The following is a 72,089-nucleotide window of genomic DNA, read 5'->3' as shown; positions in this document are numbered from 1 at the left end:
AGATAGAACCTGAAAATTTGTTGAAACCTCTATCAATAAATGTCTTTAATCTGAAGAAAAAGAAAGGAGGATGTAGAACGAAACTAAATGTCTTCAATATGAAGAAGAATGAGAGATAGAAAGTGAGATAGAAACTGCAAAGCTACGTGAGTTTGTGGGTTTTAAAGTGTAGGAGTTTTAATTTACTTATTTATCCTCGATAGTCGAAAACTTGTAAGTGGGTATGATGAGAAGTTGAAATTAAAAAAAAAAAAGTTGGAATTCATTTGAAAAAAAATACCACGCTTGAATATATTTTTTTATTAAAATTTCCATAGCAAAATTCAGTGCTTGAGTTTAGGAGAAGTTTGTTGTGGTTAGTATCCACTGTTACTGGGCTATTAGTAATATTTAGTTGGAAGTTATTGCAAGGAAATTGCAATTCATTGTGTAAGTAGGGAGGGTGGTTTTGGTTTTGCACATGGAGAGTTTTCCTGATGGAGTTTTTTTTTTTCATTTTAAAAAACCCCAATTTAACGGGAAGGAGAGGAAGAAAAAAAAAAGATCTTGCAAAAAAGACTTTTTTTTTTTTAATGATGGGATAAGGATAATAATTATAAGAAAGGGATAAGAATAAGGACTTTTTCCCATAAAAAGAAGTAAGGTTTTTTTTTTTTTAAATACCAACTTAACGTGCAAAAGAGGGGGAAAAAAAAGGAGATCTTGCAAAAGAGATATTTTCAAATATAAAAAAAATAATAAAAGAAGAAGAGGATAGTTGGTTGCTATATCTATCTATACTATTATTTAAGCGGCTGCACTTGTTTGGATCCGATTTTTTTTTGTTCCAAAATACCTCTACACCCCTAGGTATAAGTGGAGACAGAACTAAATGATAGTTTGGTAAAAATACAAGTCTAACTTGCACTAAAATATTACCTACAAAATAGAAACACCCTTCCACTAACCCACTTCTTCAAAGTAACTATACATTTATTATTATTATTTTTTAAATAGAAAAATGGATATGAATTATCAAATGTCTTACTCTAACGGACCCATGTTTTACTCTTAAAAACGGATTTTATTATGTCAAGTGTCAACAACATTTTGCACTTTTCAATTACCAACCAAAATTTTTTTCTACTTTTTACAGCCGATCAAATTTATCATGTTTTATTGTTTTACTCCTACAAAATGATTTTAATTTGCCAGCCACGTTTTCCACTTATCCAATTACTAAATGATTTTTTTTCCCTCTTTCAACAAATTGTAAACTAAATCCAACTATTTAAGAGATAAACTTATACAATTATTTTTTTATTGGCAGAAATTATCACAACAATTTCTAACCACGTTTTCCACTAAAAATTCCCTTTTACTACGGATTAGAACTTCCAATACACACACACACACACACACAAAACATTGTCACTTTCTAATCCTCATTTGTCTCTTGACTTCTCACCAATAAACACGTACATGGTAGCTACCTCTTTTTCAAAAAAATTCTTTGAAATTTCAAAATTCAAGCAATCAATAACTCCCAATATTTTTCACCAATAAAAACTAAAATTGGGTAACACATATGAGATTCAAGTATTAGTTTTTCTATTTTCTTTGCTCCTTTGTTTCTCAAAAAGTACAAAGTTGTGAAGTTCTTAGGTTTGTCTATTTAACTCTGTTGGATTTGATTATTCATTTCATTTATCATCAATTGAATTCAACTTAAATTCGTAGTTTTGCTGTTCGATCTCCATAAATTATTTGGTTTTCATTTTCATTTTCTTTTCTTTTTTGAGTTTGTAGGTGTAAAGGAACCTTTTGAAGCAACCCAAGTTTGAAAACAAACAGTAAGACGAGCAGACAAAGTATAGTTTGAATTTGTGTTTTCAAATTTTATAGCTTGAATGGATTGGTAAATTTCCTATCTATGATTCTATATAGGATGAAAATGGTTCTTGAAGGGTTTTAATACTTTGTTTTTTATCCATAAAAATGTACTTCAAAAAAATATTTGTTGGTTAAACATAGATAAGAATGGATTTTTTAAAAGTGAAAATCCTATGTCAATTTAAACAATTTCTTTAATTTAATAAAAGTTTCTGCTGTTGTAGAAAAAAAAAATTTAACAAAAAGTCAGCACTAGGATTCATTAGAATGGTACATTTATAAATAATTTATAGGACTGAAATGAAAAACTCCCTTCACATATTTTTCAACTATATTCTGTTCCTTTTTTTTTTCATTCAAAACTTCACTAAATCTGTTTCCAATTTTTAATATCTTCTTTACTTTTTTATTGTATTAAAATACTCTCTTTTTATTTTTTGGAAATTTGGATTTATGCTGTTTTTAGGTGACTGAGAACCTTGGAAAATGAATGGAAATTTGAAATATTTATTATTCGTTAATTGTTGAGGATTCTTTTCTCTAGCAACCAAAACCGTATTATTAGTAACTCACTTTTTAATTTATTTACAAGTTGATTTGGTAAATTAAGAAGGGTGATTTGAGATTTGCTATGCCAAATTCTCAAAGACAATTAAAGACACATCTTCCTCTTCTTTCTTCTGTATTTTGTTTGATGGGGGGGTTGAAAATGGAAATAGGTGCTTCAACAATAATGCACATAACAACTCATTCATCTATGTAATGAACTTATGCAGTTGAATATTGAGGACTCATATAAGTTTTTGTATGTTTTATTTTGTGATTTAATAGTCTTTACATCAAAATAAATATCCCTAACCTTAGTGAATACAGATTATAATTTTATGTGATATATAATTTTATGTGATATATAATTTTATGTGATATATAATTTTATGTGATATATGTATATGAATGGTGCTAACATATATCTTTGTTATATATGTATTACTAGCCTCTGAGCACGCACTCATGCGTGTGCTCAGAGGCTCTTCTATTTTTTGGGTAAGGGTTAATTTAGAGCATTTATTATAATATGGAATTGCTACATTTTCCAATCACAAAAAAAAAAAAAAAAAAAAACCTAAGAGTGTGATGAGTATTATTTGTGGTGAATATCAAGGATTCATATAAGTTTTTGTATGTTTTATTTTTTGATTTAATAGTCTTTACATTAAAATAAATATCGCTAACCTTAGTGAATACAGATTATAATTTTATGTGATATATGTATATGAATGGTGCTAACATATATCTTTGTTATGTAGTACCAGCCTCTGAGCATGCGCTCACGCACGTGCTCAGAGGCTCTTCTATTTTTTGAGTAAGCATTAATTTAGAGTATTTATTATAATTTGGAATTACTACATTTTTCAATCACAAAAAAAAAGCTAGGAGTGTGATGAGTATTATTTGTGGTGAAATAATTTTTCATCACAATCCTAGGTTTTTTTTGTGATTGGAAAATGTAATAAACCCAAATTATAATAAATGCTCTAAATTAATCCTTACCCAAAAAATAGAAGAGTCTCTGAGCACACGCGTGCTCAGAGGCTCGTTTTAATAAGTGTTGGTAGCAGATTTGAATTTTGGCAGTGGATGAGTGGATGTGAAGTTATTTTCGTAGTGGGTTGTTGAAAAATTAGAAATATAATTTTACTTGATTGTCCTCTAATTTTGTCTAGGTGTAGGGATATTTTGGAACAAAAAAAAAAATTCGATCCAAATAGGAAAAATCCCTTAAATTGTAGTATAGAAGAAGAATGAGAAAAACTGGCAAAGTGTACTTGAGTTTGTGGATCTTAAAGTATAAGAATTTTAATTTACATATTTATTCTTGTTAGTTAAAAACTTGTAAGCGGATATGATGAGAAGCTGAAATTAAAAAAAAAAAAAAAAAGTTGGAATTCATTTGAAAAAAAAATACCACGCTTGAATATTTTTTTTATTATAATTTCCATAGCAAAATTCAGTGCTTGAGTTTAGGAGAAGTTTGTTGTGGTTAGTAACCACTGTTATTGGGCTATTAGTAATATTTAGTAGGAAGTTATTGCAAGGAAATTGCAATTGATTGTGTAAGTAGGGAGGGTGGTTTTGGTTTTGCACGTGGAGAGTTTTCCTGATGGAGTTTTTTTTTTTTTTTGGATAAGGATAAGGAAAAAAAAAAAAGTAAGAGTTAAAAAAAAAAAAAAAACAATTTAACGTGAAGGAGAGGAAAAAAAAAAGATCTTGCAAAAAAGATTTTTTTTTTTTTTTTTTTTAATGATGAGATAAGGATAATAATTATAAAAAAGGATAAGAATAAGGAATTTGTCCCAAAGAAGGTTTTTTCTAAAAACAAACTTAACGGGTAGGAGAGGGAAAAAAAGAGATCTTGCAAAAGAGATATTTGCAAAAAAATATCTCTTTGAAAATATCTCTTATTAAAAGAGATATTTAATTTTTGAGAAGCAAAAGAGATATTTAATAAGAGTGTTTGTAGCAAAGTTGAATTTTGATAGTGGTTGAATGGAGTTATTTTTGTAGTGGGTCGTTGAAAAATTAGAAATATAATTTTACTTTATTGGAAGTTGGATATTTTAGAAAAACAAAAATCAATCCAAACAAAAGAAGCATTTAAGTACAGATATATCTTCCAAGTAAAAGTCAAACACATAGCAAATTCCCTCCTTAGTTCCTTACACAACTATATTACAGTTTAACAATTTGGGCAGAAAGCTCATCACAAAGCTAGAGAGTTCGCCATGTCAAGTTAAACTGCTTCCTCAAATCCCACCGTTGATCCCTACCAACACCTCCAAATCGTCCTCAATGCCAACGGCACGATCACACGCCTCCGAGAAATCCCGAACACTCCACCCACACCTGATCCTAGCCACCCCACTCTAGTTCTCTCCAAAGACATCTCTCTAAACCAATCAAACAACACCTGGGTCAGAATATTTCTACCCAGAGAAGCGCTTGATCATAACTCCTCAACTAAACTGCCTCTCATAGTTTACTTCCATGGAGGAGGGTTCATCCTTTACAGTGCAGCCTCATCAAATTTCCATGATTTTTGTGCCAACATGGCAATTGACCTCCACGTCATCATCGTATCCGTCGAGTACCGCCTCGCCCCAGAGCACCGTCTGCCGGCGGCTTATGATGATGCTATGGAAGCGTTACACTGGATCAAAACCACCCCAGATGATTGGCTAAGAGATTATGCTGATTTATCTAACACGTTTATTATGGGTGGTAGTGCTGGTGGTAACATAGCCTACCATGCAGGGTTACGCGCATCCGTGGAAACTGATAAACTTGAGCCTTTGGTGATCAGAGGGTTGATATTGCATCAACCAGGCTTTGGTGGGTCCCAAAGGACTCAATCAGAATTGAGGGACAATGATCCAATTTTGCCACTAAGTGTTTGTGATCTAATTTGGGAATTGTCATTGCCAATTGCTGACCGCGACCATGAGTATTGCAATCCAAAGTTTGGAGATGGGCCTCAGCTTCTGGAAAAGATCAAGCTGCTAGGATGGAAGGTATTGGTGGTGGGCTGTGATGGGGACATACTGTTTGAACATCAAATTGAGTTAGTAAAACTGATGAGAGAAAAGGGTGTGTCAGTGGTGAGCCAATTTGGTGAGGGGGGTTATCATGGGGTAGATATGTTTGAGCCTGCCAAAACTAAGGCACTCCATGTGGTCCTTAAAAATTTCATATTATCTTCATTGGTTGCCTAGGAAGAATTGGTGGGGTGTGTGTTTATTGGTTTGCGATGTTATCTTGTGCATATATTTTTATAGAATAGTCCACATGTCAAAAGTCTTGCACAAAGAATAACGTTGTAATGTTGTTGATGGGATTTATGCTATGTTGTTATATGTATTGAAAAGTCGTTGTTTCGGTTTTGATGCTGTTAAATCATAAATAAAACACCATTTTCATAATTATTGTTTTCCATCTTCTCTATTAAAAATACCATTATTGGCATGGGGTTATGGCCATATGGAGTGTTTTATGTGTAAAAAGTGGAATAATTGACTTAGTTTTGGGGTTGAGAGAAAAGATAGCCTAAACATGTATACACAGATATATGTGAAATTAGATCTAAAAAACTGATTTTCATAAATGTTGATAGATAGGTTATTTATCAAACAGCTGTCAAGTATCGGGCTGAAGATCCCTTTTAAACCTCAGTAGATACTATCTGTCGAGCTTTAACATCTAACACTTCTTCACTTGTTTCTTGGACAGATTGGCATGGCTTTAACACTTGGACAGATTTGCATAGCTTTAATACTTGGACTTGAACTCTTGTTCCTTGAAGTATTAAATACATCCTAGAACCCTCTGAAATTATCAAGTTAGAATTCTGTGTGCCATTTACATGAATTGAAAAATTATTATTATTATTTTTTTTTTGAGATTATCTATTAGATGAAGACTTTTGAATCCTAATTGAGTTAGGATTTCTTATATATATATATATATATAGAGAGAGAGAGAGAGAGAGAGAGAGAGAGAGAGAGAGAGAGAGAGAGAGAGAGAGAGAGAGAGAGAGAGAGAGAGAGAGAGAGAGAGAGAGAGAGAGAGTTTTTATTCAGTATATTCTTCTTCTTTTTACAACCTCTTTTTTTTTTTTTTTTTGGATATAAGGTAGAATCACTACTTATTATTCTAATCAATTCTCTCCCCCATTACCAATAATTCTCCATCTTTCATAATTTGTGAAATTCATATTAGAACGCTTTGTCAAACCTACCATCCACGCTTTATCAAACCTATCATCCACACTATTACAAATATATATATATTTCTCTTCTTCGTTTTTGTGTTTTGTGTGTGTATATATATATATTTAAGGTTCTGCTTATGAGTCATAAAGACAAATTTAAATCCATTATATATTGTGTTATGTTTATATGTGCTTATTACAATTTTATTTTTTGTTCAAATCTCCTTTATAAGTCCAAAGTTTTTAATCTAATTTTTTTAGAGAAGTAATTTAATTATATTATTGAAATAAAGTGTTTGATTTACGTATACTTTTCTTTTTAGCCGTGCATTGCACGGGCATAATACTAGTATATCCTAAAAATAATATAAAATTAATTTACTAATTAGTGAGAGTAGCCACTTGGCGCAATCGTGACTTCTAAACTCAATTTTTATTATACAGCATATTTAAATGATAAAGTTTTAATAAAATTAAACAATTGTTAAATATTGCCAAAAGAATACTATATATGAGCACACCTAACTTGTGATGTTAGAGCAAACGCATCAGTTCATGGATAATCTTGCAAAATACAAAAAGCAGCTCATTTTACACATTTTGACCTAAAAAATCATGTGTAAAATTGTGCATAAATGCACAAGAACTACAGTAACCGTGCATATATGCATGGTTATTGTAGCTCTTTTATACATTATTTTAATAATTTCTAATTTCGCTCACTTTGTTTCTCTCTCTTCTCTATCTGCAAAACCAACGCTCTCATCATCTGCTTCTTCCTCTGATACACAGACTCCCACACACACAAAATCAAAACTCAACTACAAACGCCATAAAACCAAACACACCCACACACGGACACATCAACAGAGACAAAGAGAATGGATCGGAGACAGAGAGGGTGGATCGGTGCTTGTAGATCGACGCTTGTGGATCAGCGCTTGTGGCAAATTGGCCCTTTGCTATTGATTTGTCCTAAAACGCAAACAAAAAGAAGAAAAAGAATTGCAACTTGTATTATACATTTATACTTCAAGCAAACTGAAAGAGCCATCCTCTAGTTTTATCTAAACCAAAGTCAATTGCTTTAGAAGATAGATGGCCCTAGAGCAGTAAGAGGGAAGCCTAAAATTCCTCATTTGAGAAATCGGTTGTCAAATATTTATTGTTAATGAGTATGAGAATCACATTTCATGAAAAATAAAAATCCATTCAAGTAGATGCCTTTTAGGTCTTTTTCAAACTATTTTGTTGTTATGGGTTTAGCTTTATCTCGAATACAGTTTAAAATTTGATGAAATAATCTAGTGTAATAAGAAGAGTGGATGAAAGTTGAGGTTGCCAAATTTTTTTTGGTTATCAATTTATTGCCAACCTTCTTAATTACTTACTATTCTTCCCCTTTTTCTTTAATAATTTCAAACTATTTCTCTTTTCCATGGATGATATTTGGTCAAGTTCATAGGCATTTTAACCTGTAATCATCACATATTCCTACCACATGTGAGTTAGGAATACGTACCATCCTCAACAACTATATTAGCAAAATTATCTGCTACACTCCCTCTCTGGGCCTCTTAGATCCAATCTCAATTCATCAAAAGGAGTCCAAAAATGTTAGGTCAAACACCTCCATCAAACCCCACCACTGATCCCTACCAATACCTCCAAATAGTCAACAACTCTGATGGCACTATCACACGCCACCGCAAAATCCCAAACACCCCAACCTCACCGAATGCTAACCACCCCACTCCAGTTCTCTCCAAGACATCCCTCTAAACCAATCAAACAAAACCTGGGTCAAAATATTCCTACCTAAACAAGCACTCAATAACCCCTCTTCTTCCAAACTGCCTCTCATAGTGTACTTCCATGGCGGAGGTTTCATTCTTTATAGTGCGTCCTCAACAGTGTTCCATGACTTTTGCGCAAACATAGCCATTGATGTCAATGCTATCATCGTCAAGGCCGACCCTTCCCTTAGGTGAGATAGGCAATTGCCTAAGGCCCCCAAGTAGAAGGGAGGCCCCAAAATGTTAGAAAATAAGAGGGAGTAGGGGAAAAAATTTTAGTTTAAGATAAATTACAAAAATCTGGCACATCCTTTTAACCAAAAAACAAAAATTTAGGTAAATTAAACAATATTATCCTCTAGAAAAATAAAAAATCAAACAGATAAACTACAAATCCGGTCTAAGATATTAACCACAAAACAATCACAAATCAGAACAAATAAAAAAAACTCAAATCCCTAAAAAATTTGCCTTTCTCTCTAGCCTATGCTCTCCGCCTCTCTCTGTGACTCTGTCTCTCATTCTCTCTGATTCTCTTTCTCTCCCTTGTTCTCATCTGCTCAATAGCTTAAGCAAGGTAGCAGCCAGCAAGCTTCCTCCGCCTCCGGCCTCTCTCATTCTTTCTCAGTCCGCCTCTCTCACTATATCAGGTTCAGCGGCTTCAGCCATTCCATTCAGCACTTCAGCAACGTTCCGTTCAACACTTCAACAAGTATAAATATTTGGGGACTTCTTTGACTTGTAATAAGATTGGATTTGGGCCCTGCCGCTTGGTTTTGTTTATTAGCTTTTCCTTTCTGGGCCTTCAATTTTTTTTTTTTTTTTTTTTTTATAAAGCCTGCGTTTTTGTTTTTTTGGGTTATAGATTAGAATATTAGATTGGGCCCTACCGCCTGGTTTTGTTTATCAGATTTGAATATAAAACCTGTTTTTTTTTTTTATAAAGCCTCTCTCATTGAATTGTTTTTTTTTTTTTTAAATTTTAATCTTGTGTTTATATATATATATATATATGCAGGTTAAGATTGCTAAAAACTTGTTATTTTTGCTTGAAACGACAAAAATACTTTTTATATAAATCAGATTCTATTTCTCATTTGTTCTATACTTGAAAGTTATTTTTTATTTTAGTCTTTATAAATATATAGTTTGATTAGACATTCTACTAGAAACTATGCATTTGAATATGAAAAACTTAAAAAAAGAAAAAAAGAAGAAAAATTAATTGAGTCTCAAAAAGGATGAATGGATAAATTTGTTATTAGTAATAAATAAAATATAACACAAAATTTAGATGAAAATATCACAAATGAGCAAGAAATTCACCAAAAAGAGTTAGAAGATAATGAAATGATACAATTGCAAGATAACAATGATGTTTAATTTTGCAATACAACAAATTTTGATAATGAACTTCAAAATAATTTAGAAAAAAAAATGAAAATAATGATGAAAATGTCACAAATGAACAAGTTCACCGTAATAATGTTCAACTAGAAGAAAAATATTATAATATAATATCTTTAAATGAAATATATCATAATATAAAAATAGTAAATAAACATTAATTTAATTAATATATAAGTATTAAAAAAGACTTTATTTTTAGTTATCATTTTAGGCTCCAAAATGTCTAGGACCGGCCCTGATCATTGTATCAATTGACTATCGTCTTGCTCCTTAGCATCGTTTGCCTACAGCTTACGATGATGCTGTGGAGAAAGTGCACTTGATCAAAATCAACCAAGATGAATGGCTTACAAATTATGCTGATTTTTCTAACACTTTTATTATGGGGGCCTAGTGCAGGCGGCAAGGATCCGGATCCTCTCCGTTTCTCATTGAAATGGAGAGTGTCCGGTTAAGGGCTGAGATTTAACTAAAACCAATCTGTCTCCTAAACTTTGCCACGTCATTTAAAAGCACTAACAGGAGACTTAACTGACTAAAAGGGTAAACAATAAACTAAGATGTTGAAACTAACATTAGTTTACCCTTTTACTCAGTTAAGTCTCCTGTTAATGCTTTTAAATGACGTGGCAGATTTTAGGACATAGATTGATTTTAGTTAAATCTCAGCCCTTAACTGGACACTCTCAATTTCTCATGAAATGGAGAGGATCCGGATCCAGGCGGGATCCAACGTGGCCTACCATGCAAGACTACGTGTAGCTTCTAAAGTTGAAAATCTTCAGCCTTTGATAAAAATCAAAGGGCTAATATTGCACCAACCATTTTTTGGGTGGGACTTAGAGGACTGAATCGGAGCTAAGACTGGTCAATGACCCTGTGTTGCCACTGTTTGTGAACGACCTTATGTGGGAGTTGTTGTTGCCAATTGGCGTTGACCGTGATCATGAGTATTCCAATCCAACGGTGGGTGGTGGATCTCAGAGGTTGGAGAAGATTAGATTGCTTGGATGGAGGGTCTTGGTGATTGATTGCAAAGGGGACCCACTGATGGACCGTCAAATTGAGCTGGTTATGATGATGGAAGAGAAGGGTCTAGTTGTGGCGAGTCATTTTGACGAGGGTGTTCACCACGGTGTAGATCTTCAAGACTTGTCTAGGGCTAAGGCACTACATGTGGTCTTAAAGAATTTCATGCTACCTACCTTAGCTGTCTAGGAAAGATAATGGGTCTACTTTCTTTTAGAAAAATCATATAGTAAAATTACTAAATTTACTTGCTTTTCGTTATTTTTATTTTAAATTTCAATATATTGAAATAGAGCACTACCTTAATTTGTTATTGTTAATTAATATCTTAAATCTCATATATATTAATGCTGCTATAGAAAAAGTAAGTATAGCTTAAATAGATTTAGGACTTATAAACGCATTTTTAAAACACAATTATAGACTTTAATTATTTTTGTAGTGGAAGTATCATTTCATCTATGAACGATATTTCATGTTTCCTTTAATTCTCTCTCTCATTACAAACCCGATATATCATATACTATCTTCTGTTCTTAAAGTTTAAAAAATGATCGACCAACTAACCACCAGGCTAAGAAATAACAAATCACGAAAGATTGCTAAGCAGACACTATATTTTATTTCGAATAACAACCCTTTACATTTGGCTGAATTTAGTCTTAAAGATAGAGTTTCATAGGCTATTGGTAAGTCCAATGGCAACGGCCAAGAGGACTTGCCAAACCGAAATTTCATTTTTGGTACAAAAAATATGAATACAAAAATCTTTATCATGAAAGTGATATACAGTAAGATTAAAAGCTAAATTAATCTCTTCTTCACATGCCCATTTGCTCAAAGAATTTAGAGGATAATTCAAAGATGGTGTTGTCAAGAAAGCCTTGATGATGAATAGGATACTCTTATGAGTCTTATAAATTGGGCAAAACAGGACTGGAAAGGAAAAATTTTAAGGGCTGATTGTTGTAATCAAGGACGGAACCACATTGGGGCTGGCGGGCCATGGCCCCCTCAAGTTTTTTAAAAATTTCACTTCTATACAAATAAAAATACCCAACTAAACAAATCATAGATCTGGATAATAAAAATACCCTTTAGACAAACAAATAACAAATCAAAATCCACTCTAAACAACACAAATGCCAATAAAAAAAAAATCTTAAACCACCCATTCTCTCACTCAGTCAAGACTTGGAGAAAATATAACTTTCATTATTCTGTTAGTCCATTGGCATTTCCACTTCTTGGTTAGTCCTCTCTCTCTCTCTCTCTCTCTCTCTCTCTCTCTCTCTCATGTTTTGTGAAGAGTGAGTAGACGTATGGCCCTCTAACTTTTAATAAATAAATAAAAATATAAATGTATGGCTATAGTTTATATATTAGAAGAAAAGAAGATCTAATAAATTATAGGGGTAATTACACTCTCCTTCTTTGAAGTTCGGGAAAATAACACTCCATCCCAAACTTGAAGGGAAAAAAATATTTTCTTCCAATTAACATCTAGTTAATATTTAAGATGCTGTGTGTGAATTTTGCTTGATTTTCCATTGCAAATGTTTTGGTGTTTGATAAATTTTGCATTTTTATTCTAAAGTTTATCAGTTTTTTTAACTAATTTTTGCAAATAGATTCTTATTAAAAATTTAAAATATTTTATTACTAATATAAACAAAAGAGGGGAGAAGTGTTAATTTCTTCAAATTTCAAGGAAGAGAAATGTTTTTTTCCTTTCAATCTTGGGTGGAGTGTCATTTCCCCAAATTTTAAGAGAGAAGAGTATAATTACCCTAAAAAAAACCCTCATTCAAGTAGACTTTTTAGTTCTTTTTCAAACTATTATATATATATATATATATATATATTGTTATGGGTCTAGCTTTGTCTCGAAGACAGATAAAAATTTGAAGAGTGCATGTAAGTTGAGGTTGCCAATTTTGTTTTGGTTTATCAATTTATTGTCAACCTTCTTACTTTCTATTCTTTCCCTTTTCTCTTTAATAATTTCTGGCTATTTTCTTTCCCATGGATGATATCAGTGCTAACTGGTTATAATTTTACTGCAAGTGTTATGCTTCACGCATATTATTGCTGAAATATATTAAACTAATTGAGAAATTAAAACATTGACCCAATTAACGAAGCCACATGTGACTGTGAGTTGGGAATACCATCCTCATTCCTCAACAACTATTAGCAAATTCATTTCCTACACTCCCTCTCAGATCCAGTCTCAGCTCATCAAAAGGAGTAAAAAAATGTCAGGTCAAACACCTCCATCAAACCCCACCACTGATCCCTACCAATACCTCCAAATAGTCAACAACTCCGACGGCATCATCACACGCCACCGCAAAATTCCAAACACCCCAGCCACACCAGATCCCGATCACCCCACTCCAGTTCTCTCCAAAGACATCCCTCTAAACCAATCAAACAAAACCTGGGTTAGAATATTCCTACCCAAACAAGTACTCCATAATCCCTCTTCTTCCAAACTGCCTCTCATAGTTTACTTCCAGGGCGGAGGGTTCATTATTTACAGTGCAGCCTCGACAGTGTTCCACGACTTTTGCTCAAACATTGCCGCTGATGTCAATGTTATCATCGTATCAGTTGACTACCGTCTTGCTCCTGAGCATCGTTTGCCTGCAGCTTACGATGATGCTGTGGAAACACTGCGCTTTATCAAAACCAACCACGCGCTCACGTGCGTGCTCAGAGGCTCTTCTATTTTTTGGGTAAGAGTTAATTTAGAGCATTTAATATAATTTGGGATTACTACATTTTTTAATCACAAAAAAAAAAAAAAAAAACATAGGGGTGTGATAAAAATTATTTTACCACACATAATACTCATCACACCCCTAAATTTTTTTTTGTGATTGAAAATGTAGTAATCCCAAATTATAATAAATGCTCTAAATTAACCCTTACGAAAAAATAGAAGAGCCTCTGAGCAAGCGCGTGAGCGCATGCTTAGAGGCTAGTATTCCGTAACTATTATCAATTTTTGCCAATTTTATTTATGCAGTAATCAACGTATTATTGATTGAAAGATGATGCAATAATTTAGTATTAACCTTTAGGGGGAGGAAAAAAAGATCCTCTGAATAAATCTTATAAATAGTGCATATATTGAAAATGTTGCTTTAACCTTAACAAAAGGCTAATACAATTGAGAATTAATGGTTAGAAGTATCTAGAAAAAAATTTGTATAAAAACTTCATGATTGTTTGTTGAGAAGAAAAAAAAAATACTATAGAGCATTATTGAAGGTGGTTTAACAAAAACGCAATAGCAATAATAATGAACTTTTATTTTAATTCATCAATGTTGTTCTTCTAAATTTTTTATTGAACAAAAGTACACTAAATGTAGGTTAAGCTCATAGCAGTAGGAACAACATCATTCATGTTTAAGTTCAAATTCACGTTTTCCTCTTTTTTCTTTTTCTTTTTTTTAAATCTCTTCCATATTTTGGAAAAAAAAAAAACTACATTTAAAAAAATCCATGTTCTATTCATGTACTATTTAAAAAAAAAAAATCACACTTTCTATCCCACGTTTAAAATCTACCCAACCACCTAATACATGGCTTGCATTCTTGGATTGGAATTTGGATGCTTTTACTAATTTTTACAATAGCTGAGTATCCAATGAGTTCAAAATTGACAACTATGATTATCAATACTTATATAGCATTTTTATAAGGTACATAAGTAAATTAATAAGTTTTTTGTTGAAGGAAATGCTCCTAGAAAGATTCTAAAATTTAGTAACTACACATCCATGTTTGTTTTTTTTTCTTTTTTTCTTTTTTTCCCTTTTTGGTGTTGTTGATGTTTTTTTTTTTTTCAACTTTTATGTATGGCAGTTATAATTTTTTGTCTAATCCTAAAATTTAGCCATTTACTAAACATCCATAACATAAGTAAATAAAAAGCTTAAATTTCAAATTTTATGGCAGGAGCTACACGTTTCTTTTGCTGTTGTTGTTCCTTTTTAAAAAATTTAATAACATTTATCAGTTTTTTTTTAATCCAAAAATTTAGTTTTTTAGTCCTAAAAGTTAGCCACTTACTACACATTCATAACAAAAGTTAAAAATAGTTTAAATTTCAAATATATCAACAACATTAACAACCTTTAAGACTGAGAAAAACGTATGTAACATTTTTATGAAGTAGTAAATTAATACTTATGGAAAAACATTTAAATTGAATTTTACATAGAATTATACAAATGATAAATATAGTTTCTATTACAAAAGGAAATTGTTTTTACAGCAATTTCTTAGATAACAACCACTTTATGTGAGGTTTGATACATATAATAATTATTGTAAAGTCTCTCACCCGAACTTATCTAATATTCCATTCCAATGACTCCTAAATGCAATCCAAAAAATTTGTGCATACGTGAACCTAAGAGAGATAAAAGAATTAGGGTTAAACCAAGTATTTTAAAAAAATTTAATCAACAAACCAAAGTTAGAATTTAACTCTATCATGGACTCTTTAAAATCTAATCACCACATCATCAACTATTTAAATAAATAACTTAAAAAAAATTTTAATGCCAAAAACATATACAATGATGGTAAAAAAAAAAAACTAAAAAACTTTAACGCCAAAAACATATACAATGATGGTAAAAAAAAAAAAATTCCTTAAAAAGAAAAAAAAAAGTAGAAGAAAAAAAAAGTGAGGAAATAGAATATAAAGATTTTTTAGAATTAAACTCTATCATGGACTCTTTAAAATCTAATCACCACATCATCAACTATTTAAATAAATAACTGTGGGGGGTAAAAATGCTTAAAGGCACGTTTGGGTCTTGGGCATGGTTAGTTGGTATAAGTCTGTTCAATCAGAGTCTTCTAGACCCGCAGGTTAGTCCACATTATAATGGTCCGAGGAGCAATCCGAGGTAGAGAACCTCCTCGGACAAGCCCAGTAAAGGCCATGGGACTTGCTAAAGGGCTTAGAGACTAAATTCTGGATGGTCTGTTGGATAAAGGCGTGATCCAAGCACCCATTAGAAGCAGGAATGTGGAAGAAATATCTGAGGAAAAAGCTGCTACCACCGCATTAAAGGCCCTACATCTACCTCTCTAGTCGCATTAATGGGGAAATGACCTCTGAACAGTAGTATTCAGCCTTCCAGCTATTATTTGAAGACTTTAAGAAGGTGGTGGATGGGACAAGTATCTAGGAGGAAGATCTGTGTTACACGTGGATGAAACTGGGAAGAAGAAGGAGGATATAAGAAGACGAGAGAGGAAAGAAAAAGGAGGGCTCTCCCTTTTGGAAACTAAAAATTGTAATCTTTTGCTTAGAGAAAGAAAGGCTATACAAATTGTCCTCGGCTTACGTCTGAGGAAGGTTTTTTGTCACATCCATCTATTACTTGCATAGACTGCGGCATTCTAGCCTGTTTATCAACTTTCCAATATCCCTAACCTAGGTTTCAAATCCATACTCTACAAATTTCATTGTATAAGGCTCTTTGGGCCTGAGCCCATCACTCGTTTTGGGTCCAGGTACAAATTGTGCACTTACAATAACTAAATAAAAAAATAAAATTTAATGCCAAAAACATATACAATGGTGGTAAAAAAAAATCTTAAAAAGAAAAAAAATACGCAGAAAGAAAAAAAAAAGTGAGGAAATAGAAGATAAATATTTTTTAGAATTTAACTCTATCATGGACTCTTTAAAATCTAATCACCACGTCATCAACTATTTAAATAAATAACTAAATAAAAAAAATTAACGCCAAAAACATATACAATGATGGTAAAAAAAAAAAAAACTAAAAAACTTTAACGCCAAAAGCATATACAATGATGGTAAAAAAAAATCTTAAAGAGAAAAAACAAATACGAAGAAGGATAAAAAAAAAGAAAAAAAAAAAAAGAAGAAGTGAGGAAATAGAAGATAAATATTTTTTAGAATTTAACTCTATCATGAACTCTTTAAAATCTAATCACCATATCATCAACTATTTAAATAAATAACTAAATAAAAAAAATTAACGCCAAAAACATATACAATGATAACAAAAAAAAATTCTTAAAAAGAAAAAAAAATACAAAGAAGGAAAAAAAAAAGTGAGGAAATAATAATTGAACATTTATATTTTGATCATTAATCAGGGAGTATTGTAGTAACTATTTTTATTTCAATTCAAATTTTCAAAATTACATTTTTTTTTTTAAAGTTAACGTGATACATAAAAAATAAAAAAAAAAAAATAAAAAGGTAGAACTCAAAGAAAGTCACTCATAAACCAAAGAAAAGAAAACAAAGAGGAACTTGTAAAAGATAAAACCTGAAAATTTGTTAGTTGAATGCTTCTTTTGTAGCATAAGGCAGCCCTGTCTTTAGATTACAATACCTACAATATGAGATGACAATTCATTAAGAAGTACAATGGTAGAGTATATGAAGCAACCATTCATTTCAAAATGACATTTAAAAAAAAAAAATTTAACGTGATACATATATAAAAAAAGAAAAAGAAAAAGAAAAAAAAGTAGAGCTCAAAGAAAGTCAATCATAAACCAAAGAAAAAAAAATAAAAATGAACTTGCAAAAGATAGAACCTGGAAATTTGTTAGAGCCTCGGACAATAAATGTCTTTAATATGACGAAAAAGAAAGGAGGATGTAGACCTAAACTAAATGTCTTCAATCTGAAGAAGAATGAGAGATAAAAACTACAAAGCGTACGTGAGTTTGTGAGTTTTAAAGTGTAAGAGTTTTAATTTACATACTCGTTAGTTGAAAACTTGTAAATGGATATGATAAGAGCACTTTAGGCATCCAAAATATGGAATCTAAACAGGGGAAGCCCCTTAAATAGTAGTACTAGCCTCTGAGCATGCGCGTGAGCGCGTGCTCAGAGGCTGTTCTATTTTTTGGGTAAGGGTAAATTTAGAGTATTTATTATAATTTGGGATTACTACATTTTTTAATCACAAAACAACTTAAGGGTGTGATGAGTATTATGTGTGGTGAAATAATTTTTCATTACACCCCTAGATCTTTTTTATGATTGAAAAATGTAGTAATCCCAAATTATAATAAATGCACTAAATTATTATGTGTGTGCAATGGGGCTTCTTTTTTTTTTGGATTTAGTGTCATAAATTAATTCAAAAAATTGATGTAAATGAAAACTTATCTTGCATTTCACTTGAAATGTGATCAAGATCATCCAATGCAATGGGCTAAAGCATCATTTAGAATCAACAAATCATGCATCCCTATAAGTTAATTTTTGCACATTGAAAAACATAAAAGTAAAAGGTTGGATTAGTTTCCAACTAAATACAATGAGCAATGAGAGTAAAGTCTTATCTTTCAAACACTTAGATAGTCAGATTTATTACAAAAGTCAAGTGAAAATGTAATGACCAAATGGATCAATAGGAGGCAACAACCGAAGTTAGTTTTTTTGTTCATTAACATTTAGACAATTTTTCATACCGTTGTATAATGCAATTAACGAACAAAAGCAAATATTAAGCGCAAAAATATTTTACTTTTTACCTTTTTTAGGTTCTAATTAACCACAAAATACAAATATAATCCCAAAAATATTGAGAGTGAGAATTTTATCATGTACAGGAAGGAAAAAAAAATTAAAGAAAGAGAATGTTTGAGAGAGAAAGAAAGAGATGTAATACTGGATGCAATTTGATGTCTTCGATCGCAGTCTTTCCACCAAACTTAATGAAATTACACCTTCATCATTGAAAACCACTAAAAGAGAATCAAATAAACACCAATTAACTTCATATCAGAGGAGAAAGTGAATAATTAATTTTTTTATTATCAAAAATGAGATTTATCAACCTGGATTGGAAATGTAAGCCTTAGAAGTTTATTTGTAGGCTGAACCTTGTAGAGAAAGAGAAATAGGTTTCCATTAAAATTTTTTTTTTTTTTAAAAGAAAAAAAAAAAAAGGAGAGTGAAAGAGAAATAGATGTCCATTAAAAAAAGAAAAGAAAAAAGAAAAGGAGAGAAATAAATCAATCCGTGGGGTTGGTGACTTTTATGGGATAAGTCCTCAATTTGTGGAAGATATCTATGAGTAGTTTTGGTTAATTTTAAATTTTGAATAAAGAATGGTGAGATATGTGATGATAAGGGTGAAAAGGAGGAAATTAGATAAAAGTAGATTGGTGGGAGGGAAGAGAGATAAATGGAAGGTTTTTTTTTTTTTTTTTTTTTTTTTTGTAAGTGGGGTGGGAAGTTTTTTTTGTTATTAGAAATAAGCGTGTCTGTCAAAAAAAGAAACAGGCGTGGGATTTTTTTTTTAGTGGAAAGTTAACATGAGATTTTTGTGGTAGTTTTGTGTTTTTGTATGACTATCAGTATGTGGGGTGGGGTGTTTTCTTTTTTAAATAATAATAATGTATTTTAAAAAACAATAAAAATGGGTTGGTGGGAGAGTATTCCTATTTTGTAGGTAATATTTTAGTGTAATGACTCCTCAATGCAATCCGAAAAATTTGTGTGTACGTGAACCTAAGAGAGATAAAAGAAATTAGGGTTAAACCAAGTATTTAAAAAAAATTTAATCAACAAACTAAAGTTAGAATTTAACTCTATCATGGACTCTTTAAAATCTAATCACCACATCATCAACTATTTAAATAAATAACTAAAAAAAAAAAATTTAACGCCAAAAACATATACAATGATGGTAAAACTAAAAAACTTTAATGCCAAAAACATATATAATGAAGGTAAAAAAAAAAATTCTTAAAAAGAAAAAAAAATACGTAGAAGGAAAAAAAAGAAGAAGTGAGGAAATAGAAGATAAAGATTTTTTAGAACTTAACTCTATCATGGACTCTTTAAAATCTAATCATCAACTATTTAAATAAATAGCTAAATAAAATAATAATATTTAATGCCAAAAACATATACAATGATGGTAAAAAAAAATTCTTAAAAAGAAAAAAAAAACGTAGAAGGAAAAAAAAAGTGAGGAAATAGAAGATAAAGATTTTTTAGAATTCAGTTCTATCATGGACTCTTTAAAAACTAATCACCACATCATCAACTATTTAAATAAATAAGTAAATAAAAAAATAAAATTTAACGCCAAAAACATATACAATGATGGTAAAAAAAAAAAATTTCTTAAAAAGAAAAAAAAAATACAAAGAAGGAAAAAAAAAAGTGAGGAAATAGAAGATAAAGAATTTTTAGAATTTAACTCTATCATGGACTCTTTAAAATCTAATTACCACATCATCAACTATTTAAATAAATAACTAAATAAGAAAAATTAACACCAAAAACATATACAATGATAGTAAAAAAAACTAAAAAACTTTAACGCCAAAAACATGTACAATGATGGTAAAAAAAATTCTTAAAAAGAAAAAAAAAACGAAGAAGGAAAAAAGAAAAAAGAAAAAAATAGAAGTGAGGAAATAGAAGCAAATAGTAATTGATCATTAATTAGAGAGTATTGTAGTAACTATTTTTATTTCAATTCAAATTTTCAAAATTACATTTAAAAAAAAAAAAAAAAAAAAAAAGAAGAAAGAGAGTTAACGTGATACATAAAAAAAAAAAAAAAAAGTAGAACTCAAAGAAAGTCATTCATAAACCAAAGAAAAGAAAACAAAGAGGAACTTGCAAAAGATAGAACCTGAAAATTTGTTGGTTGGATACTTCTTTTGTAGCATAAGGTAGCCCTGTCTTTGGATCACAATACCTACAACATGAAATGACAATTCATTAAGAAGTATAATGGTAGAGTATATGAAGAAACCATTCATTTCAAAATTACATTAAAAAAAAAAGAGTTAACGTGATACATATAAATAAAAAAAAAAAAAGTGGAGCTCAAAGAAAATCAATCATAAACCAAAGAAAAGAAAATAAAGAGGAACTTGCAAAAGATAGAACCTGAAAATATGTTGGAATCTTTGACAATAAATGTTTTTAATCTGAAGAAAAAGAAAGGAGGATGTAGAACTAAACTAAATATCTTCAATTTGAAGAAGAATGAGAGATAGAAAGTGAAATAGAAACTACAAAGTGTACGTGAGTTTGTGAGTTTTAAAGTGTAGGAGTTTTAATTTACATATTTATCCTCGTTAGTTGAAAACTTGTAAGTTGATATAATAAGGGTACTTTAGGCATCCAAAATGTGGAATCCAAATATGGGAAGCCCCTTAAATAGTAGTATAGATAAACCAAAAAAAAGAAAATAAAGAGAAACTTGCAAAAGATAGAACATGAAAATTTGTTAGTTGAATGCTTCTTTTGTAGCATAAGGCAGCACTGTCTTAAGATTACAATACCTACAACATGAAATGACAATTCATTAAGAAGTACAGTTGTAGAGTATATGAAGGAACCATTCATTTCAAAATTACATTAAAAAGAATTAACGTGATACATTTAAAAAAAGAAAAGAAAAAATAGAGCTCAAAGAAAATCAATCATAAACCAAAGAAAAGAAAACAAAGAGGAACTTACAAAAAAATGAACTTAGAAATTTGTTGGAGTCTTGGAAAATAAATGTCTTTAATATGAAGAGAAAGAAAGGAGGATGTAGACCTAAACTAAATGTCTTCAATCTAAAAAAGAATGAGAGATAGAAAGTGAGATAGAAACTGTAAAGCGTATGTGGGTTTGTGGGTTTTAAAGTATAAGAGTTTTAATTTACATATTCATCCTCGTTAGTTGAAAACTTGTAAGTGAATACTAGCCTCTGAGCACGCGCTCACGCGTGTGCTCAAAGGCTCTTCTATTTTTTGGGTAAGGGTTAATTTAGAGTATTTATTATAATTTGGGATTACTACATTTTTCGATTACAAATAAAAACCTTGATGAATATTACGCGTTAGCAGGTGAAATAATTTTTCATTACACCCCTAGATTTTTTTTTGTGATTGAAAAATTTAGTAATTCCAAATTATAATAAATACTCTAAATTAACCCTTATCCAAAAAATAGAAGAGCCTCTGAGCACGCGCGTGCGTGCTCAGAGGCTAGTATAGATGAAAAGTAGTCCCTTAGAGAAAAGTAAAAATAAAAAGGAGAATCTTCAAGAACGTGCAACAATGCTAGTTTCTTCTAATGTGATTGTCAAATTGTTTATATCATTAGAAAATTAGTTTTAGAAACATTACCCAATTTGAATTCTCCTCAAACTAATGCTTATTGGCCAATAACATAAATGTGCTACAATGTACATAATAGCATTTTATGCATGTTTAGAGACTTTTCTATTTTTTAAACGTCAATACTTTCTTTATCTTAATTTTTTTCCATTAATATACAAATTGTAATTATAATGATAAGATACAAAAAGAACAAACTTTTGTCAATGGATTCATCTCTTCCTACCTTTACTTGATTTATAAAGAAAAAATTACCAAAAATTAGTGTATAATTAATTCCAACATCTTAAAAGAATTATGTAAATATCTAGAATTGACTATTAAAATATTCATAATTTTTTGACCACTTTAAAGTCAACAAAGCATTTGCTATTCAAGTAACAATATTTCGTATTAGTGTCATGATTAATATGATACAAAATTAAGACTCAACTTAAACTAAAATATTTATCCAAAAAAAAAAACTTAAACTAAAATATTCTTAAATTTTTTTTTTTTTTACATTCTTGGAGGAGAGAATAAAAATCATTACATAGAACTTTGCAATTTTTATAGAATCCAAATTCAAATGAGAAAAAAATGGAGGAAAAGGCCTTGAAAGGTAAATGATTTGCATATTTGCAAAGCTATGATATTTTTAAAAGTTTTGAATGCATGCATGTAGAGACTTTTTTATTTTTGTAAAATTTTTCATTAAGGATTTCAACATCAACAAGTTTTTTTTTTTTTTTTTTTTGTGAGTGGGAGATCAGGGCATAACTTTTAAAATACCACTCGTACTATACATGAATTTGAAATCCACTTTGATTTGTAAGATCTTAGACATATTCCCATTCACGGTTTTTTGGAGCCATAATTTGCTAAAGAAATTGTATAAGAAATTCTAAAATCTAAAAAGTAAAGGAAAAAAAAAAAGAATTCCAAAGAATAAGTTAGACATGGTCATGAACATCAATTCTCCTCACTTAATTGAGTATAAAGAAAACCAATTGACAAAATTAATATGCTATAATTTGCTGATAGAATTATATAAGAAATTCTAAAATCTAAAAAGAAAAGGGAAAAAATTGAATTAAAAGATTTGGGCGTAATAAAGTTCTAGGCATGCAGAAGAAATGCTATCATGGTCTTCGAATATTTTGGCAAATAGAAGCCAGTAAACAAAAAACAAAAAACTTAAAAAGAACATGAAAAAGAGATAGGTATGCTTAACATATAGTTAAAATACTGTATCAGATATTTGTCAATAAATTCCCACCTACACAGCACTAAATTCCCACCTACACAAAAACTCAAATGTCAATAACAAAATATAGAGAGAGATTAGCGTACCTACCTTTTAAATTCTATTTTGAGTGGTGGCATGTTTTTTTTTTTTTTTTGCACTTCGTCTCTACCTTTTTTCTAATTTTTTGCTTTGATCATAGTTCTCTCTAGCTCCTAACATAGCAAGGTTGGTTTTTTTTTTTTTTGAATTAGCATTAAAGATTGGATGTGAGGATAAGGAATCAAGGATGGCCTGACTTAAGATAAAATTGTAACTGCAAGATTGCTAAGTGCTAACTGGTTGATGATAATGGGGAGTTTAATCTTTAAATTTGTACTAGGTTTGTACATGGGTGAAATCGTGGATGACAATAATTATAAATAGTTTTTTTTTTCTAAAATTTTAATAGTTTTATTTATTTTTGTTGCGGTAAAAGGCTCACATGAAAAAACTGAATGAATTAAAAGCATTTTTTTAGGAGTAAAACATGGGAAGTGAAATTTAAATATAATCAGGTGTGAAGGAAAAAAAAAAAGAATTTGGTAATTGAAAAAGTGGGAAATGTTATTGGCATATTAAAACTAAAAGCACTTTTTTAGGAGTAAAACATGGAAAGTGGAATTCAACTGGCTGTTTTTTTTTTTTTTTTACATATTTATCCTGTTAGTTGATAATAATTCATATAAAGTCTCTCACCTGAACTTATCTAATATTCCATTCCAATGACTCCTCAATGCAATCCAAAAAATTTGTGCGTACATGAACCTGGGAGAGATAAAAGAATTAGGGTTAAACCAAGTATTTAAAAAAAAATTAATCAACAAACCAAAGTTAGAATTTAACTCTATCATGGACTCTTTAAAATCTAATCACCACATCATCAACTATTTAAATAAATAACTAAATAAAACAAAATAAAATTTAACGCCTAAAACATATACAATGATGGTAAAAAAAATAACTAAAAAACTTTAACACCAAAAAATATACAATGATGGTAAAAAAAAAATTCTTAAAAAGAAAAAAAATACGTAGAAGGAAAAAAAAAAGTGAGGAAATAGAAGATAAAATTTTTTTAGAATTTAATTCTATCATGGACTCTTTAAAATCTAATCACCACATCATCATCTATTTAAATAAATAACTAAATAAAAAACTAAAAAACCTTAACGCCAAAAACATATACAATGATGGTAAAAAAAATTCTTTAAAAAAAAAATACGAAGAAGGAAAAAAAAGAAAGAAGAAGAAGTGAGGAAATAGAAGATAAAGATTTTTTTAGAATTTAAGTCTATCATGGACTCTTTAAAATCTAATCACCACATCATCAACTATTAAAATAAATAACTAAATAAAAAAAATTATCGCCAAAAACATATACAATGATGGTAAAAAAAATTCTTAAAAAGAAAAAAAAATACGAAGAAGGAAAAAAGAAGAAGTGAGGAAATAGAAGGAAATAGTAATTGATCATTTATATTTTGATCATTAATCAAATTTTCAAAATTACATTTAAAAAAAAAAAAAAGAGTTAACGTGATACATAAAAAAAATAAAAAAAGTAGAACTTAAAGAAAGTCATTCATAAACCAAAGGAAAGAAAACAAAGAGGAACTTGCAAAAGATAGAACCTGAAAATTTGTTGGTTGAATGCTTCTTTTGTAGCATAAGGTAACCCTGTCTTTGGATCACAATACCTACAACATGAAATGACAATTCATTAAGAAGTATAGTGGTAGAGTATATGAAGGAACCATTCATTTCAAAATTGCATTTAAAAAAAAGAAAGGAAAAAAAAAAAAAAAAGGTTAACGTGATACATATAAAAAAAAAAAGTAGAGCTCAAAGAAAGTCAATCATAAATCAAAGAAAAGAAAACAAATAGGAACTTGCAAAAGATAGAACCTGGAAATTTGTTGGAGCCTCTGACAATAAATGTCTTTAATTTGAAGAAGAATGAGAGATAGAAAGTGAGATAGAAACTGCAAAGCGTACGTGAGTTTGTGGGTTTTAAAGTGTAAGAGTTTTAATTTACATATTTATCCTTGTTAGTTGAAAACTTGTAAATGGATATGATGAGGGTACTTTAGGCATCTAAAATGTGGAATCTAAACTGGAGAAGCCCTTTAAATAGTAGTATCTATACTACTATTTAAGGGGCTTCCCCTATTTGGATTCCTATTTTTTTAGTTCAAAAATACCCCTACAGTCCTATATTTAAATAGAGACAAAACTAACGAACAATCCGGTAAAAACTCATTTTTTTAGTTCAAAGATGCCTCTACAGTCTTATGTTTAAGTAGAGACAAAACTAAAGGACAATCTGGTAAAAATGCAACTCCAACTCCCACTAAAATATTGTCTAAAAAATAAGACCACTCTCCTATTAATTTTTAAATTGATATATTCACTTATAAATTAGATTTTTAAAATAAAAACCATATATATATATATAAAATAATTAAATACAGTTTTATTTTTTACAAAATAGGACCACTAAAAAAGAAAAGTTTCATCTCACACACAAAGCACATGTGATGAGACTAGTATATGATAATGATACTTTAAACATCTAAAATATGAAATTAAAAAAAAAAAAAAAAAAAAAAAGTCTCTTAAACAGTAGCATACATAGGTAAGAAACTGTTTAACCGCTCCAATTTTCAGTTTTTTTTTTTCCTTTAATTTGTGGGTGTCTAAGACAATCGTACTAAATTAGTGACTGATTCTCAACTGAACCGACAGATCCGGTCCCATTTTTAAAACCACATTAAAGACAAATTTTGTAGCCATTTGCTGACCCTCAACGAACAGTCAAATGGTATCTAGAATAATCTAAAAATTCACATGGACAATATTTCTGTTGTCTTTAATACGAAGAGAAAGAAATGACGAGGTAGACCTAAATTAAATATTTTTAATTTGAAAAAAAATAAAAAATAAAAAGTGAGATAAAAACTGTAAAGTATATATAAATTTGTGAGTTTTAAAATATAAAAATTTTAATTTATATATTTATTTTTGTTAATTAAAAATTTATAAGTAAATATGATAACGATACTTTAAACATATGTGAAATTCAAATAGAAAAAGTTCATCAAACACTAGCAGATAAGAGACTGTTTTACCGCTCCAATTTTCAGTTTTTTTTTTTTTCCTTAATTTGTGGGTGTCTAAGACAATCGTACTAAATTAGTGACTGATTCTGAACTAAACCGACAGATCCGGTCCCATTTTTAAAACCACATTAAAGGCAAATTTTGTAGCCATTTGCCGACCCTCAACGAACAGTCAAATGGTATCTAGAATATTCTAAAAATTCACATGGACAATATTTCTAACACTAGCAGCCGGCCAATTGCCTTTTATGTGTTCCAAAATTGCCTGAATTAAACTATTAAAGTAAACCAATTCACACTCACCAATGCAACAACTTTAACTTTTATATATATATATATATATATCTTCTCAAGTGAAAGTGATACACATAACAAATTCCATCCTTAGTTCCTTCCACAACTATATTACAGTTACTCAACAAGTTGGGCAGAAAGCTCATCACGAAGCTAGAGAGTTCGCCATGTCAAGTCAAACAGCTCCCTCAAATCCCACCGTTGATCCCTACCAAATCCTCCAAATAGCCCTCAATGCCGACGGCACGATCACACGCCACCGAGAAATCCCGAACACTCCACCCACACCTGATCCTAGCCACTCCACTCCAGTTCTCTCCAAAGACATCCCTCTAAACCAATCAAACAACACCTGGGTCAGAATATTTTTACCCAGAGAAGTACTTGATCATAACTCCTCCACTAAACTGCCTCTCATAGTTTACTTCCATGGAGGAGGGTTCATCCTTTTCAGTGCAGCCTCATCAATTTTCCATGATTTTTGTGTCAACATGGCAATTGACCTCCACGTCATCATCGTATCCGTCGAGTACCGCCTCACCCCAGAGCACCGTCTTCCGGCGGCTTATGATGATGCTATGGAAGCGCTGCACTGGATCAAAACCACCCCAGATGGTTGGCTAAGAGATTATGCTGATTTATCTAACATGTTTATTATGGGTGTTAGTGCTGGTGGTAACATAGCCTACCATGCAGGATTACGTGCATCCGTGGAAACTGATAAACTTGAGCCTTTGGTCATCAGAGGGTTGATATTGCATCAACCATTCTTTGGTGGGTCCCAAAGGACTCAACCAGAATTGAGGGACAATGACCCAATTTTGCCACTAAGTGTTTTTGATCTAATGTGGGAATTGTCATTACCAATTGCTGACCGCGATCACGAGTTTTGCAATCCAAAGGTTGGAGATGGGCCTCAACTTCTGGAAAAGATCAAGCCGCTAGGATGGAAGGTCTTGGTGGTGGGCTGTGATGGGGACATACTGTCTGAACATCAAATTGAGCTGGTAAAACTGATGAGAGAAAAGGGTGTGTCAGTGGTGAGCCAATTTGGTGAGGGGGGTTATCATGGGGTAGATATGTTTGAGCCTGCCAAAACTAAGGCACTCCATGTGGTCCTTAAAAATTTCATATTATCTTCATTGGTTGCCTAGGAAGAACTGGTGGTGTGTGTGTGTCACTGTGTTGGTTTGCGATGTTATCTTGTGCATATATGTTTATAGAATAGTCCACATGTCAAAAGTCTTGCACAAAGAATAACGATTGTAATGTTGTTGATGTGATTAATGCTATGTTGTTATATGTATAGAAAATCGTTGTTTTGGCTTTGATGCTGTTAAATCATAAATAAAACATCATTTTCATAATTATTAATTGTTTTCCATCTTCTCTATTAAAAAAGGCCATTATTGGCATGGGGTTATGGCAGTATGGAGTGTTTTATGTGTAAAAAGTGGAATAATTGAATTAAAAGTTAGAACTGCATTTTATTATATCAATAATAATAAAAATTACCATCTTTTTATATATGGCTGTGGAAGCTGACCATCTTGGACCGTTGAAGTTGATCATCAGAGGGTTGATATTGCAGCAACCATTCTTTGGTGGAACCAAAAGGAGTGAGTCAGAGTTGGGGTTGGTCAACGATCCAACGTTGCCACTGTGTGTTACTGATCTGACGTGGGAGTTGTCATTGCCAATTGGGGTTGACTGTGATCATGAGTATTGCAATCCAACGGTGGGAGGTGGGTCTAAGCTGTTGGAGAAAATAAAGTTGCTGGGATGGAAGGTTTTATTGACTGGTTGTGATGGGGACCAATTGTTTGATCGTCAGGTTGGGCTGATGAAGCTGTTGGAGGAACATGGTGTACACGTGGTGGGTCATTTCGGTGTTGGAGGTTGTCATGGGGTGGACTTTCATGACTCCTCTAGGGGCAAGGCATTCTTGGAGCAAGTTAAGAATTTTATATAAATTTGATTACACAAATGATTATGTTTTTTTCTTCTAAGCCGTGAGTCATGGTGATTAGTGATTTAATTGTGTTGCATAATGGTGAAGGAGTTCTGGATTAAAACATGGCCCTTCCTTTCTTTGTAAGGGTATGATGGAGAAAAAAATCTTATATTTTCAATAATGTCTTTCTTGAAGCAAAAAAAATAAAAAGAAAAGAAGAAAAGAGTACGGTGGAGAATAAAGTTATTATATATGTTCAAGATTCAAATGAACGTGTCCTCAAAATTATTATTATTATTTTAAAAAAAGAGTTTTATTAAGAACTTAGTGAGTGATCCTTGCTGACTCAAGGAGTCAATCTCGTACTATACCGGCTAGTATAGTCGGAATATTTCGCACCGGCGCCCAAGGCAGTACAAAAATGTGTTTGTTTTGTACCGGTTTGAATACCGGACCATACTGGGTTGTTCTAGTCATACCGGATAAAAATTGGATTCCCGAAAACTTCATACAGAACCAAAAATATATATATATATATAATATTAATAATCTCTCTTCTTTCTAAATAACTTACTAATTTGCTCTTGCTTGGGTCACTGCCGTCATTAACACTGCCATTTGCCACCACCACATTGCCTGTAACAATCTATTTGGTCGATCTTCTCTTTAGCTTCTGCTGCTTCTTCTTCTTTGTCTACTTAGACCATACGCTTCTTCTTATGGCTTTTATGTTTCTTTTTATCTTAATCTTAACTCTTTGTTGTATTGTGTGCTTGACAAGTGGTGACAAATCACTGACAACCGACGTGAACATCATTCAAAATTCAAACTCTACCTCTTTTTAAAAAAGAAAAAAAAATACTATTATAACTATTTAATACTTATTCAATTTGTGTGCACTGCCCACACATTTAAGGGCTACAATGACTACAAGGAAAACAACACCAAATATCTTACAGAGAAAAAAAAAAAAAAAAACCCCTGAAATCACAATACTCTCTCAGGAAACAACCAACATAAAAATAAAATAAAAAATAAAAAAAAACTAAAATCACAATCCTGAAGAAACAACCAACATGAGTAGATCCAAAAAAAAAAAAAAAAACTCATCTCACAAGAAACAATTAACATCAATACATCCAAAAAAACCATCTTATCAAAAAACAACCAACATCGGTACATCCAAAAAAAAACCCATTAGAACATATGGGAGAACATAAAATTTTTTTGAGGGAGACGAACTGGGTGGATGGTGGGGAAATCAAGGAAGAGATGAACTAAGTTAGAAAAGAAAGATGTGAAAAAATATAGAAGACAAGGAAGTTGAGCCAAGAGTTTCGTATGGGAGAACATAAAAATTTTAAAAGATGAGAAAGGAGAAGCAGGTGGATGGGAGAAGATAAGTGTAAGAGCAATTGCATCAGTCTGGCCAAATTTTTCAGACTATTTTATACAAAAAACTTACTTTTTCGATTTTACACTACAATTTTTTCAAAACACCCACATCAATTCATATATTTTAGATTTTACTCTATTTAAATAATAATATCTTTTTAATTTTTTTATTATTATTCTTTTGTTTCTATCTCTTTATCTTTTCTTTGTACTTATCTCTTTCTTTTTATCTTTATCTTTGACCTTATCTCTCTTAGACTCCCTCCTCCGCTTCTTCTTCTTCTTCCCTTCACAACCATTTCTTCATCTTTCTTTCACATGTCAGATCACCTCCCCTCCACATACTGCTTCTTCTTCTTATTCTTTCTCTCACAGTCCGATCAGCTCTCCACCACAAGCACCCCAAAAATTAAAACCCACAAGCACCGATCTCTGCCGACACAAGCACTAACTCCGTCAACCCACAAGCATTGATCTCCACCACCAGCATCGATCCACAAGCATCAAAACTCATTTCTGTCGATCCACAAGCACCGATCTCCGCCACCAGCACCAATTCACAAGCATGCAGGTCCATTTCCATCAACCCACAAACTCTAATCTCTGCCACCAACACCAACCCACTGATCCACAAGTGGCAAACACCAACACCAATCTCTCTCTCTCTCTCTCTCTCTCTCTCTCTCTCTCTCTCTCTCTCTGTGGGTGTTGGTTTGTCCGTGTGGGTGTGTTTGTGTATCTCTATGTTGATTTGTCTTTGTGTATGTGTTTGAGTGGGTGTGTTTGTGTATATTTGAGGGAAAAAGCAGATAAGGAGAGGTGAAGTCTGACTGAGTTCGTTTTGCACAAGGAGAAGAGAGAGAAAACAAGGTGCGAAATTGTGAAATTAATAAAATAATAGGATGGACATCCACAGTAACCATGTATATATGCAGGGTTACTGTAGCAAATGTGTAAATATGCACAATTTTAGGACTTATGTGGGCAGTTTTGTGGCTAAAATTTGCAAAATTCCTCAATTTTTCTATTATGCTAGATTATACAAGAGTTGATGTGGATGCTCTAAGGGTGAAACAAAACTTGTGGTTGAGAAAAAAAAGGAGAAGTAAAAATAAATAAATTAAAGTAAAAGGTGACTTGATTTGTCTTTGTGTATGTGTTTGAGTGGGTGTGTTTGTGTGTATCTGAGGAAAAAGTAGATAAGGAGAGGAGAAGTCTGGCTGAGTTCGTTTTGCACACGGAGAAGAGAGAGAAAAAATGGTGCGAAATTAATAAAATAATAGGATGGATATCCACAGTAACCGTGTATATATGCAGGGTTACTGTAGCAAATGTGTAAATATGCACAATTTTAGGACTTATATGGGCAGTTTTGTGGCTAAAATTTGTAAAATTCCTCAATTTTACTATTATGCAAGAGTATACAAGAGTTGATGCGGATGCTCTAAGGGCGAAACAAAACGTGTCGTTGAGAAAAAAAAAAGGAGAAGTAAAAATAAATAAATTAAAGTAAAAGGTGACTTGATGGGGTAAGTGTCTATCATGGAAGGAATTTTACAAAATAAAAACTACAAATTGTATTACAATACAATAAATAATCACAACAATTAAGTTCTCAAATCTTTCATATGTGAAAATAAAATAAAATAAAATAATAAAATATTAGATTAGGATTGACCACAACTAAAAATAATAATATTGTGAAAATATTGTCACATTTTATTGCAGGATAAAGTTTAGCTAAAAAAATTAGTTGTAGCCTTAGGCTACAAAATTTGTTGTAATATCTTTTTATTAGAGGTAAATTTTGATAAATCCACCATTAGAATACAACTTATTCTTATATCTTTCATGGTTACAAAATTTTTAGAAAATTAAAGATCAAAAGCTATGTCATTAATAAATTTTTTAAATTCCAAGTTTTTGTGGTTTAAAATTATGCATAATATATGCACTTGATTTCCTCAAAAAAGAATTATGCATAATATATAAGCTTATAAATCATATAGTAAATAATACCTGATTGATACAAAATTTGGCATGTGTATTAAGAGCATGTAACACATGCAATTCAACGGTTAGATTTTCAAAATATATAGTAATATTTTTTTAACTGAGTAAAGTTGTAGCCTTAAACTACAACCAGTTTTTAAATTAAACTTTGTCCTTTATTGTATCTCCAAACTTTTTAAATTAGTTCTATTTTTCTTTAGAAAAAAAAATTGTGCTATTTACACAATATTTTCATAACAATTTTATGATAAAGTTTACGCAATAAGTTGTTATTGGTTCTCATCTAGACCTACTAGTGACATTAATATTTTTTTATCTACCATTAATGAAAAAGAAAAACTAATGAAAACCAATGAAAAAATGATAGGAAGATCAATTAAGAAATTAAAAGATGAAAAAAGAAGTCAAAGATTTGTAACCAAACAAATAAGGAAGGATAAGAGAACATAAATTCACAAGCGCATTAGAGGAAACTCAAATCTTCAATTTTCTTTTTCAACTCTTTACCCTTTATTTATTCTACTATAAGAGGCTAGGGGTATGCAACCAAGTCGTCGATTTGCCAAAATCGATCCAATTCAACCTAACCTATCGATTTGGGTCGGTTTTTAAGGTTGGTGAGTCAATAAATTCGCCTAACCCAACTCACCTATATTTGTTAGAGACATATTTATGTAATTGACTAATCTTTTGACAAAATGCACTTTATTTGTAATTTGGTTGATCTAGGATAGGTTTAGTACTTCAAGAAACAAATGTTCAAGTTAAGTATTGAAGGCATGCAAGTCTGACCAAGAAACTATTGAAGAAAGTGTTGTTCATTAAAGCTCGACAGCAATCTCAACAGAAAGACTTCTATCAAGCATGGTTTTAAAAACTGGTACGGTGAAAGAACCGAAAAATGAGCTAATTACCAGTTTTAAGGTCGGACCGGGGTCCAACCGATGGTTGAACCAGTGACGTCATAAATAATTTAATTATTATTTATTTAAATTATATAAATAATTAATATTTTTTTACTATACTAAAACTAACGAACCAATAGTAATAAATACGTTTCCTTTAAAAAAATACAAGTATATAAGTATATAACATCTTTTTAAAGAATTTAACATAATAACATTACAAAACAATCATCCTTAACATAATAAACTTTCAAAAAAACCAAACAAATAAGTTCATTAGTCATTACATTTACATCTAAATGGCAAATAACAAATAAGTTCATTACATCCAAATAGCAAATAAGTTTTAAAATTTCAAACAAACAACTACTAAGTTTTAAGACCCAAGCCTCATTTGTTATGAAGAAAATTGAAATCAATATCATCATGTGAACCAAATGCTCCACCACTAGCATCATTATCCTCATCCTCATCCTCATCCTCATCTTCTTCATCTTCAACAGGAATAGGATGATTTTTATCTCTAAATCCGAGAGGAGCATCATCTTCATCATCAAATGATTCCAAATTGATGTCATCATCATCCTCAATCACTTCATTGTCCATTTCTATACAAATTCCAAAACCAAAGAATAATAAATGAAATAACGACTTTAATAATCATTTCTCATAAGTCATAAATAGTCTAATTAAAATATGCAACTAGATAAAGAATTGTTATGAGCTAACCTCTTTGTTCATGGCTAGAAGACCCTTCTTCGATTGGATAGGCTCCCTCTTCATATAATGCATTCTTGATCTCCTCATGATCCAAAAATGGAGGTTCCTCATCTTCCACTACCCAAAATTCAGTTTTATCGATACTTGCATAATCAATAGGATCAAAATTGAATTTCTTCCTTTTGACTCTATATCATAAAATGAACATAATGAATAATCGATAACCAAATCACTTATATTTCATAATCACAAAGAACCCACTTGACCAAATCAGTGAATCACTCATATTTCCCCACAAAAACATTGAAACAAAGAGATTATATAATATATACCTATCTTTCAATCGGTAGTTATAATGAACATACACAAGATCATTAAGTCGTTGATGCTCCAATCTATTTCTTCTTTTGTTATATACTTGTTCAAAAATACTCCAATTCCGCTAACATCCCGAAGAGGCAGTTGTTTGGCTAAGGATCCGAATTATAAACTTTTGTAAGGTTAAAGCACAAGATTCAAACAACTTCCACCACTCATCTAAGTTCCATATATAACACAAAACAAAGATACAATGAATCAATAAACACAACTATACTTATCCCAAAAATATAAAAAAGAGCTATGATCTTTAAAACGTATTTTCATTTTATTATTAGCTAAAGTAAACAATATCTTACCCGGCTGAGATGTCTTGGCTAATTCTTGAACAAGTTAGGTTCCAAAAGTTTGTTCACGCTCTCGAAATAGCCTTAATTCCTCCACCAACTTCAATTGACCAACTAAAACTTTTGATTCAATAATATCTGTCACAGCAGATTGTGTCTCTAGCCTCTTATTAAGAGTAGATGAGTCATATTGGAATGCAGGATTCAACCAATAAGCAGCAGCATGAATATCTCTATAGAATTGATTATCCCAACGATCCTTGATAATATTAACATAAGACTCCCATAGTCTCTTCTTGTCCTTGAATTTTTTTTTGATTCCATCAATTACTCTAAACATGCCATCATATACATAACCCATAGCTGGTTTTTCATCAGAATCAACAATGCGTAATAAACGAATCAATGGTGACATAATATGCACAATTACATGACAATAATTCAAAAATTGATTGTCAAGAATGATTTTCACCACTACCTTTGCTTTCTTATCTTTTGCATATCTTGATTTAACATAAAATTTGCTAGTCACCAATGCTTGTAAGTCATGCTTATATTCCTTAAGACTCCCTAAGGCAATGAAAGTAGTAGCAAACCTAGTTGGCCTTGGACGCACTATATCCGTCCAATTTTTTCTAGTCCTCAACCAAGCTTGCAAAGCCACATGATTATAGATGAACACTATGATCTTGGATACACGCTTTGCAAGTTTAGCTACATGATCCATCTTCCCAATCACCTTAAAAATTAGGTTTAGGCAATGTGCTACACAAGGTGACCAACTAATATTTCTATATTTTCCACACAAAATTCTTCTAGCAGCCACATAATTTGCAGCATTATCAGTGACCAAATGTACTATATTTGCAGGACCAACCCAATTAACAATTTTAAACAAGTTACTCAAATTAATAGCATCCTTAACCAAGTCAAAAGCATCAACAGAACATATAAAAACAATTCCTTCAAGACAATAGACAAGGAAATTAATCAATGTTCTATGCCTAGTATCAGTCCACCCATCAGCCATTATTGTACAACCAATGTCAGCCCAATATGAACAATGAGAATCAATAATCAATTGGACTTCTCTTTTTGCTTCTCTCAAAAAAGGCACTCGAAGGGCATGATAATTAGGCCTCTATATCCAGGACCATAAGAAGCTACAACATTAAACATAGGTTGATAATAACTAGAATTCATAGCATTAATTGAAATGCAAGCATCATACATCCATCTTGCTACAGCCATATCAACCCTCAACTTCTTTTCTTTGCTAGCAAGAACACTTTTAATAGAAAGTTGAGCTCCCGGTGTTGTTCTAGGAACGAAGTAATTACCAATATCACCAACTTTTCTCTTGCCAAGATTGGATCTTGATGGAAAACTACTAGGACCACTTCTATTTCCCCTACCTCTAGGAGTAATTTCTTGGACATCTTCAAATTCTGGCGAGTCCTCTAATGGCTAATAATGAGATGCTTCTTGATCTTTTTTTGTTTGTTCTTTAGATTTTGCAATTTCCTTCAAATTCTCAACCATTTGAAACCTAACATCATAAGGTACACCCATACATGCAGCCACATCATCTTTAATTCCAGCTAGATGTCTTTTCATCCTATTGATGCCCCTCCTTTATAACTTTTCCCACAATGTATACATCTATAACTACTTTTTTCATCTTTCAACTCTTCAGTTACATGATCCCATGTGGGATCACATTTCGCTCTCACAAATGAAGAATTAGAATTAGTCCCGGTTGTAGAAACATATTCATTAGATAGTACAGAGGCAGACTCCATTTCACTCAACGTCAACAATTTTAGACTGGCATCAACCATTTTATCAATAAATAAATTCATCAACACAATATACACAAACAATCGTATAATACTCTGTAAACAATATTTCACAAAAAATAAGGCTCTGTAAATCAAATCCACAACATACTCTGTAAGCTATATTTCACAAATAATAATGCTCTGTAAATCAAATCCACAACATCCACAACATTTACAACATACTCTACATCCACAAAATTTACAACATACTCTGTAAACTATATTTTACAAATAATAATGCTCTGTAAATCAAATCCACAACATCTACAAAATTTACAACATACTCTGTAAAATACTCTGTAAACTATATTTCACAAATAATAATGCTTTGTAAATCAAATCCACAACATCCACAAAATCCACAACATATTCTGTAAACTAACAATTAAAAGATAGAATTTACCACTTACCAGTGAAGTCACGGAATAGAGAACCTGAGATGAAGCCAAGAACATGAATGGAGAATCTGAGATGAAGCTGAGAGATATGAAAAAAAAAAAAAAAAAAAAAAAAAAACCAAAACCGATAAAAGAAAATGATCAAAATCAAAATCAAAAGAAAAGAAAAGAATGTTACCTGATGAAGCCAAGAAACAAAGAGCAGAGCACTTCAAAGGGCAAGAACGAGAAGGAAAAAATAATAATATAATCCAGCACTTCAGAGGTCCACGATCACAAGCATACTTAGTAAATTGCAACATTTGTCTCTAAGGTCCAGAAATTTCTCTGCAAACGAGAATTGAAGCATGGAAATGAGAAATTGAAGTGAAAAAAGAAAAGAAAGGGGAATTGAAATGAAAAAAGAAAGGGAAAAATGAAAAATGAAATTGAACCATACCTTGATCGAGCGAAGAGAAGATTGTGGGCGTGGCGCCATTATGCTTGAAGGCGTGATCGTGGGCGTGGCGGCGTGCGTGGAGGCAGAGAGAGTGAGCGGGCAGAGAGGCATGAGAAGGCGAGGCAGACTGGATGAAGCAGAGAGGCGTTCCGAGTGACTCAGAGTGGGTGAGAGTGTGAGACGGTGAGGCCGCTTGACAGTGAGTCTTGAGAGTTAAGAGGCGTGAGACTCGAGAGAAGTGAGAAGTGAGAACATTGAGAGTGAGAGAAGTGAGTTCAGAAGAGAGTGTTAGCTATTAGGGTTAGTTTTTAGGACTTCTCCTCTTAAACGACGTAGTTTTAGGTGAGAAAAGACAAACCGGTTAGTAACCAGTTCGACCGTGCCGGTTCCCAGTTCTCCTGTTGAACCGGCCAATTTATCCTATTTAGATTTTTTTTAGTCTATTTCCAGTTTTATGACATAACTGAACTGGATTGAAGGCCGGTTCCTGGTTGAACCGGTTGGACTGACCTGTTTGGTCCGGTTTTCAAAACTATGCTATCAAGATTTAATGTTGAAGCTCGACAGAAGCTTAGCACAAGCTATATCTATCGAGAATTACTAAATCAAGTTAATTATTGAAGCCATGCAAGTCTGACCAAGAAACAATTGAATGAAGTGTTGTTCATTAAAGCTCGACAGAAAGACTTCTATCGAGATTTAATGTTGAAGCTTGATAGAAGCTCGACAGAAGCTGTATCTGTCGAGAATTACAAAATCAGACTTTTCAAATCTGGTTACACACATATCCTTAAGTATTTGTACATGTGTAGGGTTTCTTTTCTCACAACCCTAGACATATATATGGATTATTTTAAAAGCCGTCATGATGGGGATGCAAAGGAATATACATGCATATTGTGACCGGAGGTGAAAATTGCTCTAGCTCATTATTCTCTTTGTAGAATCTACTGCATCGTTATGCCAAGGGTTTTGCAACTAAGGAGGTTTCTGATCTTCATTGTTGATGAACTGAAAAAATTTGCAGCCAACGGTCTTCCTCAAGTTGGTGTGTTAGTCATGTACTAGAATCTATGCATCATTGATTAGTCACATACTGTGATTTATGCATTGAACGAAGAGATTGCAGCTACAATACAAGTCCAATTGGGTATTGGGGTAAGGGTTCAATTGTCCAATTCTTTCTCACAAGTCATGTCATACTTTTTCTCTAATTTACTCAATTTTTTATTTATGTGGGACCCACTTTGGCAAACCTTAATAAACACCCTCCGGTACTTATTAACATTCTCCTTTTAGTATTATTATTTAATAGATCAATACTAATTCTATTATAAATATTATATATATATATATATATATATATATATATATATATATATATATATATATATTCCTAAGAACACTATATATTTTATATTATTAGTATAATGAATTAACATTTTAGCCAAAGTTTTAAATTATTAAATAAGATATTAGTTGATAATTTTAAATATTGTAAACAAATTATATAGGGTCTGATTAATGGATATACAACTATTATATATATTTAATACTTAGCGATAAACCCGAAATGGTACACCGGTATTAACCGGTACCAAAATATTTCGCTCCCCTAATCAAACCGAAACGGTTTCTAGTACGGTATTAACTCTCTTGCACAATAGAGAAACATAACAGAAAAATGTGTTATCTTCAAAATATTAGGGCCTTCAAGCAAAATGAAAAGGCAAAAAAAATTTTGAACTCAAATCTAGAAAAAAAAATTATAATAAAAGCAAGCCTAAATGCCAAATAAAGACCTTAGAGAAAAAAGCCCAAGATCAATCCTCACTCACTACTCAAGACAGATTTTTAAATCAACAACAATAATAATTAAATTTCAATAAACGAAACACCCAAACAAATTTTAAACCAAAGCAATACCTAGCCTGAAGGGCAATAAAAATCTTAGGTCCTCAGCAATAGCAAAACCCAGAGCAGACGATGGCAACGACAAGATCGGGAAATAAGAACCTCAGCCTTCAATGTGCCGCCGCCCCTAACCTCAGTCTACAACATGCTGCCGCCCCTGGCCTTAACATGCAACCACCCGGTCTGCCCCTGACCTCAAGCAACACCAAGGTATTTCAGTTCTCTCTCTTTTTCTCTATCTTGTCTTTGCTCTGAGCTGCGCTTTCTCTCTCTTTTTCTCTATCTCATAATAATGATCTGTCTACTAACTTGTGTTGTGACATAGACTTAGGTGGGCTTATATCTTTTGACAATATAAGTTGGCTTTTCAACTTGTCTTTTGTGTAAGTGTATATAAATATAAAATATGTAATTATGTTGAATATGTTGATTGGCTCTTGTCTATTAAGTGGGGGGTGGATGGGGTCGTGGCATTGAATATTTGAATTGGGGCAGTGGTCCATTTAAAAGTAAGTGAACACTGAACAAGACATTGTAAAAGACAAAAATTTAAAAAAAAAAACAAAACAAAAACAAAAACTATGTTGGGTAGTGAGTTGGGTAGTGAGTTGAGCCGGGTGAATGATGCATTGATGTAGTGTATTTGTAGTCTTTACATTGTGCAAAGCAAACTAAACAGTGGGGTGTATGCTAGGTGGCCACCAAAGAAAAAAAACAATTAAATAACAATAATTAATAATCTTATAAATATTTTAAATGAACTTATTGTTTATTGTTTTGCTAGTATTATGGACAAATATTTGATAAAAAAACCACATACCCAATATTCATCTCTTGTGCAAGATTCATCTTCATTTTCTAAACAAATTCATGTTGACTTTAACTTAGAATATCTTCTCGCATTGATAATGAGACTATTATGCAATGATTTCATAATATGAAAACTTGTAGAAGAAAATTGTAAAACTTTATGTATTTGCGTATTTTGTTGTTGTTGTTGTTGTCAACGTATGAATTTATCTTTTTATTAGATTGTGTAATTTATGCTTCTTAATTAAGGATCATCCTGAAAAAAATTCTTGAAGCCGCCACTGTTATTATATATAGTATATGATATGATATAATTCGTGATTTATGTGGTATTTAAGTTCAGAAAATTTTGATGATAGACTTTTAGTTTTATTTAAATTAAATATTTGTTAAATATTATCCCTTAATTTGAGGAAATATATCATAACAAATAATATAAATTAATTTACTAATTAGTTGTTTTTAAAATATTGATAATAAAATTTTAGTTAGAGTAGAAGTCAATAGGTTGTTTATATATTTAGAAAGAAAATGTGGGTTTTTGTTTGCGATTTAAGTTTAGAATTTTTCATAACAGAATTTTAGTTTGAATATAATTTGAAATTGTTGAAGTTTAAGTGATATGTTTGATCTAAATTAAACAATTGCTAAATACTATCCCTTAATTTGAGGAATTATACCATATAAATAATATAAAAATAATTTATTAATTATTTGTTCTTAAAATTTTGATAATAGACTTCTAGTTGGAGTCAAAATATGGTTTTTTTTTTTTAGAACAAAAACATGGGTTTTTTTTTGGGATTAAAGTATAGAATTTTTTATAATAGACTTTTAGGTTGAATAGAATTTAAATTTGTTGAAGTTTTAATGATAAAGTTTTACCTAAATTAAACAATTGTTATATATTATCCCTTAATTTGAGAAAATATCCTAAAAAATAATATAAAATTAATTTACTAATTAGTGAGACTAACCACTTGACACAATCATAGCTTCTAAAATCAACTTTTATTATATAGTATATTTAAATGATAAAGTTTTACCAAAATTAAACAATTGTTAAATATTACCGAAAGAATACTACATATCAGCACGCCTAACTCGTCATGTTAGCAATGAAATTTGAGGAAATATATCATAAAAAATAATATAAATTAGTAATTCACTGATTAGTTGTTCTTAAAATCTTGATAAAAAACTTTTAGTTATAGTAGGAGTCAACGTGTTGTTTATATATTTAGAAAGAAAAAGTGGTTTTTGTCTGCCATTTAAGTTTAAAATTTTTAATAATAGACTTTTAGTTTAAATTTAATTTGGAATTGTTGAAATTTAAATGATTAGTTTGATCTAAATTAAACAATTTCTAAATACTATCCCTTAATTTGAGGAATTGTATCATAAAAATAATATAAAAATTATTTATTAATTATTTGTTCTTAAAATATTGATAATAGAATTTTAGTTGGAGTCAAAATGTGGTTTTTTTTAGAAAATTAAAGCATAGAATTTTTTATAATAGACTTTTGGCTTTAATAGAATTTAAATTTGTTTAAGTTTAAATAATAAAGTTTTACCTAAATTAAAAAATTATTAAATATTATCACTTAATTTTAGGAAATCATATACTATAATAAAATTTGGCTTAGAAGCCGTGATTGCGCCACGTGGCTTCACCAAATTACAGAAATTTTGTTAGGTTTTTAAAAATATATATAGTTTTTTCTTTATTCTTATCTTCTTCTCCTATAATTTCTAAGTTGATAAAAATTTCAATTTGAATACAATCCAAATTCTTTATCTAATCATTTTATTATTAATTTATCTATAATTTCTAAGTGATTTACTTAATTAGCAATATGAGATCTACTTATAATTTATGAGTTCTAGCATTCTAAGGGATTAGAATTTTGGTTTCACACTAATTGTTCATATCAACATTAATTAAAAAAAAAACAATCATAGTACATGCATACAACTACTAATATCAACCTTTAATTTAATTTTTTTTATTTTTTTAAAAACCTCATAGATACACACAAAATTATAATTGTTATCATTTTTTTAAGTTATGATTCTTCATCTAATCCTTTTTTTTTAACATAAATTATATTACAACACGTCCAAAAGCGGCAACATTATTGATATTTTTTTAGATTTAAAAAAACATAAATTATATTGTAATCTAAAAAAAAAACATAAATTATGTCGTATATATAGATGTTAAAATCAACTTAAAATTTTATATATATATATATATATATATATATATATATATATATATATGTTAAAATCAACTTAAAAATCTTAGCATTATTAGTTCATATTTTTTAGATTTTCAAAAAAAAAAAAAAAATTTGTTCTTATCTTCTTTTTCTATAATTTATACTTCCACAAATTAGCCTGTCATTAGACCTTTTTAGGTATGTATTTGCTTACACTAATTTTTTTTATATATTTGTTTACTCTAATTTCTTTCATCAAATTGAATAGGTTTTGTGTATTTTTTGTCCTTTGTTTAACCTAAATTTATTAACTTTTATCTGATTCATATGTTTATGGTTTGAGAATCAATTATTAATAAATTTGATGATAAATTGTTCTATCCATTTTAATATTTAATTTTACTTAAATTCAAAAAAAAATCCTATTTTATTTAGTTTATGCATGATTCTTGATTAAGCCGTGATTGCGCCAAGTGGCTTCACTAAATTGCAGAATTTTTTTTAGATTTTTAAGAAAATAGATTTTTTTTTTTTTAAATCTTATCTTCTTCTATAATTTTAATTTGATAAAAATCTTAACTTGATTAAAATCATAAAATTCATTATTTTATTATTAATTTATTTTTTACTATTTTTTTTCACTTCACAATCATACACAGTTACTTTTTTTTTTTTCCCTTCGGATTAAAAATAAAAAAAAAAAAAACAACAACAACAACATACATGGTTAGGAAGAGTTAGAGATGTTCATGAGTTGGAGAGTTAAAATTGATATCTATTTGATTATTGAGATAAACCAATCTTCATTGTGATTTTTTTCCTCATCACACATGGTTACATTTTTTTTTTACTTTTACTTTTTACATGAATAGAAAGAGTTACATATGCATTGGAATATACATACACATCTAAGTCTACTTGGTAACCCCATAATGTCATTTGATAGGCCAAGATGTATTGACTTCTTAGTTAAATTAACCAATTAATTAGCCAAGTTAATTAATTAATTCAATTAACATGCAATACGCGTGGTAAAACAAAAAAATCACCAACTAAGTTAATATGCAGCGAAAAATAAAGTTGGCATGATGATTTATTTACAAATGGGGAAAACCTCCAAGGCAAAAACTCCACCGGATGAAGTTAGGATCACCACTCCCGAGAATCCACTATTTTCAAAACAAGCAGTTACAAGTAAAGGAATCTCAATACCTTATACCAACCTACAGTTGAACCCTTACCCCAATACACAATTGGACTTGTTCAGTACTGATAATTTCTCATTTTCAATGCACGGCTCCCACTACGTGACTATCCAATCGATGCACGAATCTAAGTACGTGACTAACCACCAACTTAAGAAGAATATTGGCTACAAAGTTCTTCAGTTCATCCACACGATGAAGATCACAAAACTCTTTGGTTACAAAACCCTACGAAGTACAAACGCAACAGTTTTTTCAAGAGAAAGATGAACTAGGGCAAATTGTCTCCGGTCACAATATGCTTGTGAAAAAACTTTGCATCAAGTTGCAATGACTTGTATCTACTATGACAGCCCTTAAAATAATCCCTATATATGTTTTGGGATTGAGAGAAAAGATAGCCTAAACATGTATACACGAATATGTGTAAAATCAGATCTGAAAAACTGATTTTTGTAAATCTCGATAGATAGGTTATCTATCAAGCAGCTATCGAGCATCGGGCTAAAGATCCCGTTTAAACCTCGATAGATGTTATCTGTCGAGCTTTAAAATCCAACACTTCTTCACTTGTTTATTGGACAAATTTGCATGGCTTTAATACTTGGACTTGAACTCTTATTCCTTGAAGTATTAAATACATCCTAGAACCCTTTGAAATTATCAACTTAGAATTCTATGTGCCATTTACATGAATTGAAAAATTATTATAATTTTTTTTTTGAGATTATCTATTAGATGAAGACTTTTGAATCCTAATTGAGTTAGGATTTCTTTTATATATATATATATATATATATATAGAGAGAGATATATATAGAGAGAGAGAGAGAGAGAGAGAGAGAGAGAGAGAGAGAGAGTTTTTATTCAGTATATTCTTCTTCTTTTTACGGCCTCTTTTTTTTGGATATAAGGTAGAAACACTACTTAGTATTCTAATCAATTCTCTCCCCCATTACCAATAATTCTCCTTCTTTCATAATTTGTGAAATCCATATTAGAACGCTTTGTCAAATCTACCATCCACGCTTTATCAAACCTATCATCCACACTATTACAAGTATATATTTCTCTTCTTCGTTTTTGTGTTTTGTGTGTGTATATATATATATTTAAGGTTCTGCTTATGAGTCATAAAGACAATTTTAAATCCATTATATATTGTGTTATGTTTATATGTACTTATTACAATTTTATTTTTGTTCAAACCTCCTTTATAAGTTCAAAGTTTTTAATCTAATTTTTTTAGATAAGTAATTTAATTATATTATTGAAATAAATTGTTTGATATACATATACTTTTCTATTAAGCCGTGCATTGCAAGGGCATAATACTAGTATATCCTAAAAATAATATAAAATTAATTTACTAATTAGTGAGAGTAGCCACTTGGCGCAATCGTGACTTCTAAACTCAATTTTTATTATACAGCATATTTAAATGATAAAGTTTTACCGAAATTAAACAGTTTTTAAATATTACCAAAAGAATACTATATATGAGCACGCCTAACTTGTGATGTTAGAGCAACTGCATCAGTTCATGGATAATCTTGCAAAATACAAAAAGCAGTCATATTACACATTTTGACCCAAAAAATCAGTGAGTGTAAAATTGTGCATAAATGCACAAGAACTATAATAACTGTGCATATATGCATGGTTACTGTAGCTCTTTTATACATTATTTTAATAATTTCTAATTTTGCTCATTTTTTTTCTCTCTCTCTTCTCCATCTGTAAAACCAACGCTCTCATCATCTGCTTCTTCCTTTGATACACAGACTCCCACACACACAAAATCAAAACTCAACCACAAAATCAACCACAAACACCACAAAACCAAACACACCCACACACGGACACACCAACAGAGACAAAGAGAGTGGATCGACGCTTCTGATGGATCGGCGCTTGTGGTGGATTGACCCTTTGCTATTGATTTGTCCTAAAATGCAACCAAAGAGAAGAAAAAGAATTGCAACTTGTATTATACATTTATACTTTAAGCAAACTGAAAGAGCGATCCTCTGGTTTTATCTAAACCAAAGTCAATTACTTTAGAAGATAGATGGCCCTAGAGCAGTAAGAGGGAAGCCTAAAATTCCTCATTTGAGAAATCTGTTGTCAAATATTTATTGTTAATGAGTATGCAAATCACATTTCATGAAAAATAAAAAACCATTCAAGTAGATGCCTTTTAAGTCTTTTTCAAACTATTTTGTTGTTATGAGTTTAGCTTTATCTCGAATACAGTTTAAAATTTGATGAAATAATCTAGTGTAATAAGAAGAGTGGATGTAAGTTGAGGTTGCCAAATTTTTTTTTGGTTATCAATTTATTGCCAACCTTCTTAATTACTTACTATTCTTCCCCTTTTTCTTTAATAATTTCAAACTATTTCTCTTTTCCATGGATGATATTTGGTCAAGTTCATAGGCATTTCAACCTGTAATCATCACATATTCATACCACATGTGAGTTAGGAATATGTACCATCCTCAACAACTATATTATTAGCAAATTTATCTGCTACAATCCCTCTCTGGGCCTCTTAGATCCAATCTCAATTCATCAAAAGGAGTCCAAAAATGTCAAGTCAAACACCTCCATCAAACCCCACCACTGATCCCTACCAATACCTCCAAATAGTCAACAACTCTGATGGCACCATCACATGCCACCACAAAATCCCAAACACCCCAACCTCACCGAATCCCAACCACCCCACTCCAGTTCTCTCCAAGACATCCCTCTAAACCAATCAAACAAAACCTGGGTCAGAATATTCCTACCCGAACAAGCACTCAATAACCTTTCTTCTTCCAAACTGCCTCTCATAGTGTACTTCCATGGCGGAGGATTCATTCTTTACAGTGCGTCCTCAACAGTGTTCCATGACTTTTGCGCAAACATAGCCATTGATTTCAATGCTATCATCGTCAGGGTCAGCCCTTCCCTTAGGTGAGATAGGCAATTGCCTAAGGCCCCCAAGTGGAAGGGAGGCCCCAAAATTTTAGAAAATAAGAGGGAGTAGGGGGAAAAAAAATTTAGTTTAAGATGAATTACAAAAATCTGGCACATCCTATTAACCAAAAAACAAAAATTTAGGTAAATCAAACAATATTATCCTCTAGAAAAACCAAAAATCAAACAGATAAATTACAAATCTGGTCTAAGATATTAACCACAAAACAATCACAAATCAAAACAAATAAAACAACTCAAATCCCTAAAATTTTTACCTTTCTCTCTAGTCTATGCTCTCCGCCTCTCTCTGTGACTTTGTCTCTCATTCTCTCTGATTCTCTCTCTCCCTTGTTCTCATTTGCTCAACAGCTCAAGCAAGGTAGTAGCTAGCCAGCTTCCTCTGCCTAGATCGATTTCTCTGCCTCCGGCCTATCTCATTCTTTCTCAGTCCGCCTCTCTCACTATATCAGGTTCAGCGGCTTCAGCCGTTCTGTTCAACACTTCAGCAGGTTTAAATATTTGGGGACTTCTTTGACTTGTAATAAGATTGGAGTTAGGCCCTGCCGCCTGGTTTTGTTTATCAGTTTTTCCTTTTTGGGCCTTCAATTTATTTTTATTTTTTATAAAGCCTGGGTTTTTGTTTTTTTTGGGTTATAGATTAGAATATTAGATTGGGCCCTGCCGCCTGGTTTTGTTTATCAGATTTGAATATAAAGCTTGTGTTTTTTTATAAAGCCTTTCTCATTGAATTGTTTTTTTTTTTTTTAAATTTTAATCTTGTGTTTATATATATTAGTTAGTGGTAATATATTGAATAAGTTTTTATTTATGCAGGTTAAGATTTCTAAAAACTTGTTATTTTTCGGTGAAACTACAACAATACTTTTTATATAAATCAGGTTCTATTTCTCATTTGCTCTACACTTGAAAGTTATTTTTTATTTTAGTTTTTATAAATATATAGTTTGATTAGAAATGTCTACTAGAAAATATGCATTTGGATATGAAAAACTTAAAAAAAAAAAAAAAGAAGAAAAATCAATTGAGTCTCAAAAAGGATCAATGGATAAATTTGTTATTAGTAATAAACAAAATATAACACAAAATTTAGATGAAAATATCACAAATGAGCAAGAAATTCACCAAAAAGAGTTAGAAGATAATGAAACGATACAATTGTAAGATAACAATGATGTTCAATTTTGCAATACAAAAAATCTTGATAATGAACTTCAAAATAATTTAGAAGAAAATGAAAATAATGATGAAAATGTCATAAATGAACAAGTTCACCATAATGATGTTCAACTAAAAGAAAAATATTATAATATAATATCTTTAAATGAAATATATTATAATATAAAAATAGTAAATGAACATTAATTTAATTAATATATAAATATAAAAAATAGACCTCATTTTTAGTTCTCGCCTAAACTAATATATAAATATAAAAAATAAAAAAACCTCATTTTTATTTCTCGCCTCACCCCTGATCATCGTATGAGTTGACTATCGTCTTGCTCCTTAGCATCGTTTGCCTACAGCTTACGATGATGCTGTGGAGAAAGTGCACTTGATCAAAAACAACCAAGATGAATGGCTTACAAAATATGCTGATTTTTCTAACACTTTTATTATGGCTACTAGTGCAGGCGGCAACGTGGCCCACCATGCAAGACTACGTGTAGCTTCTAAAGTTGAAAATCTTCAGCCTTTGATGATAATTGAAGGGCTAATATTGCACCAACCATTTTTTGGTGGGACTCAGAGGACTGAATCGGAGCTAAGACTGGTCAATGACCCTGTGTTGCCACTATTTGTGAACGACCTAATGTGGGAGTTGTCGTTGCCAATTGGCGTTGACCGTGATCATGAGTATTGCAATCCAACGGTGGGTGGTGGATCTCAGAGGTTGAGGAAGATTAGATTGCTTGGATGGAGGGTCTTGGTGATTGATTGCAAAGGGGACCCACAGATCGACCGTCAAATTGAGCTGGTTAAGATGATGGAAGAGAAGGGTCTAGTTGTGTCGAGTCATTTTGACGAGGGTGGTCACCACGGTGTAGATCTTCAAGACCTGTCTAGGGCTAAGGCACTACACGTGGTCTTAAAGAATTTCATGCTACCTACCTTAGTTGTCTAGGAAAGATAATGGGTCTACTTTCTTTTAGAAAAATCATATAGTAAAATTACTAAATTTACTTGCTTTTCGTTATTTTTTATTTTAAATTTTAATATATTGAAATAGAGCACTACCTTAATTTGTTATTGTTAATAAATACCTTAAATCTCATATATATTAATGCCGCTATAGAAAAAGTAAGTATAGCTTAAATAGACCTATATTCTCATTTTTAGGACTTATAAACGCATTTTTAAAACATGATTATAGACTTTTATTATTTTTGTAGTGGAAGTATCATTTCATCTATGAACGATATTTCATGTTTCCTTTAATTCTCTTTCTCATTACAAACCTGATATATCATATACTATCTTATGTTCTTAAAGTTTAAAAAATGATCGACCAACTAACCAACAGGCTAAGAAATAGCAAATCACGAAAGATTGCTAAGCAGACACTATATTTTATTTCGAATAACAACAACCCTTTACATTTGGCTCAATTTAGTCTTAAACATAGAGTTTTATAGGCTATTGATAAGTCCAATGGCAACGGCCAAGAGGACTTGCCAAACCGAAATTTCATTTTTGGTACAAAAAATATGAATACAAAAATCTTTATCATGAAAGTGATTTACAGTAAGATTAAAAGCTAAATTAATCTCTTCTTCACATGCCCATTTGCTCAAAGAATTTAGAGGATAATTTAAAGATGGTGTTGTCAAGAAAGCCTTGATGATGAATAGGATACTCTTATGAGTCTTATAAATTGGGCAATACAGGACTGGAAAGGAAAAGGTTTAAGAGCTGATTGTTGTAATCAAGGACGGAACCACATTGGGGCTGGCGGGCCATCGCCCCCTCAACTTTTTTAAAAATTTCACTTCTATACAAATAAAAATACCCAACTAAACAAGTCATAGATCTGGATAATAAAAATACCCTTTAGACAAACAAAAAATACCATCACTTAACAAGTCAAAATCCACTCGAAACAACACAAATGCCAATAAAAAAATTCTTAAACCACCCATTCTCTCACTCAGTCAAGACTTGGAGAAAATATAACTTTCATTATTCTGTTAGTCCATTGGCATTTCCACTTCTTGGTTAGTCCTCTCTCTCTCTCTCTCTCTCTCTCTCTCTCTCTCATGTTTTGTGAAGAGTGAGTAGACGTATGGCCCTCTAACTTTTAATAAATAAATAAATATATAAACATATGGCTATAGTTTATATATTAGAAGAAAAGATGAAATAAATTATAGGGGTAATTACACTCTCCTCCTTTGAGATTTGGGGAAATAACACTCTACCTCAAACTTGAAGGGAAAAAAATATTTTCTTCCAATTAACATCAAATTAATATTTAAAATGTTGTGTGTGAATTTTGCTTGGTTTTTTTTTTTTTTCTTTTTTTCAATGGGTTATGGAGAGATTTTCCATTGCAAGTGTTTTGGCGTTTGATAAATTTTGCATTTTTATTCTAAAGTTTATCAGTTTTTTTAACTAATTTTTGCTAAATTTTTGCAAATAGATTTTTATTAAAAATTTAAAATATTTCATTTATAATATAAACAAAAGGGGGGAGAAGTGTTAATTTCTTCAAATCTCAACGAAGAGAAATATTTTTTTCCTTTCAAACTTGGGGTGGAGTGTCATTCTCCCAAATTTTAAGAGAGAAGAGTATAATTACCCTAAAAAAAACCCTCATTCAAGTAGACTTTTTAGTTCTTTTTCAAACTATTATATATATTGTTATGGGTCTAGCTTTGTCTCGAAGACAGATAAAAATTTGAAGAGTGCATGTAAGTTGAGGTTGCCAATTTTGTTTTGGTTTATCAATTTATTGTCAACCTTCTTACTTTCTATTCTTTCCCTTTTCTCTTTAATAATTTCTGGCTGTTTTCTTTCCCATGGATGATATCAGTGTTAAGAGTATCCACAGCAATGGAGCTAAAATTTTAGCAATTTAGCTCCATAAAAAGTTACTTTATCTATTTTACCTACTCACTTTACAAAACATGCTGCAGGAGTGGATCTATTTTAGCTTTCAACACAATCAAATAATATAAACATCACAATAAAATAATATATCTACTACAATAAAATAATATATCCCACTACCAAAAAAATATTCACAACAACAATTACAACCACCTCTACCATCAGCCAAAGCCACAACCACAACCACACCCACAATCACCACCACTACCAGCAATCCACAGCAGAAAAGAAAAAAAGAAAAAAAGAAAAAAACCAAAATCTCTAATCTTTTTCCTCAACCCAGACCAAACAAAATCATCAATCACAGAGCTGGGCTTCGGTGAGGAGGACAGTGTCGACGTGGGTCTGATTGGCAGAAGAGATGTGGGTCTGAGGCGGATGGGTCTGATCGGCAAAAAACCAAAGCAACGGTCTGATCGGCGTCTGGTGAGCATTGAGATGGAGGACTAGGCGAAGGTGTGGGTCTGATTGGCGAAAAACCATAGCAATGGATCGGCGGCTTGGGGCTTGGGTCGGTGACGTTGAGGCCGGCAAAGGCGTGGGTCGGAGACTTTGAGAGAGAGAGGTGGGAGAGGCTGAGAGAGAGAGAGGCACAGAGTGACTAAGAGAGAGAGAGAGAGAGAGACACCATTTTTATTATTTTAGTCAAGCTGGGAGTAAATTTTTTTTTTTTTTTTTGTTTAGCTCTTATGAACAATGCACACTGTAACAATCAGCTAAAAAAAATAGATTTAACTCCACTGATAGAGCATACTTTCTGGTGTTAAAGGAGCAAAAAAATACCAATATGCTAATATAGCACCATTGCTACGAGTGCCCTATCTATATATAATTTTACTGCAAGTGTTATGCTTCACGCATATTATTGCTGAAATATATTAAACTAATTGAGAAATTAAAACATTGACCCAATTAACGAAGCCACATGTGACTGTGAGTTGGGAATACCATCCTCATTCCTCAACAACTATTAGCAAATTTATTTCCTACACTCCCTCTCAGATCCAGTTTCAGCTCATCAAAAGGAGTAAAAAAATGTCAGGTCAAACACCTCCATCAAACCCCACCACTGATGCCTACCAATACCTCCAAATAGTCAACAACTCCGACGGCACCATCACACGCCACCGCAAAATTCCAAACACCCCAGCCACACCAGATCCCGATCACCCCACTCCAGTTCTCTCCAAAGACATCCCTCTAAACCAATCAAACAAAACCTGGGTTAGAATATTCCTACCCAAACAAGTACTCCATAATCCCTCTTCTTCCAAACTGCCTCTCATAGTTTACTTCCATGGCGGAGGGTTCATTATTTACAGTGCAGCCTCAACAGTGTTCCATGACTTTTGCTCAAACATTGCCATTGATGTCAATGCTATCATCGTATCAGTTGACTATCGTCTTGCTCCTGAGCATCGTTTGCCTGCAGCTTACGATGATGCTGTGGAAACACTGCACTTTATCAAAACCAACCAAGATGAATGGCTTACAAAGTATGCTGATTTTTCTAACACTTATATTATGGGTTCTAGTGCAGGTGGCAACGTGGCCTACCATGCAGCACTACGTGAAGCTGATCAAATTGAAAATCTTGAGCCTTTGATAATCCAAGGGCTGATATTGCACCAACCATATTTTGGTGGGACCCAGAGGACTGAGTCAGAGCTAAGATTGGCCAATGACCCTGTGTTGCCACTGCCACTGTTTGTGAATGACCTTATTTGGGAGTTGTCGTTGCCGATTGGCGTTGACCGTGATCATGAGTATTGCAATCCAACGGTTGGTGGTGGATCTCAGAGGTTGGAGAAGATTAGATTGCTGGGATGGAGGGTCTTGGTGATTGATTGCAAAGGGGACTCACTGATTGACCGTCAGATTGAGTTGGTTAAGATGATGGAAGAGAAGGGTGTAGTTGTGGTGAGTCAATTTGACGAGGGTGGTCACCATGGTGTAGATCTTGGAGACCTGTCCCGGGCTAAGGCACTGAATGTGGTTTTAAAGAATTTCATGCTACATTCCTAATAGGCTGTCTAGGAAAAATAATGGGTGTGCTTTATCTTAGAAAAATCAAAAAGTAAATTACTGAATTTACTTGTTTTTTGTGATTTTTGGTATCAATTTTCAATATATTGAAATGGAGTGCTGGCCTAATTTGTTATTGTTAATTCATATCTCATATATATATATATATATATATATATATATATATATTATTTCTTAATGTAACTATCATTCATTCAGCCCATTTCTTTTCATATACGACCCATTGATCGAGGAACTAACCACCAAGCTAGGAAGTAGCAGTAAAGCACAGAAGATTGCTAATCAGCAACAAAGTATAAAAGAAGCAGAGCACTATATTTTATTTCGAATAACAACTACCCTTTAAATTTGACTCAATTTAATTAGTGAATTTTATAGGCTATTGTTAAGTTCAATGCATGGCTGAGTTTTATAGGCTATTGTTAAGTTCAATGCATGGCTACGGCCAAGAGGCCTTGGCCAAACCAAGATTTCATTTTTGGGACAAAAAATATGAATACAAAAATCTTTACCATGAAAGAGATATATAGTAAGATTAAAAGCTAAATTAATCTCTTCTTCACTGGGCCATTTGCCCAAAGAATTTAGAGGATAATTGAATTAAAGATGGTGTTCTTGCTCAAAGAATTTAAGGATAGTTTAATTAAAGATGGTGTTGCCAAGAAGGCCTTGATGATGAATGGGATACTCTTATCAACTGGGCAATACAGAACTGCAAAGGAAAAAGTGTTGAAGGCCTGATTGTCGTAGGCTAGGCTTTAGTGCTGGTATATACCATGTTAAGCACCAAAAAATTGTGAGAACAGAGGAACAAATTTTAGGGGTCATAAAGGATTAGGTGAAAAACTGGATTGAAAGTGGTGAGAACAGAGAAACAAATTTTAGGGGTCATAGAGAATTAGATGAAGAACAGGATTGAAAGTAAAGGTGTATATCCCAGCTCTAGTATATTTTTCTTCAACATATGGGGCACCTCAGGTGTTGTATTTCCTAAAGTTTGATTTGTGTGTGGCGGTACAGCACACTCCAATTGTTGTAGATTCTTCTTCTTGTTGTTTTGCTGAGTGGATATGTGGTTGTTCAGCTTTGTTGCTATGATTATCTTGTATTTTGGTTTGTTGGTTGATGGGATTTGTCATTGTTCTGCGCCTTTGGGTAGTCAGTCTCAATTGTGCAGTTAGCTACTGTTGTCTTCTTGTTGTTGGCCATGTTGCAGCCTTTGGCTGTTGTGGCTGGTTTTCCTGTTTGTTGCTTAGTATAATTCACTTGATTATCTGAAAAAGAGAGCTAAATTAATTCATGAAAAATAAAACTAAATTTCTATTCGATATTAACCAAATATAAATAAGAGAAAAAACTTAATATAATTACTAGCCTTGTAATTTAGTGACATAGTCTATTCTTTTTTATTAGGAGAACCATGATTCAAATCCCTCCCTATTGCATTATTGAATTATTTAAAAATAAATAAATACATTTGAACTCATTATATATCCACTATTCTTACACAAAAGTACCAAAAATCAACGAGTTGCCAAATAAAATAAATAAATACCATATTAGAATTGTTGTTGGGATTGAGAGCAAATTATCAAGAAAAATAGGAAACCATGTCCACAACATAAAACCTCTTACACTTTTTATATATTGTTAGAATGGATCCAATTATATGGGAATATATTAGATATAGTATGATAACTTTAAAACCATTAATAGCACAATGTGTTGTAACTACTATTAGAATAGTCCATGATATTTTATAAAATCATTATGTATGTGTCTAGGTATTTACTATCTCCTTAATTATATTTGGATTGAGACCTCATGCAATATCACATAGGTATTGCATGGTGCAATACTTTTAAAAAGTGCAAATTGAAAGTTATTTTTGTAATTTTTAATCTAAACCTTTGAATAAAAAAAAATTTCAAAAATAACAAAAAACTAGAATGCAAAAAAATAGAAAGATGAGAGAGGAAGAGAAAAGAGAGAAAGAAGATCCATCAAGGGTAAGATTCAGCTAAGCAAAGGGAAAAAATGAGAAAGAATAAGGTGAGATTAGAGGATAAAGAACTAAAATGAAGAGAGAGAGAGAGAGAGAGTCACGTGAGTGTGGATGTGGAACTTGTATTAGTGGGGCCAAAGGTAACATTGGCATAACATGTGGACGAGTGTGAGAGAATAAATGTGAAATGAAGTGACATCATAGACTTGTTGAAAAAAGAAAATTTATGAGAGAATTGCGATATTACACGATATCTCAATACATTGTATTTGGACAAAGACATCATATATAGACAAATTTAAATGGTTTTAAAAATCAGACCGATCAAATAACCAAAAAGGAGAGTGATTCTCAGTTTTATGGTCCAATCAAAGTTCGAATAATGGTCGAACCAATGATATCATAATTAATATAAATAAAATAATTCATATTTTAAAATTAATTTTATTTAAATTTTCATATCTTATTTTAAAATAATTATAAAATAGAAAAAACTTTCATACACTCCTTTTAAAGAACAAATAATACAATAGGCAATTAGACTTTACTTCACCTTTTTGTTTTTAAATAGTACTTAAAAAAAGAAACAAAACAAAACACTAAAACCCAAACTAGTCAAACTTTGACCACACTCTCCCATTTCCACTTCTCACGCACCCACATGATCACATGTTATTTACCTCTAAACAAAAACAAAAAATACAAAAATTGCATACACACAACCTCCTCATACGTGCTTTTTAGGTGCGATGAGGCTTTTTTGTTAGTGTCATATTTTTTCACATAAAAAAAGAGAGAGAAACATTGAAGTCCCGATAAAGAAAAAAAAAGTGAAAACCTTGGGCTTAATGGTTCTATTTTGTAGCAAAAAAAACTGCGTATTTATTTTATATATATAATTTATAAGTGAGTAAACTAATTTAAAAATTAATAGTGTAATTCTATTTTTTAGACAATATTTTAGTAGAAGTTTTGTCTCTACTTAAATCTAGGGGTGTATGGGTACTTTGGAACAAAAAAAAATCCGGCCCAAACAAGAGCAGTTTAATAGTAGTACTAGTCTCTGAGCACACGCTCATGCGCATGCTTAGAGGCTCTTCTATTTTTTGAGTAAGGGTTAATTTAGAACATTTATTATAATTTGGGATTACTACATTTTTTTTTAATTACAAAAAAAAAAAAAAAAAAAAACCTAGAGGTGTGATGAGTATTATGTGTAGTGAAATAATTTTTCATCATTTCCTAGATTTTTCTTGGGGATTGAAAAATGTAGTAATTCTAAATTATAATAATTGCTCTAAATTAAACCTTAGAGGCTAGTATATATGTATTTTTTTTAAATGAGTAGGAGACATAAGAGGGAACAATAAGGATCCACCGTCCTTCCTTCTCCAGAAACATATCCGCATGCACTTAAGTTTCCTAATGAAAAACCAGAATTGAAAGGTTAATTTAATTAATCAGAAACATAATTATGTTCTACACAGATTTGCTTGAGACACATTAGGAAAATGCAAATAAACTTACTACTACTAAGCGAGCCGGTTAACCCCAACAGAAACATTATAGGGATCAACCAAATGGCTTTCTAAATGTAACTCTAAAAATAAAGTGAAACCCAATCAAATGCAACTTAATCTTCTCTGTTGTAGGAGATCGGACTGGTAGGGTTCTTCCAACTGTAAACTTGATCCTTGAAATATAAAATTAAAGAGCAAAATATATAACCTTCTTAAGTAAGATAATTTTTTTAGTAATTCCACCAAAGCTCATATAGGGCACACGCTCATCACCCAATTTAATTAACTTTTTTTTTTTTCATTACATTAAAGTGGTCAAATACTTCAGATTCTCTTGTCAAAATTGTTAATACAATTATATTACAAAAGAAGTTGGTTTTATATAGGGATGTAAGGGGCGGGTCAGTGTCAATCTTTTAAACGATAATAATGAAGACTCCAAACTCAAATCAACCTTTGTTTGAAGATAAAATCTCTCCTTATCAAAGATGGATCTTTAACTCAAGATACAACTCAATTTCACTTGCTGTATTTCAAATATTTAATTTCTAATTCTCCAGGGTAAATAGTAAGTACACAGTTTTTTTTTTCAAGATATACGTATACCTATACATTAGATATAAAGAATGGAGATCTAAAAAAAAAAGGTACAAAGAAATCTCAATTACCTGAACTTAGAGCAGATATTAAATATTCTATTGACATCAATTCCAACGATCTCTCAATTACTTATGGATGTAATTCACATATCCATCGATGTTCCTGTGGATTCTGGTTAAAAAAAAGGGGAAAAAAACAATTGTAATCTCTCTAATTGTCAAATTAACATGAAAAAAAAAAATAAACATCAAAAGATATACAATGATGGTAAAAAAAAAATTTCTTAAAAAGAAAAAAAAATACAAAGAAAGAAAAAAAGTGAGGAAGGAGAAGGAAATAGTAATTGAATTAAATAAAAATAGATGAAAACCTTGGCATGCCGCTTCAAGTTGGCAAATGCATTCTAATAAACAAGCCTCTGAGCACGCGCTCACGCGCGTGCTAAGAGGCTCTTCTATTTTTTGGGAAATGGTTAATGTAAAGTATTTATTATAACTTGGAATTACTACTTTTTTTCAATCACAAAAAAAAACCTAGGGGTGTGATGAAAAATTATTTCACCGCACATAATACTCATTTTTATCATAAGATTGTTTGCAAATTATGTGCGGTGAAATAATTTTTCATCATACCCCTAGGTTTTTTTTTGTGATTGAAAAAAAGTAGTAATTCCAAGTTATAATAAATACTTTACATTAACCCTTTCCCAAAAAATAGAAGAGCCTCTTAGCACGCGTGAGCGCGTCTCGTGGAGGCTAGTATTCCGTAACTATTATCCATTTTTGCCAATTTTATTTATGCGAGTAATCAACATGTTATTGATTGGAAGATGATGCAATAATTTAGTATTAACCTTTAGGGGAGAAAAAAAAGATCCTCTGAATAAATCTTATAAATAATGTATATTAAAAATGCATAATAAAATTGTAACAATAAAACTACTTATAAAATACATGTGATGACCTTTACAAAAGCAATTATGAAGAAGTTGATGGATCAATGTAGAAAACTGAAATATTTACATTAGGTAAAATTGTAAAATAATGCACTACATCTGAAATATGAATATAGTAACTTATTAATATTATGCCGGCTACAAGTAGAGAAGTTGGTGGAGCAATGCTATTTGTTCCACATTCTAATTGCTTTCCAGCAGCATTTGCCATGAACCTATGATACAAAATGTGTTAGCTTGTGTTATTAATAAAGAGTTTAAAACGTACATAATAATAATAAGCACAATAAATATCAAGCATAAACTTGTTAAATGAAATATTTGAATTGACCTTGTGATGATATTGCATAGCTCCATGTATGTGAAATGATCTACTTCAGCTTGGGACTTGAAGAACTATCATTTAATTACCAAAAATTTTAAAAAAATATATATAAAAACTATGTAATTAAGTTTTTTTTTTAAGTAGATGTGGTAATGATTTGTCCCGTCTGTATTATCGCATCGTCCTTGACTCTCATTTTCTGTTGTTCTTTACTATTTTGGGTCTTGAAAATTGCATCGTCCTTGGTTTTTTTTCTTCGTATCTTTTTTTCTCCTGGATGTTGGAAACCACATTGTCCTTGATTTTCATTCTCCGTTTGTCTCTGTTGGCATGAGTGTTAGAGATCACATCGTCCTTAATTTTCCTTTGTCTTTTTCTTATGGATGTTGCGCACCTCATTGCTCTTCTTCACATTTATTTTTTTTTGTCTTTGTTCTTGGAACTTCAAAATGAAGAAAAAAATTGTTTGTATATTAAGACTATCAATTAGTTATTTTCCTATTTTAAAAAATACCGTAACAAACCTTTCCAATTTTTGTGACTCTAAAACTCGTTTCACTTCTTTCCAAAGCTCTTTCTTGTCCGCTCGAATAGTGAATCTGACCCAACAGGTGAATAAATTTCCAATTTGCGAACCTAACCCATATGCAGCATGACATTTTTAATATTAATTTTGATAAAACAATTGAAAGGGATGCTGATTAAAGATTTCATTAAAAAGAAATATACCTTGTTATCAATGGCCTCCATGTTTAATAATGATTGTTCATCCTTCCAATTTCCCAATGAGTAGTAGGAACAACATGCACTCCATTACTTAGCATAGTGGACTCAATCCTCACATTTGAGTTGGGCATCCTTCACATTACCAATTAATTGTATACATAAAAAAGATGAAGAAATAAAATATTAAAACGTAGACCGCATAACCATTAAAATTTGTAAATTATTAAAATAAATTTATATGTAAGACAATTCTTTCCAATTGTTAATTAATACCTATGAGGAAGGGAACAAAACATCCTTATACACAATATTTCTTGTGTGAACACCTTCCTCCTCAGGTATTGTTCCTTTTTGCACCAATAGTTTTGTGTTGGATTGAGAGACTCCCCTTGACAACGCCACATATAATTGGCCATGACTAAAAACATGATCAGGAAGATAAATTCCAACAGTTGGAATTGTCTGACCTTGCGCTTTGTTTATTGTAAGTGCAAAGCTTAAACGTACAGGAAATTGTCGTCTGATCATTACAAATGGCAAGTGTACATTTTCTGTTGTCTTCAAAGGGATTCTTGGCAAGAAAACACGTGTACCCGCATATTGTCCAATCAAAATTTCAGCGTCAATTACGTTGTTAAAACATCCACGACATATCAATCTTGTACCATTACATAATCCGACTTTTGGATCTATATTGCGCAGCAACATAATTGGAGCACCTTTTTTTAGCCTTAATATATGTGGTGGTAAACCCCCTGGAGATATAGAATTTAAAAATTCTTGTTGATATAGATGTTGCGTATCTCCTTCAACCTCATCAAAAGAATGTAACGTAAACTCATCTCCTGAGAACTGAGAAATTATCTTTGCATTAAGCTGTTCAACATCATCATTGATAGGTGTTAGCAAAGCCCTATCAACCATATACCTTGCATCATTGGCATGTTCTTGCAAATTTGGAAAAACTTGATCAATCAAGTTGTATATAGAATGCTGACCCTCCCATTGCATTGCCATTGAAGAGGGTAGTTTAATCAAATCATCCATTATAAATGGTTCATTCCCATCACCAATGCGTTGTATATACTGAGCAAACTCTTCATCGTTGATAGATCTCATATTCTGCTTCAAATGTAACACTTTGACATCTTTCCATAATGGAGACTTGACTATGCATGCATCAATCATTTCTGTCTTTGTACCCTTTGGAACAACCGGAAGTACTTGACGAAAATCTCCACCCAAAATTAGCACCTTCCCACCAAAAGGTAAATTTACTTCCATAATATCTTTAAATGTTCTATCTAAAGATTCAAGTGCACGTCTATTTACCATTGGGGCTTCATCCCAAATAATTATGGTGGCACGTCTAATAAGTTCACTTAAGTACGATTGTTTACTTATTGAGCAAGTAGATGAAGCATCGGGGAGTTAAAGGAATCTTAAACACCGGAATGCGCTGTTCTTCCACCCGTGAGTAATGTTCTTGCTATGCCGGATGTGGCATCGTGGCAATTGCAATGTGACCTGCTTTTCTCAAGGTTGCCAATATTGTGCGATACAAAAATGTTTTCCCGAGTTCCCCAGCTGGCCCATCAACGAAGAATATCATGCTTTCCTTACGATCAATAAACTCGTCATGATTTTCTCATATGCAACTCTCTCGGTCGTTATTCAACTTTTCAATTAAAGTGAGTTCTTCATCTACATTTGGAACAGTTAGCTCATCTTGAATGAGTCTAGGTACACTAAATCATTGTCACATTCTCCGTCGATATCGGCAAATCATACTGCATAATGTGCTTTCCATGTTGCAAGAGTAACGCCCTAAATCCTTGAGAAGTTTATTTGTACGACGTGTCTCTGTTGTAATAGATGTTGATGGATAATCTTCTACCATATATGGGTAAAACTCATTCCACAATTCTCTTACTCCAGTTGGTAGACAAAATACCAATATTGTTGCAAACAATCTTCTTAAAGCTGACGGCATTCTAATGTCTCTTGCTTCAAGCAGACACTGTCGTATGCTGTTATCATTCTCTAGTAAACCCCTTTGTTCGACTGCTTGCTTAAAAGTTGGATAGGTTATCCCATTAACAGTCAATAAATCATCAAATCCTGTTGGCCCTTTGACATGATTAAGAAGAACACGTAGATTGAACTTCTCTCCATCAAATGGTGAAACAGTATATATCCTGCCCACTACTTTTTTATGAGATCTTCTTCGTGTCCATATATTGTTTTTATAATCCCAACAATAATGCTCAGGAAACTCTCTATATACATAATTTCGTGCATCATGATCAATCATATTCATATAAAAAAATTCAGTAAGCATTGTCTTTTTACTTCGCTCCAAAACATTAGCAATAGGTTCATGTGATCTAAAGGGTACTGTTGTCTATACGGGAAGATGAATTTGCAAACGAAAAAACAGCAGGGTACATTCGATACATAGGAAAAGAAAAATATCTTCCAACATGCCTGCAGAGCACATTACCCATCTTGCATCAATGTCTTGTTGGACCTCATCATAATTGGGCACGGCCTAACTTCCATAGAGACACGATCTGGGCCTTTATACACATATTTATATAAGTACTTTACACTCTTGATACTGCAACATATTTCAACATTAATATGACAATTATATTTCAGCAATAACCAAGGATTATATGGAACAACCCAAGTGTTGTCTACCATAATCCTACAATGATCATTCAGTGGCACGGGATTATTAGTATCATATCGTTTGTAAACAGGATATGAGTCATTGCCTTGGTATGTTTCTGATGAGAAAGGCTTTGGGTATCCTTTTTTACATCGCCCATTTTTCATGCACGGTGATCTTGGATTTTGTACTCCGCAAGGGCCATGTATCATATGCTTTCATATCGGCTTTATGTAAGCTGAGGTTGTTCCTCTTTACATGGTATTTTGCCTTAACAACTTGATCGTAATCATCTGGATTATGCAATTTATCATCTTCATCGAGAATTATAAGCATGTGTGCATGTGGTAAACCCCTTTTGGAACTCAAAGACTACGCACGTATACAATAACTCTTCCGAGAACCCCCTTGACCACGATATCATCTTTCAATTCTTCAAATTTCGATTTGAAAACTCTTGCAAGCAAGTCTGGACGATCTTGTGCTGTTTGTGCAGGTAAAAGCTCATTTTGAATTTCTTCCCATCCTGGATTGCACGTCATTGTGATGAATAAATCTGGCTTCCCAAACTTTTGAACCAATGACATTGCATCTTGAAATCGTTGGATCATATCGCGCGGGCTTCCCACAAATGATGAAGGTAGAATGGTTCTATGTCCAACATTTCCTATATATAAGATGAAAAAGTTGGGGCACTAATAAATATTGATACTAATTCGCCATTAATAAAGTAATGTAACTTTCAAATGTAAAGTTTACATTACCAGTATCACTCTCTCCTTCATTGAAAGCATCTTGTAGGCCTTGGTACAAATCGCCCTAATAGAATCTTGATTGTGCTCAAACCACCTAAGCTTGTGTGTTTCAATTTTTACATAATTATCAACAACATACTGTTGGGAAAGGCGTCCTCCAAGCCAAATCATTGATAAAGCATCGTCGCGAATCTTCGACATTAGTAAAAATAGATGTATGTTTAGTTATTTTATAATGTAAGCGGCATTTCGAAGTAATAGATTGAAAATAATAAAACTGTTACCTGAAATATGTATGAATAATAATCGCGACATGAAAATTTATTTCTATTAGCGTCACGTGTGTTGATATCCCATCCATATGTTCCAAATGGAAAAAGTATTGGGTACCTGCAATGGATCATAAAATCCGTATCTTGAACATTGATCAAATTACCACCAAAGGTTTGAACAAAATTTCTCTCGCCACTTAAATGACCTACTTCTTCTCCTCCTACAATAATAGCTGCCACTTGGGAAGCATTGGGAAGGCAATATTGAGGTTGGTTTAGAGGTTGTTCTTTAATGAGGAGTTTACATTGATGTAAATTTGGATTTCGAGATAATTGACGAAATTTCTCCACAAATGGATTGTGCATGTCTAAGATCCTTTGAATAAGTCGCACAATATCTTCATGAGCATCTACAGATTGAGACATTCTACGTTGTATTTCAAGATCGGTGTCATAGATATACAATTGTAGATGCCGCACACTTAGAGGTGTATGTGGTAAAAGACTACCAATTCTATGATAGATGGCACCTTGGGCACGAAATGTATATATTCCTCGACTATTTGAGGCCACACTTTCATCCACATGTACACCCATTGAGGTAAATGCAAACATGTTGTTGTAAAACCGTATATATTGCCTGAAATGTCTGCCCCGTGGTGTTTGCTCACAAATGAGTTCCATAAATTCAAGACAAATTGGTATATTGGGGAAGGATATTTTTCCATCCTTGCAACACATTGAGGATGTCTCTCGATGGAACAAACGGGCATTACAAAAGTGACATGTCTTTGGTTGTGGTAGTTGGTACCTAATGGTCTCTATACCTTCTTTAAAATTCTTTGCACAATTGTATCTGCCTCGCATACAATTTATTACATGTGCAGTACCATCAAATGTGTTGTCAACACCTAATTTTTATTTTGAGGAAAAAATTAGTGATAAACAGTGTCATGATAGTTATGAAAGAAAATATTAAAATTGTACCAAATATTATGTTGTGAAAAAAGCAAAATATTAATAATGTTTCGAATATGCAGCTTGATAACAAATAATAAAATTGATAATGATAAACATGTAAATTGAAATAAAAATGGTGACATTGAGTGACGAACCTTGTTCTCTATAGCCATCCCCATGATTTTGATCATTTATATTTTCAACTTCTTCAGTTCTCTCTACGGCTACAATGTAATTATAGAAAATGCTCAATTGGTGTAATTATATATAGAAAATTATGTTCAAAGCTCTATAGAAGGATATGAAAATGAAAATAAAAATGGTGGCATTGAGTAATAAACCTTGTTCTCGTAGGCATCCCCTTGGTTTTGCTCAACAATATTTTCAGCTCCTTCAATTCTTTCCGTAACTACAATGTAATAATATAAAATGCTCAATTGGTTTAATTATATATAAAAAATAATGGTGAAAGCTTTATAAATATATTATATAAAACTTACCATTATTAACATCAGAATTTATATGACTTGGTCAGCCTCAAAGTCATTTGCCATTATAGTTGGATAGGTTGGAGGGAGACCTAAATTTAATATTACAAACATTAACTTAGTAATTTTGTATACATTGACATACAACTATCATGCCAAAAAAAATGAATTTTGTATAATCTCACCACTAACTTCTTGCATAGCCCTATCTTTGGAACCGGCATATTGCGTGCCAAGTTACGGATATGTGTAAGACGACAACTTTGTCCGGCCTCGTGATTAGGCGGTATTAGTGATGGGTTTGTTGATGTTGAATTAGAATGTACAACATCTTCTTCACTAAAATTTGTTGGGCCTCCCACTAAAATGTGATCACCACCCAAAGTTTGTTGTCTTTGTCTTGCATAATTGGCACGACGTCTTGCCAATCGAATATTTCTGCTTTCATTGTCTTCTCTTTGTATTCTCAGCGAGCATAATATCTCCATTGTTCTCGACGACGTTCTATGTCATCGGTATCCACCATCGCTGTATTTTGCGAACTCATTCCTACATAGAATTAAATAAAATTTATAGTGGTTGTTGCACATACATACACAATAATGAATAGATTTTTCCTTGTCACAAATAGAGTGTATTAAAACCTCAAAAAAGTGAACTTATTTTGAACAAATTAATCACATGTAAGAATTGTAATAATATGTGTAATTGTAATAAATTTTTAATAAAATAGGAGAAATAAGTTACACTTCTTAAAATTATTAAATTATTATTTGAGGTAGAAGTTTTGAGAATATATTTAAATTTAGGTAATGATTTGTAAGATCAATATGACTAAAATATTATTTACAAAATGTTTACTTTATTTCACAAAATCATTAATTATCCATAAAAAAAATACAGGGCTTGCATTTTTGGATTGGGATTTGGATGCTTCTACTAATTTTTACATTAGTGAGTATCTGATGAGTTTTAAACTGATAGACTATCATTATCCATACTTATGTTGTATTTTATAAGGTACGTAACATTTTCTATGGAATAGTAAAGTAATAAGCTTTTTGTTAAAGGAAATGTTCCTAAAAAGATCCTAAAATTTAGTAACTATTCATCCACTTTTTATTTTCTTTTTTTCTAGTATTGTTGATGTTGTTCTTTTTTTCAAACTTTATGTATGACAATTACCATTTTTTGTCTAATCCTAAAATGTAGTTTTTTTAATCCTAAAATTTAGTCATTTACTACATATCCATTACATAAGTAAATAAAAGTTTAAATTGAAAATTTTATGGCAAGAGATACATGTTAATTGTATAAAACCACAATTGTATTTTGAGATTTTTTTAAATAAAGTATTAAATGGTGCTTTAACCTTAACAAAAGGCTAATATAATTGGGAATTAATGATTGAAGTATCTTGAAAAAAAATTGTATAAAAACTTCATGATTGTTTGTTGAGAAGAAAAAAAAATAAATGTAGTTTAAGGTCATAGCAGTAGGAACAACATCTAAATTGATGTTTAAAATTTTTTTTTCAATAAAATATTTTTAAAGATATTTCCTAAAAAATTCTTTAAACTTTTCTGATTAAAAAATTCCAAAAAATATTTTGTAAACCAATGCAATTCTCCAAGTTAGTTTAAGCATGGGCTTGAAAGTTGGAAAGCGGAATATAGTTCATGCAGATTTGGCATTTCTTCCTTTCACTTAATGGAGTATGCAATCCAATGAGATCTAAGGAGGTTTGGCACACCCATGAAGATGATCTGACCGTTAAGTAAAATAGCTTTCTCTCTATCTCTATCTCTTTTTTTTTTTTTTTTAAATATCTTCCATATTTTTGACAAAAAAAAAAGACTTCTACTATAAAATCACTACTATAACTTCTCCATCCTTATCCTTATATTTAGGCACTAACATATCTGATTTTGAAAGAAAATAAAAGGCCAAATTTAGTTTCATAATTTTACAGGCAGTTGAATTTGGTTTTTGCTAAGTTTTTTTTTTTGATATGAGAATGGGGTAGTTTTTATTTTTTTAGAATGTGGGATGGTTTCAAGCTTGATTTGTTGACAGTGTGTCCAATTGTGGAGTTCACGCACAGCACATAGGTGATGTAGATAAAGTTGTTTTGTAGGCAAGATTGTTGGCTTATCATAGGTGAGCTCACGCACAGCACATAGGGAATGTGTGGGATTTTTTTTTTGGATAGAAGGTGGGGTAGTTTTGGTTGTGTGTAGTTTTTTTAAAATAGGACTCTCAGGAACGTGTGGGACATTTTTTTTTTTTTTTTTTGGATAGAAGGTGGGGGTAGTTTTGGTTGTGTGGTAGTTTTTTTAAGATAGGACTGTCAGGGAACTGTGGGATATTTTTTTTTTGGATAGATGGTGGAGGTAATTTTGGTTGTGTGGTAGTTTTTTTAAGATAGGACTGTCAGGAACGTGTGGGCTTTTTTTTTTTTTGATAGAAGGTGGGGGGTAGTTTTGGTTGTGTGGTAGTTTAAATTTCAAATATATCAACAACATGAACAAATTTTTTTTTTTTTGAGAAAGACATCAACAACATTTAAATCTGAGAAAAAGGTACGTAACATTTTTTATGAAGTAGTAAATTAGTACTTATGAAAAAAAATTTAAATTGAATTTGACATAAAATTATACAAATGATAAATATATTTCTATTACGAAAGAAATTTTTTTACAACAATTTATTAGATAACAACCACTTTATGTGAGGTTTAATACATATAATAATTCTTGTAAAGTCTCTCACCCAAACTTATCTAATATTCCATTCCAATGACTCCTCAATACAATCCAAAAAATTTGTGTGTACGTGAACCTGAGAGAAATAAAAGAATTAGGGTTAAACTAAATATTTAAAAAAAAAAAAAAATTTAATCAACAAATCAAAGTTAGAATTTAATTCTATCATGGACTCTTTAAAATCTAATCCCCACATCATCAACTATTTAAATAAATAACTAAATTGAAAAAATAAAATTTAACACCAAAAACATATACAATGATGGTAAAAAAAAAAACTAAAAAACTTTAACGCCATTCATTTCTTAAAAAACTAAAAATCTAAATAGAAAGCTAAAAAATATTTCTTAAAAAGAAAAAAAAAAACGTAATTTGCAAACAAAAAAAAAATTTAACACCATTCATTTCTTAAAAAACTAAAAAACTAAATAGAAAGCTTTTCTTAAAAAGAAAAAGAAAACGTAGAAGGGAAAAAAAGATTTAAAAAAAAAATTAACGTCATTGATTTCTTAAAAAACTAAATAGAAAGCTAAAAAAAATTCTTAAAAATGGAAAACAAACGTAGAGGGAAAAAAAGTTGAGGAAATAGAAGATAAATATTTTTTAGAATTAAAAACTTTAATGAAAGTCATTCATAAACTAAAGATAAGAAAACAAAGAGAACTTGCAAAAGATAGAACCTGAAAATTTTTTGGTTGATTGCTTCTTTTGTAGCATAAAATGACCCTGTTTTTAGATCACAATACCTACAATACGTGAAATAACAATTCGTTAAGAAGTACGTGGTAAGATATGAAGGAATCCATTCATTTTAAAATTACATTTAAAAAGTAGAGCAAAAGTAAGTCAATCATAAACCAAGCAAAAGAAAACAAAAAGGAATTTGCAAAAGATAGAACATGGAAATTTGTTGGGCACTCTGACAATAAATATCTTTAATCTGAAGAAAAGAAATGAGGATGTAGAGCTATTAAAATGTCTTCAATCAAGAAGAATGAGAAATAGAAAGTGTTATAGAAAGCTGCAGCGTACGTGAGTTTGTGGGTTTTAAAGTGTAGGAGTTTTAATTTACATATTTATCCTTGTTAGTTGAAAACTTGTAAGTGAATATGATGAGGATACTTTAGGCATCCAAAATGTGGAATCCAAACAGGGACAGCCCCTTAAATAGTAGTATAGAAAAAACAATTGGCAAATGGATATGAACGGATGGAAACTTGGAGTTGGGCAACTGATAAGGGAGTATTGGGATGTAAATTGTGGTAACTATTTTTATTTTCAAATTAAAACATGGGTGTGTGGATAACATTGAAACTACCGACAAGTGGTAACTGCTAAATAATGATACAGGCAAGGATAAACTAATTGGAAACTTGAACGTGTTATAAATTTAGCAAAAATTTAGGAGTTTTTAAATTAGCAATTAGTGGAGGAGTGTTCCTATTTTGTAGACAATATTTTAGTGCAAAACATGTATTTTTATCAAACTATCATTTAGTTCTATCTTTACTTAAACTTAGGGACATAGGAGTATTTTGGAACAAAAACAAATCCGTTCCAAATAAAAGCAGCCGCTTAAATAGTAGTATAGATAGAATATATATATATATATATATATATCTTCCCAAGTGAAAGTCAAACACATAACATATTCCATCCTTAGTTCCTTGCACAACTATATTACAGTTACTTAACAATTTGAGCAGAAAGCTCATCACAAAGCTAAAGAGTTCGCCATGTCAAGTCAAACTGCTCCCTCAAATCCCACCGTTGATCCCTACCAACACCTCCAAATCGCCCTCAATGCCGACGGCACTATCACACGCCTCCGAGAAGTCCCGAACACTCCACCCACACCTGATCCTGGCCACCCCACTCCAGTTCTCTCCAAAGACATCCCTCTAAACCAATCAAACAACACCTGGGTCAGAATATTCCTACCCAGAGAAGCACTTGATCATAACTCCTCCCCTAAACTGCCTATCATAGTTTACTTCCATGGAGGAGGGTTCATCCTTTCGAGTGCAGCCTCATCAATTTTCCATGATTTTTGTGCCAACATGGCAACTGACCTCCACGTCATCCTCGTATCCGTCGAGTACCGCCTCGCCCCAGAGCACCGTCTGCCGGCGGCTTATGATGATGCTATGGAAGCGCTGCACTGGATCAAAACCACCCCAGATGGTTGGCTAAGAGATTATGCTGATTTATCTAACACGTTTATTATGGGTGTTAGTGCCGGTGGTAACATAGCCTACCATGTAGGGTTACGTGCATCCGTGGAAACTGATAAACTTGAGCCTTTGGTGATCGAAGGGTTGATATTGCATCAACCATACTTTGGTGGGTCCCAAAGGACTCAATCAGAATTGAGGGACAATGATCCAATTTTGCCACTAAGTGTTAGTGATCTAATGTGGGAATTGTCATTACCAATTGCTGACCGCGACCATGAGTATTGCAATCCAAAGGTTGGAGATGGGCCTCAGCTTCTGGAAAAGATCAAGCTGCTAGGATGGAAGGTCTTGGTGGTGGGCTGTGATGGGGACATAGTGTTTGAACATCAAATTGAGCTGGTAAAACTGATGAGAGAAAAGGGTGTGTCAGTGGTGAGCCAATTTGGTGAGGGGGGTCATCATGGGATAGATTTGTTTGAGCCTGCCAAAACTAAGGCACTCCATGTGGTCCTTAAAAAGTTCATATTATCTTCATTGGTTGCCTAGGAAGAATTGGTGGTGTGTGTATGTGTGTCACTGTGTTGGTTTGCGATGTTATCTTGTGCATATATTTTTATAGAATAGTCCACATGTCAAAAGTCTTGCACAAAGAATAACGTTGTAATGTTGTTGATGTGATTAATGCTATGTTGTTATATGTATTGAAAAGTCGTTGTTTTGGCTTTGATGCTGTTAAATCATAAATAAAACATCATTTTCATAATTATTGTTTTCCATCTTCTCTATTAAAAGACCATTATTGGCATGGGGTTATGGCCGTATGGGGTGTTTTATGTGTAAAAAGTGGAATAATCGAATTAAAAGTTAAAACTGCATTTTATTATATCAATAATAATAAAAATTACCATCTTTTTATATATGGCTGCGGAAGCTGACCATCTTGGACCGTTGAATATCAGAGGGTTGATATTGCAACAACCATTCATTGGTGGAACCCAAAGGGTGAGTCAGAGTTGCCACTGTGTGTTACTGATCTGATGTGGGAGTTGTCATTGCCAATTGGGGTTGACTGTGATCATGAGTATTGCAATCCAACGGTGGGAGGTGGGTCTAAGCTGTTGGAGAAAATAAGGTTGCTGGGATGGAAGGTTTTGGTGACTGGTTGTGATGGGACCTTTTGTTTGATCGTCAGCTTGAGCTGGTGAAGCTTTTGGAGGAACATGGTGTACACGGGTCATTTCGGTGTTGGAGGTTGTCATGGGGTGGACTTTCATAACTCCTCTAGGGGCAAGGCATTCTTGGAGCAAGTTAAGAATTTTATATAAATTTGATTACACAAATGATTATGTTTTTTTTTTCTAAGCCGTGAGTCATGGTGATTAGTGATTTAATTGTGTTGCATAATGGTGAAGGAGTTCTGGATTAAAAATGGCCCTTCCTTTCTTTGTAAGAGTATGGCCAAAATTGGAAATTAACACTATTTGCCAAACAATATAATTAGTAAGCACTGTTTTCAAACTATATTTCATACTAACATCTCAAGTCCAAAAGACTCAATTTTGAGCCTAAAAATTGAGTCTTTGAGAGTCGATTTTCATGTTCCGATTAGGTTTAAGTTGGCACTTTTCCACGTGGCATCCACTTGGAAATCGAGTTTTAAAGACTCAATTTATATTTCGACCCTTAAATACTCAATTTGTATGTAACGTGTTCATCCACATGGAAGCCACCTGGAAACCGAGTCTCTGAGACTCAATTTCTAATAAGGTTTTTTTCAAAATTTAACCAAGTCTAACACCTCTCCACTGAACCTCTGTCACTCACCCTCTCACGCTCACTCTCACGCCTCTCTCACTCTCATGCCTCTCCACCCTCACATAGACACCCTCTCACACTCGCTCCTCTCTTACTCTCACGCCTCTTTCACTCACCCTGTTTGCTTTTTAATCAAACCTTGGCGACCTACAATTTACTCACAAAACCACCTTGAAAGGTCCGTTTAGCTCTCTCTCTCTCTCTCTCTCTCTCTCTCTCTCTCTCCATTCGAACATGTTTTGGACTTAGTTTTTCCAGAATTCTGTGATTTGTTATTATTGCTATGTGTTTCTCTTTGATTTTTCGTGATTTCTAATGATTCGAATATGTTATTTGTCTCTGATTTTTTGTTGGATATATTTGATTATAAATTATGTAGTTGCCTGATTTGATTGTTGCAGTTTTTTTCTTTTTTGTTAAATTATTTATTTTTGTCTATTTCTTCTAGGTTTTAGTGCACAATTTTTTTTTAAAATTTATTTTATTGCCATTAAATATTCTATAGTTTGATTAAACTCTTATTGATTTGTAAGCTATCAATCTTAGTTTAGTAGTTTTTGAAGGACTCTGTGTGTGAGCTTTTGCTCTTTGTTTGTTATGTTTGTTCATCAATATAATTTCTGAATTATATATATTGTTTAAAAATTTATTATAATATTTATTATTTTCAAAATTTTCAGTTAAAATCTAATTTTTAATTTGTTTTGATAACATAGGAAACCTTTTTAAAGAAAGAACCATTTGGACTTGTCTCTAGCCACAAAAACCTATGGGTAATTCAACTCGGATGGGCTAATTTTTAATTGTTTCTGATATTCATTACTTAGTGTTATGACATTCAAGACTATCATGATATTCATTAAATTTTTAGTAGAGTGATGCTTGTAGTGTCAGGTTATTTTGTGTATTCCAGTAAAGAGGATGGACCTGAATATTCTGTAGAATTTTATCATGTTCTGAAGAATAACTACCTAGAAACTCTCTTGAGTCTATTGATTAATTAGTAAACTTCTGCTTATGTGATATTTTGCCTGAATTTTATTTCTTTTAGTAGTTTATTTTCATGTACTAACATTTTATTTTAGCTATTTATGAATTTGCTATGGATGGTCTATGTTACTTTGCATATTAGTCATTGTTACTCTTTTGGTTGGTTTTTATTTGGACACGTGCTGTTAATGATATGCAGTTGATTTTTAGTTTATTAGTTGTCAATGTAGTTTACACTTTACATAGTATGTATGAATTTTTATTTAAGGCTTATGCCACAACAGACTACAAATTCAGTTAGTTAAGGCTTAGGGATGTTAACTGAATTCTTTCATCTTAATACCATCTATGTCCCTAGGTATAGTGTAATAGTTGTACTGGATACCCGAATCCTAATCCAAGTATGCCAACAACAACTTTCGCAACCTTTGGTAAGACTCCTCCCAATTCCCAAATATCTTAGCAATTGCCTTTTGTTTTGTGTCTCATACCTTATAGTAAGAAAGCTCATGATTATACTTAGTATGTATGATCTCCCAGAGTTTATCAATATGAGCAGTGTGATTTTGTTGCAATTTTCCCACAATTTTTGATGCAACAAAATTAGAATCCATCATTTTACCGTCTCATCGTAGACCAAAGGGTATACAACTGTGTGGACCCATATAAGACGTGACCATCTACAGACCATTAAGTTTAGCCTTCATGAATGCCCCA

General features: G+C 31.8%; 4 protein-coding genes and 4 pseudogenes across 4 annotated transcripts; 7 read left to right on the top strand and 1 right to left on the bottom strand.

Annotated features, from left to right (window-relative positions):
* The first annotated feature begins 4,593 nt into the window (after positions 1-4,593).
* On the top strand, positions 4,594-6,266 carry LOC142613003 (carboxylesterase 1-like). Its single transcript, XM_075785182.1, has 2 exons — positions 4,594-5,441; positions 6,157-6,266. Exons 1-2 carry the CDS (start codon positions 4,980-4,982, stop codon positions 6,244-6,246), a joined length of 552 nt encoding a protein of 183 aa, XP_075641297.1. The 5' UTR covers positions 4,594-4,979; the 3' UTR covers positions 6,247-6,266.
* A 1,985-nt stretch (positions 6,267-8,251) lies between these two features.
* LOC142612446 (carboxylesterase 1 pseudogene) lies at positions 8,252-11,061 on the top strand (annotated as a pseudogene).
* Positions 11,062-13,130: 2,069 nt separating this feature from the next.
* On the top strand, positions 13,131-13,928 carry LOC142612444 (carboxylesterase 1-like). The gene is made up of 2 exons (XM_075784539.1): positions 13,131-13,582; positions 13,907-13,928. The coding sequence occupies exons 1-2, from the start codon at positions 13,131-13,133 to the stop codon at positions 13,926-13,928; spliced, it is 474 nt and encodes a 157-aa protein (XP_075640654.1).
* Positions 13,929-26,757: 12,829 nt separating this feature from the next.
* Positions 26,758-28,703, top strand: LOC142612608 (carboxylesterase 1-like). Its single transcript, XM_075784713.1, has 2 exons — positions 26,758-27,419; positions 28,244-28,703. The coding sequence occupies exons 1-2, from the start codon at positions 26,882-26,884 to the stop codon at positions 28,684-28,686; spliced, it is 981 nt and encodes a 326-aa protein (XP_075640828.1). The 5' UTR covers positions 26,758-26,881; the 3' UTR covers positions 28,687-28,703.
* Positions 28,704-47,807: 19,104 nt separating this feature from the next.
* On the top strand, positions 47,808-48,314 carry LOC142612443 (carboxylesterase 1 pseudogene; annotated as a pseudogene).
* A 2,910-nt stretch (positions 48,315-51,224) lies between these two features.
* Positions 51,225-52,329, top strand: LOC142614241 (carboxylesterase 1-like). The gene has a single exon (XM_075786814.1). It carries the CDS (start codon positions 51,335-51,337, stop codon positions 52,322-52,324), a length of 990 nt encoding a protein of 329 aa, XP_075642929.1. The 5' UTR covers positions 51,225-51,334; the 3' UTR covers positions 52,325-52,329.
* A 6,420-nt stretch (positions 52,330-58,749) lies between these two features.
* On the bottom strand, positions 58,750-61,486 carry LOC142612442 (uncharacterized; annotated as a pseudogene).
* Positions 61,487-68,021: 6,535 nt separating this feature from the next.
* LOC142612890 (carboxylesterase 1 pseudogene) lies at positions 68,022-69,326 on the top strand (annotated as a pseudogene).
* The last annotated feature ends 2,763 nt before the right edge of the window (positions 69,327-72,089 follow it).

Source organism: Castanea sativa, chromosome 10, assembly GCF_040712315.1.
Source record: "Castanea sativa cultivar Marrone di Chiusa Pesio chromosome 10, ASM4071231v1".
NCBI lineage: Eukaryota > Viridiplantae > Streptophyta > Magnoliopsida > Fagales > Fagaceae > Castanea > Castanea sativa.
This window is presented reverse-complemented; position numbering and strand designations above follow the sequence as displayed.

What these genes read in the sequence shown, in the direction of transcription:
- LOC142613003 (XM_075785182.1), top strand. Translation starts at nt 4,980, where the DNA reads ATGGCAATTGACCTCCACGTCATCATCGTATCCGTCGAGTACCGCCTC. An exon ending in TCAAGCTGCTAGGATGGAAG is followed by an intron (nt 5,442 to 6,156) that starts GTATTGGTGGTG and finishes TTTCTTGGACAG; the next exon opens with ATTGGCATGGCTTTAACACT.
- LOC142612444 (XM_075784539.1), top strand. Translation starts at nt 13,131, where the DNA reads ATGTCAGGTCAAACACCTCCATCAAACCCCACCACTGATCCCTACCAA. An exon ending in AAAACCAACCACGCGCTCAC is followed by an intron (nt 13,583 to 13,906) that starts GTGCGTGCTCAG and finishes TTATTTATGCAG; the next exon opens with TAATCAACGTATTATTGATT.
- LOC142612608 (XM_075784713.1), top strand. Translation starts at nt 26,882, where the DNA reads ATGTCAAGTCAAACAGCTCCCTCAAATCCCACCGTTGATCCCTACCAA. An exon ending in CTACCATGCAGGATTACGTG is followed by an intron (nt 27,420 to 28,243) that starts CATCCGTGGAAA and finishes TCTTTTTATATA; the next exon opens with TGGCTGTGGAAGCTGACCAT.
- LOC142614241 (XM_075786814.1), top strand. Translation starts at nt 51,335, where the DNA reads ATGTCAGGTCAAACACCTCCATCAAACCCCACCACTGATGCCTACCAA.